We start from the raw sequence: 72,089 nt of genomic DNA, 5'->3' as shown, positions 1-72,089 counted from the left end.
TGGGATGGTTGCTTTTAATGGCAGGACATTGTTGCTTTGATGATAATCTACAGCATTCTGGACAAGCTGTTTGAATTGTATGAATTTGGGATAGAATACTGATAAAATTTTGAGAGGTTCTTATCTTAAACCCCCACTTCAATCCCCCATAAAGAGCAAGGTGCTTATTTGAGCTGTGTAATGCTTGAAGTGTGAGTCRCTGTGTTTCCATCTGCACCTCACACAGTGTGAAGGACAGAGCAGGACCCCCACACAGGCTCCCTGGTCTCKCAATAATCAGCAGCTGTGCTTGCACCATCATGTTATGTGAAAATAGGACTGTTTTGCAGGCAAAATGCAGCTTCCCAGGACTCTGTCTGGAGGCAGGGCACAGAGCAAAAGCTGCTGACTGAGAAAAGACCTAATGGTAACTGCCGCCCCTGAACAGCCTCCGATGTTCAAATAAGAGAGCAGCTATTTTCTCTTGATTATTCTCATCACCTTCCTTTTCAGAGGGTTCACCACAGAGAGACCACAGCTGCAGTGCCAGGCTGCAAGTTCAGCCCCTTTTCTTCCTATTCAGACACCAAAGCTTTGCAAAAACCAGAGGTTCTGCGGTTCAGAAGTTTCAGATTTTTGAAAAGTGTATGTAGATAGGCAGGCAGATAAATAGATAGGTAGAGATATATTCTTCAGGCTGAATGGGAATTTGCAGCGGGAAGCAGTAAGAGATTAGATAAAAGGAGAAATCAGCCAGGGGCAGAAGCAGGGCGGTAGATGGAGTGTGCAAGAGAGAACGTGCTCCAGCACATGGGGCTCTKCTTTGAGCAGACCTGGATGGGATTTGCTTGTCCTGCCCTCTGCCACCCTGTGCAAAAGTGTCACGTAGCGCAGATTGATCTGGGTTAAGGATGAAGGACCAGTCTCTGGAAGGATTTTAAGGTCTTGTCAATGCGTGTGTGTGGCTTTTTTTTTTTTTTAATCTGAGTTTCGAAATGCTCTGCAGAAGATTGTTTCTGCTGAGTTTACTTCTGTAAAGGCAAGGAGAAAGGCTTAGATTTTATTGGAACGAGTAATTTTAGGGCTTAGAATCATGAAGCAACTAAATATGCTCTCCCTGGTGACAACATTCCTTACCAAATAAGTGCATATGCATAAATAAACCAATTTGCTTATCTTTGGATGTACAAGAAGCAATGTTGTGTATAGATTTAAGATGTTTTTACTTGATTATGAAGCATCGCTAAGACGGGGTAGGAATACTGATACATTCTGGTATCAATAATATGTAGAAGCTGTTGAAACATTTATAGGGATACAGAAAGAAGCACAGAAATGATTTGGAGAGCTGGAAAAAAATATTGCTGTGAAAGACAAAGAATTCAAATCTGTTTAGCATCTTAGGAAGACAGAAGATGATTTGATTGCTGTTTATAAGTATTTTCATGTATAGAAAATACAAAAAAGATTTGTTAATCTTGCCAAAAAAAAAGGAGGACAAGAATCACGTCTGGAAGCTGATCTCGAGAAATTCAAAAGACAAGTTATGCAAACAGCTTTAACTGGGAACATGATTAATCTTCAGATTATAGAAAAATAGTGAGGAAAATGGTAGATTGTCTATCTCCTGATACCTCAGATGAAGACTGGCGCTTTAGAAGAGAGATGGTTATGCTTTATTGAGCTTAATAGAAGAGTAACTGGATGTAATAGCCTGTGGTATACTGGAGATTGAATTTGATGATCTAATGGTTCTCCTGGCCTTAAACTTTATGAATCCCCTGGAAATCCATGCAGTTAGAATCAGGAAAGAGTTTACTTCAGACCCTGAATACTAGCAATGATAAAGTGTGTTCAGCTCTGTTATCAATACAAATGGAGTGGCTAAAACCTTGTAAAATTGGCTGGATTGCAGAAATGTTCATATCCTAACATCCTGGTCACCTGTTCTCGGGAAGCTAATTCGGACTGATGAAAGAACCCATTTCAGGGGCATGAGCAGAGAAGACCCTACRGAGCTCATTTGTTAAAGAACAAAAATACACCGGCAACTAATTCAAGTAAAATGTACTGCCACAATGATTGCCCTACCCGCTTATCACTTTAGCTTGAGCAGCAGCCTTAATTCACTTCAATTCATCTGACATCTTTATCCTTATATCAGCAACACACTGCTTGGGTTTATATCCAGCTCAGGGTCAGCACCACTTCACTCTTAGTGCTGTGGTTTGACCTGGAGACAAAGCCGAGTCTACCAGTCCCATTCAAATCCTTTCACAGTGGAGATTTCCCACACTGTAACCCAAAGGAGGCAGACAGCTATTTTCTGCTATTGTACTATAAAGCATATTTTGTTACATATCCCTTTTTGTTAATTAGGCAAGCTTTTAAGGTTTCCATAGGTAGGGTATGAGAATGTCCTTCTGAAGTGTAAATAGTTAAACAACTTTGCCTCTATCAGTGCAGTCTGGATGCCTTATTTCAAGTTATTTTAGGGGAGCAGACAGCTAGACTCTGACTAAGAGAAGCGTATTTTCAGATCCTGGAGTGATCCCACACATAGGCTAGAAGTTAGAGACACTTACCCATTTGAATCTTCATTCACCAAAGGAACAGCTGTGGATAGCTCGTCTAGTCCTGTATTTGTAGTCTCTTAAATTTTTGTGACGCCTCTAGCATTTTAAGGCTCTGCTGAATTTCTCAGGCTCCGGTGGCAGCTCTTGAACTCCACATTGATTTTTCTTAAGAGTGTCCTCAAATAAAACATATAAAATAGGCCCATGTCTGAAATTCATGTTCCTGCCAGATACAGTTCTTATGATATATTGCAACAATACATCAGAGGAAAGCAGCCTTGGTGATATATTGCTGTGATACTATACATGCTCGCAGAAGAAATGAACAGGAACTCTAACCTGAGAACTTAAACAGCTTTCTGAAGTTATCTACTGGCAATGGCACTAACACCTATTGTGTTTGTCAAAAGATCAAGCACAAAATTTAACCCTTCATGTACTACTGGTCCACTGTTGTAGTAATTTAATATTCTGCCTTCTTACAGGAATGAATTTTAAATCTTCAGAGTTTTTTTCTGCAGGGATATAAGGGCCTGATCTTCTGAAATAAAGGATAAAATACACCCTGAAAGTGTAAATGTGCATTACATTCAGTAAGAAAAAGTAAAACATTCTTTCAGCTTCATTTTTTCTGACCTTGTCTGAAGCAGAAAAAATACAGTGCTTCTCATTGAAGCCAGAGTAAAAACTACTTATACCTGAAATCTGTAACATAATAAAGAAAAACCTTTGCAATTTATTCTACTTTTCTTAGAGGAATGGGACCTCTGATTCACTGTTACTCCTGTGGGCTCAGCAGAACTACAAGTATTTCTCCTTAGTGATGCATTTACCTTTTCCATTCAAAATTTGCAATACATTTTCCTTTGAAATCATCCTTCCTCAATGATTTTAGCTGTTTCTTTGATATCATTTGATTAACCTGAGAAATATTGAGCTTTCCTTCAGGGTCTTGAAAATCCACCCTGTGTCCCAGCTTGCTTCTTGAGCAGTCAGTCAGGTTTTGGAGGCAGTCACAGCTGTAACCACTTGTGGGGATGCCATGGCTGGTCTCCAACCCTTTCAGATTGTGTGCTTAGACTTATAACCAGGGCCCCTTGAGGTCCACAAAATTCACACAGCCTGAAACTTAAGATTATGTCTTCAGACTGTGTTCCTATTTTATTAAAACATCAAATACTTCTACTGCCCTCAGCTTTCTCCTAGTAAAAAAGTATTTCTGTTGGTACCACCACACTACAGTCATTATTGAAGGTTATTCTGACTTAAGTAGCTATTTCAAGATGATATCCCTTACAACTCTGTTCAGGAAAGCCCTTTTAATGACAAAGTTCTCACAACAAGCCCTTGTCTCCAATGGCTTAATAAGTGACATTCCTAAATCAACTATTCATCTGTGTTTCCTCTCAAGGCATCTTTTAYATGGGCAGATTTTGTGCAGTTTGTTTTCCTTCTGGAGCTCATCTATGCTTCCTTCAAGCCAAAAGTGTGACTTTCAGTTTTTCTTATCTCTGGTAGTTGATCTGTTTTACGGGTGAGCATAAGGCATCTCTTTCCAATTTTGAACAGACATTTTATGAAGAATCCAAGAAAACATTTCTGAATATAAAATTAATTTAAACTGACATGCTTTAATATGCTTCTGATTTCCTCAGTGATGCCTTTCCCAAAGAAAATGTCCTGCCAGTGCTATATGAAGACATTTTGGCCATTCACCTCTAGCCATATTGCACTGGAAACATGTGAAGCTGTGAATGAGATCAATAGAAAACTCTGTTCCTGTCTYCTTTATATTTTGGGGCTATTTTTCTTCTGTAATGAGCTTTAAGCCTACTCCCCAAGTAGCAGTGGCAAGGAATTCAATTCCCTACTTTTGCCACTCTTATGGCAGTGGAATGCTAGTGCATTTTGTTTTATGAACATTGCTTCCATTTCTTTATTTCATACATTCTGTGTGGTTAAATTTTCCTGGTCCTTGTGATACCTTGTTCCCATCAGATTTCTTCATGGCTTCTCTTTCTCTTTCAAAAAGTAAGGTAGAGAAAAAAGAAGAAAAAGAAACCTGTTTTGAAAAAAAAATGTAATAATATAGAAAGCAATAGATAAGGCTAATGGTCATTTCAGTTTGTCTAAATTTTACTGTACTGTTCCTTCTTAGCCACATCACCTAGTTCTCTTTGAAACTCTCTATGATGTGCTAGTGCAAAATGTTGAACACTCAAGAAATGCTCACCCCAGGAATCAGAAGTGCAAATAGTTTCAGTTTGACTTTTCCATACCAACTCATATTCTATTACATAACTTCCATTGCTGATAAAAAGAAAACAAAAATGGATGACATTTTAACTACTGCTTTTTTTTTTTTTTTTTTTTTTTTTAAACAAAAGTTCTTAAACGTTTTCAACTGCTTTAAAAAGTCAATTTTTCATTTTTTTTTTTGATAACTTTTCTAGCAATGGAGCTAAAGCAATTTCCTGGAAGCTGAGAATTTTCTTCCCCCAGCTATAGCTGTGGCAGTTTATTCTAAGACATGAATAAATATAAATCCCATTTTATTTTTTATTGCTGGGGAAAGGAGAACCAGCCCTCTGATTTAGACTGTGTGGTTGCATGTGTCAGTGGAGATAAAATGCAGCAAGAAAACACGCAGGGAACCCATGGGCCAGTCTTTCCTGCATTTCTGGACATGGCCCTGGGCAGTGAGAATGGATAATTATTGCTGTGCCTATACCGTTACTTGGCTTCCTCTGAGCTACTTATCTGATTCTAGGTAGAGATACCAAGGGGGAAAGTGCACGACCCTAAAAGGTCCATCCTAGTGAAGCTCATTTCTGTGTCAGAGGCTTCAGAACACATGGGGATCACGCGGCTTCATGTTCTCATGGCAGCCTGGTGAGAAACCGAGTAAATCACAACTTTAAAAGAAAATGTTACYTACTTTCCATAGCAACACAAATGAAATGGGATTTATATTTTCTCAGGTCTTGGAATAAACTACCACTTTGTTTTTCTGTAATATTCTCCACTGAATTGCGTTTTTGTCTTTTTATTCATCTCTTTATTGTTTGGAAGTACCTCAGAATTATTATATTTAGTAGAATACCTCAGATCAGAAATATTTATATGAAACCATACAACCAGAATCTTTGCTCATATTTGCTCCAGGCCCTAGGTAAAATCTGAGCAATAGCAATTATGAGTGGTTTTGATTAAAAATTAGATTAAATTGCAGTTGTCAACCAAAGAGATTTAATTATCACATAAAAACTATTAATCTTTCATTTTAAACATCTGCTAGATAAGCATGCCAGTCATAGTGATGTAGAATATCTGCCAAACACCTTGTCACATGTATCTTATCGCAACTATATGACTTGAAGTGCTTCCCTTTCCAAGTGTGAATGTATCTCCCATGTTACATAAATCTTAGCAGTGTTTCTTCAGGCTTGATGTAAAAAAATCCTGTATTTTAGGATAATTTAATTCTTCGATATCTTATTTGATGAAATGTTCTCTTGCGATACCATAAAAATCTTGTTGGGTCATTTCAGTAACTCCTGTATTGATGTTTAGGATCTAAAGGATTTATCTAACCACTCTTGAGTTTTCCTGGCCCAGGTTTTCAGCTTCCGTAAATCTCTGCAATCCTACTGGCATCAGTTCAGCTGACTGATGTCTCTGGCTGACATTTTCAAGGGTATTTAGGTGTTTACACTTCTCTGAGGGCCAGGGACTAACACAAGCAGCTCTCTGAACTTCTGTCTATGTCTCCACGACCCTACAGAGGAGAGTAATATTCTCCTTTCAGCCACCAGGTGTAGAAGGTGTGTGTCAGCCTACCCAAATATCCAGGTAGATGTACTGCTAGTTACAGAGCCCTTCTATATAGTGTAATATGCTGTTATAAACTAGTGTTCTGAAATTAGAAATATGATTCTTGGGGCTCAGAGTTGCTGAGAAGAAAAATTCCACTTCTAAGAAGCTGTAGYATTCCAATATTGCTTTTGTTCTGTGTATTCTACCTAGGATGAGCCTCAGAATGGCACATGTCTTTGTGAAGTGCAAAATTTAGGAACTTTGAGATGCACAAAACCTGGCATGAAAAAAAAAATCCATAACTTCTACTGACAAAAACTGTTACTATAAASCTGGAAGTGGGAAGTGGTGCTTTGCACTATTACTGTAGAAAATTGAAATATATTGTGAAGTTTGGATTTTTTGATTCTGAAGGCAATATAAAAAACAATGTTTCTATTTAAATTGTGAGTGGTCAGATTGTCACATCCTCCTGTCCATAGGTACAGGAATGATCCTTGCTTCTTCTAATGGCACTGCAGCACAGTGCCTACTTTGATAGCACAATATTGATTCCAATGAGGAATTACTCCCTGTGAGTGGCTAGCATCAGTCTTTTCACTGATGCATTTTAGAATTAATTCTTTATTCAGTTATACTCTTAGCCACTACCAGCAGGTTTAGGAAATGTGTTAAATTGACCGCTTCATTTGGGGTTTCCAGACAGTACATATATGAATATCCAGTCTCAGTAAGTTAGTAAATTTAAGAGGAAAATGGTAATACTTAAAGTTGAGAAGGAAAAGAAATTTAATCAACCTTATTAATCAACTTTAAAGACTATCCATAGTATAGTCTTTAAAGGCCAATACAATATTGACTTCTTTGTTTAGTACTAACATGCAAAGAAAGCAAAAAGAAAAATAATTAAAGAAGAAAAGTCATTAGAAGCCATTAGAAGTTTCAGTGAGCTTTTACTTTATAGTAATGAGCTTTTCTTGGCAATGTCCAAGCAGAACTGTCTGATACCTCACTTTACAAAGCGGCAGTCAAGTGGAACTGGTGATGCTTTCCGAAAGTTATCTGCTGCTTCAAGGAATATTTCACATTCTATCTGCTATGATTTCTTAAGGAGACTAAATCTGCAGCATATGATATTTGAATGCCAAAACACAGAAGAAATCACTTTATTTTAAATACATCATCAGAAAATTTTGGTCACTTTGTTGCAAATCTCCAACATTTTTTAATACGGGAAATACTAATAGCAGGTTCTGCCACAGAAATATTTATTCATAGTRAAGTCTGTCAATGACCTGGAATAAGTTACTTCTTATTTTAATGTTTGACAGACGAGTTAATGTTTTTGAACAGAATGGAAATGTTCAGACAGAATGTTTAATACAATACATAATACAGTTATTTATTGACGTATAGAATACCTTTTCAAATTTCATGGTGTATTATTATTATTATTGTTATCTTTTATTTATTGTTTTCAGTACGCTGGGCATTTGAAGTCCTGCAAATCTCTTCACTAAGAAGTACAACCTAAAGCAAAGACATATGGGAGCAGAATTCCTTTCTGTCAGTGGCTGACCACTTCTGGGGAGAGACAAAGTCAGTGCAATTCCAGCAGCAAGGTAACTCAGATATCTAGATCAGACAGCTGGTAAAAGTAATCCCTGCCTACAATTTACCAGTTAAAAATTAAGGCAGRTGTGCACATTCACATCACACTCATACTTTTCCTGTCTCACGCTTCTCATTATGGGCCTGTATGTTATGTGTGWCTTGTACCTCTTGACCATATGGAGTATGTATTTACACAGTTAGCACTCCTGATTTCACACAGAATTTCATCGTCAAATCTAAATGGTTTCATCTAAGGATTTCAGAATTGGACTTTGCAGGTTATTTCACAGCTGAAACTCTTTTGTCGCTTTTTGACCCAAGCAGACATTGATTTATGTTATCTCTATTTATAAATAATGTTATGTTTAATAATGTTAAAATGATGTTTACACACCTCTCCAAATAATAAATTTTAAAAGCATATTCTTTTATCTTTAAATAAAAAAGTAAACTCATTCCTACAAAGCACTGCTATGAGGAATAGCAAGTTCMTATGAACCCACCTGTATTTTTGATYYTTTCATTTCAGTTCATTTTAAAAGATATTTTCACTCATCTCTGGTCCAAACGTCTCTGCTAGGCAAATTATTACATTCTTACAGGAAGGAAGGAATTCAGAACTAAGAGTGTGAAGTTACTTCTATGTCTCTAAATTCTCTTTTATGGATTTTTTTTTATTCACCTAGAGAAGTGTTCCCTTATTCACCTAGAGAAATGTTGTACATTCCCTACATTCATTGCCAGCTCCAAGGGTTCTTGCTAAATGTGTTGAATTTCAGTGTTCCTCTCCAAGCAAAGAGTGTTGCTTTCTGAATATGGCTTGAAACACTATGACTACTGCCTATTCTATACTAACATTGAATATTTTCCTTAATAAAAGGACTGTGCTTCAACAGCAGAAGGCCAACAACTCTATTGAACTGAGCCAGAGTAAGGAAATGAAGTCATTTCAGATATAAAATTATGATTACAGCAAAGGTGGAAGTGAAGTGCCCTTTCAAAGCAGGAACAAAGTGAACAGAATAGATATAATCTCTTAAACTACCGTAAATTGACATATTATACTAAACCAAAATTGGGCATAATTGCAGTACTCAATATAACCTGTCAAGAAATGCTTTTAATGAGCATGGTTCAAATATTTCTGCCAAAAAAAGTGCAAGATTTTCCTTCTAATGCAGAAAAAGATACTTTAAATGCCAAAATTAGGATATTCAAGGCTGATATTTGTGAGGACAATATCCAACTTATTTTGGCTTAATTKTATGGCCTCTTCACATGTTCATCTGTGTGGAGACCGATTTTGACTGAACTAGACAAAGAATTATGCAGGGCTGCAATTTTTTTTTTTCACTTTTCTTAACTTTTTTGGGAAAAAAAAGAAACTGTGCTTGAGATAGTAAAAAGGATGGATTTTGAAACCCTAGTTGTTTAATGGATTTACTTTCAATAAAGTGATAGTTGCCTAAGTGTCTTCTAAAATTTGGCTGACAGTGACTAGACTGATGCACATGATTTCCTGATGCACATTTAAATCAGTTCCCTTTATGGACCCTGCTCTGTGCAGGTCTCTACATACCAATGTATACTTTCTTCCTGTACTACTCTATTTGAGGTCCCTGAACAAACTGTTCTTTTTAATGCTGTAATTTAAATGTATTTTTAAAATAGCTAGATTTTTTTTCCTGATCATTGGATGATAATTTGAGTTGGAATTATTATTCCACTTTTTCAGCATCAGGAATGTTGAATGAAATAATACATTTCACATTCTAAGAAAATATTTATTTGAATAATTTGGTTTTGGGACAAGCAAAACTAAAATGAACCRTAGTAATGCCCTTGTGACACATTAAATGTCATCTACATCTCTTCTGTAGCAAGCTATATCTCTATCCAAATAAATCTGCAATACAGCAGAAAGAAACCAGATGCTTATGTGCAAATACCATCTTTCCTTTAAAACCATGGTAAGAGAATAGAATATGAGATTCCAATTGAGCAAACCCCTAGAAAACTCCCCTGTGCAAACTAAGTCTATACAATTGGTTAAGGTCAAATAGAAGAATCCAGGTAGAAGGTCACTTAATTAAAGTTTTGCCATTCAGGTCCACAAGTTTTAGTAAAAAATAAGTAAAGTTATGCAGGATCACACAAGTCTCAGGACTACACGGTGCACATTCAGCAGTCAACTTTAYAGTAGAAATAATCTCCACACAAATTACATTCTAGCAATCATTAGTGGAACACTGGCTGGAACGTTTATTATTCTCTGCAAGTGTGTCTATCTCCAAGGACAGGAGTTCCTGCTAAACAGTGGTTATTTAGGTAGAAACAATGCAATATATGAAAGAGTCAGGAGATTTGTGCCAGGCTTAGGAATAACTTACTTTCCTTAAAAAACAGACTAATGCAGTAGCTTTACTTCTGGAGCAAGGTGCTTCTCCATGCAAAAAAAGGTATTCCCAGCAAAAAATTATAGATATTTCTGTACTGGAATATTTGCATGTTTATAACTAAGATGAAGTTAAGGAAGTATTGAGGAACTTTTGTTTAAAGCTAAAAAGCCTTTAGCTAAATCATCTGCCCTGTACACTATCAAAGGTGTATCAAAGGCTTTTTCAGCATCAAAGAATACAGCTACAGTACATTTTTTACCCTGTGTTCTTTGATGTCTTTCCTAGGTTTTCATATTGTCAATGGCTGACACTTTCTATCAAAATCCAGCCTGATGGATTTCCAAAGACCTTTTGCTTTCATTATACCTTTGTAGATGGGTACTCTTGGAGCAGTCTACTCAAAATTCACTATCACCACAATCAGTAACTTAATGTATGTGTAATTAGGAGTCTTGTGATCTTCGGCTGTTTTGATCACTGTGGTCACTATCATTATGGATATACAAAAACATGAGGAAATATTTCTACTGTTTCATGTAGTTTCTAATATTTAAATGTGAAAATCCAGAGCTGACTGTGGAAATGTTTTGCTTTGTATGGTAGTCCTTTATTTCATTTTCTGAACTGCATAAAAATTTTCAAATTCTTTAGTACCATATTTCTTATGATTACAGTTATTTAGTATCCAATTATACTTCAGGTATCCAGAACTTTATTCCATGTTGAGCCTAATAGCCACTTTCAGAAGAAGTGAGGGGGCCTGTGCTGAGATGGAATTGGATGTACATCTATTATAGGCAGAAATGCAAGTATCCCATCTCACGAGATCAGTGCATATGACAGCCTATATATGGGCTGTGTAGTCTGTATACTTTCATATAGYCTAGTGTTCATTTGCAGGCTTGTTTCGTGACCTGATGTGTGCTGTTTTCATAATATACATCTGTCCATCATGGACTAAATAAATATTTCTGGCAAGCTGTAGTACCACATGTAAAAGGCTGGACATATTAAGTGGTGAAATAAATAAGAGGTAACAGAGATAAAGGAAGACATACTACACTTTTTCCCAGAATCTTCTGTAATTAACATCCATTTGGGAATTACCTTTCAAAATACGAAAAGTAACATAACATTTAGCACTGATTTATAAATCAGCTATCATACAATTTAACATTTCTGAAAAGGAACAAGGSTAAATTTAATGGTTCAAATAAGCACTTAAAGTTAGCTGACAGAGGGGTAAAAGGTGCTATTTGATGAAGGAAAGTGAATTTACAGATTTTAAATTCTCACAAAAGAAAGAATATGATATAGAGTAAACTAAAATATTTTAAAATATTTTCCTAAATACTTTATAATACTTAATATAATATATATGTGTACTGACCACTTGGTTCCTTTCTTCCCTTTTCTATGCTGTCATAGATAGAATAATTTATCCCAGTGAGAGTTTGACAGTATGAGGTAGCACAAATAATTCCCATAGTTTCCACTGTTCCTCAGAAACATTCCTAACTTAAACTCTATATTCTTTCAAAGCATGGGAATTATTGAATAGTACTACAAAGGTGAGTCTTCTGATTTAAAAGGCTAAACCAGGGGAAATTTATTATACTACAATACAGCTAATAGTGAAATGAATGAAATGCTTTCTCTTTTCTGCTCCTCATTTATTCTAGCAGCCTCTTTCAGTATCCCAGTTTTACTCAATAGAATTATTTTAAGTGAATCCTACTTGACTAAACCTATAGCTACAGCTAACAGAAAAAAACCAATATTGATTCTAAGCATTTCTGAAGATTTTCTTGTCACAGGTGATGAGATACCATATTCAATTTAAACCTACTTTAGTTGCATCTATTTATTCAAAATTACATGGAATTTTTTTTTCTTTCTGTAATTGATATTATGCATTATGTATTTCATACTGAACACTTTCTTACAAATCCAGCACTAACTAAATATTCCTTCCAGCTGTTTCAAATGAGCATTCACAAGCCACACAATTATACTATGGAACGTATTTTGAAGGAATTATTAGTTACTGCATTTATTTTGTATTTTTTTTTACACTTACAAATACAGCAGAAGGTTGGCATTTGTGTATGTGTGCTACAAGGAATATTTTAGCTGAATACTTCTGAATTTCCTGAGATCCTTGCATCTTCAGGTTCAGACTGCAGCAGAATTTATATTAAGCAATTATTTTACAGACACGGGTAAACAAACTGAATTACATTATAACAGGTTTTTGTTTTGTTTTGTTTTCAGTAGGGCATTATATAGATACTATTTCTTCTGTGACCATTCCACTRTTTTTATGCAATACAATTTTAAATATTACAATGATATTTCAGGGAACAGGATACCATGAAAGTTTCCAAGGATGTGCTTGTATGTGCCATAAATTAGAATAGCTCTATGGCTGCTATGAATTTAGCCGAGTGCCACTTTGCTCATGGACTGTGCAAAAATATTTTTTTCTTTTATTTCACTCTTTACTCAGGCCAACTGAGGACAAAAGGCAGAGAGATTTTTGCTGACAGACTCTACATAAGCCTGAATTCTCTTTTTTCTACTCTATGCAAGGAATATTTATAGGGAATTTGGCACCAGCTGGAGGATACTTTTGTTTACCATTCACACAAAAACTGGGTTCTGGTATTCTGAGCTTGTATTTCGAGCTGGCTCATAACACTAGGACTTCCAGAAATAGGCTTAGAAAAATACACTACAAAAATATGTTACTGTTAGCATAGGAAGTGGCACTGAGTACGCCAAAGAGATGGGTTCTACTTAATCTGTTGTGACAGAAGAGGATGGCGGAATCTAGGAGAAGATCCAAATTTTGGCTGCGTACCTGCTCTGTGTGGTGGAAATCTCYGTGAAAGAGTATGTGCAAATGCACATGAAAAATGGTAAATAATTTTTTCAGATCTATGATAGGGAATTAGATAAAAGGAAGCTGGAGAATCATGTTCTTCTCAAGTCATGAATTTCAAGGTCAGTATTGCAATGACCACGTGGGAAAAATGTGAGCTTATAAATGCATGGTAAATTGTACAGTTTTAAACAGGGTAGATTAAATTCTGCCTTGTCTTTTCCAKTAATGATGAAACCCAATAATAATGGGAAGCAAGACAGTAGGAGCAYGTGGGTATGTGCCGGTGTTAATAAGACATTATATGCCATCATTTTTCATTGCTTATCCCAGCTAAGAAATAAAACCTTCATGAAGAGAAATATACTTTTGAATTGATTAAACCATGTCTTTTAACAAATAACAACCCAAAAGAGGCTCTCCTGTGTATTTATCATACCTTATCAATGATGCCACTGGCAAAATATGTTTGGCAGCTCAAATGTTTCATCTTCCGAGAAAACGCTTGTGTGCAATACGAGGTAGTAGAAGACTTTTGTAAAGAAAAGTTAGACTCAAACATAAATTTAGTCCACTAACATGATTTTCTTTAGGGTTGACCTAATCTAGTTTGGGAATATGGACAGCTCTAACTTAAATAATCTGCTGTTCTCCTGGTATTTGATAAGTGTATTTGTGAAGGCTGCCTGGATTTCCACATGGTATCTGGGACTATCTTGGTCACTATGGGTACTGCTCTCTAACATCTGTACAGCAATTTAAACTGGGGAAGGTTCTAGTGCTAAAAGAGAGTATTCATTAGGCCACTTTGTACTCAGACTTGTACTAATCTAAGTAGTCAACAGGTGACTGGTTAYACAAGAAAGAGAAGATCAAGGAGGTGCAAACGAACATATTATAATTCTGTGTGGCTTTGGATGTTCTTGTATATAACTCTCGTCAGTACTGAAGCTGTAATCATAGAATCATAGAATCCTCAWGGTTGGAAGGAACCTCTAGAGGTCATCTAGTCCAACCCCCTGCACACAYAGGGTCACTTAGAGCATGTGGCACAGGATTGGGTCCAACCAGGTTTTAAATATTTAGCTTTTCACAGGTGCAAAKCACGTTTAAATGTCCCTGCCCTAGTGCAACTGAGAGGGAAAGGTTCTTTTGAATTCAATATCTGTAGCATTTAGTTTTTCTTTTTGCTTTCAATTTAGTAAAATATTTCACCTAAAAATGAGTATTGCATAGTGYCTTACACCCAAATGAATAAGGTATTGTAGTACCAAGTTAATTAGTTCTAAGTCCCAAATATTTATTCACATCATAGGTAGAGAATATATTTGAAAAGAGACATTTGTTGATGTTGTTTTTTATTAAATTTAATAATTTATTAAATAAGATTCTAGAAACTGCTGTCTGGTCAGTGATTTAAAATCCTCACACACGATTTTTCATAAATTATGTCTAATATAAATATTTTGGGTTATATATAAATATTAAAACAACTAAACATAAATTATATACAAATAAAATATATACTTTATTACAGTATATTAATAAATTATTGCAGTATATTTTTCTAAATAAGCATAGAATCTAATTTCTAACATATAATAAAGTGACATTACCTTGTGACATAAACCAGTACTTTTGCAGTACAGCAGAGAACTATGTCTGGTTTTATTTCAGGAACATATTTCACTGATGACCTTAAGGTTTTCCCGCAACAGTTTTGGCTTGTCTTTTTCTAATGCTAATACACATTTTCTCACTTAGAAGATAATCACAAATTTTCTGCTTTGCTTGGAAATACATTTTTCCATTTTCAATAGCATCCTCTAGCTGCTCTGTCATATTCTCAAAAAAGAGTCCTTTGGCTATGTTATTCCTTACATCTTGCCATTATTTGCTAAATTACTGACATTTGCCAAACTACACATTTCTCTTATCTGTATGAACACATATCTCTCTCCCAAATACTGTATAGCAGAGACCAAGTCTTATTTATCTGCAGTAACTTTCTTGTTATTTCTCACTGTATTTATCTTCTCGCATCTAAACCATCATGATGAACTGTTTTTACTATTCATAACACGTAGGGCTTGAATAGAAAAACAAAAAATTATACAAAAAAAAGGTTTTGAAGGAAGTCAAGGTCATAAATACTTCTCAAAACTTGTAACTTCTTTTGAGTCATATGGTTCACCTGCAGTATATATACAGTGCTTTCTTTTGTCCACCTCCAAACCCACATTTTATAGTTTACAAGCCTATCTCATGTGCCTGCATCAGGCAAAAGTCCTGACTTAGGGAATTTTTGCTTTAGTTTTTGTCAATTAAAACCAGCTTCTGATAACCAATWTGATTAAAGAAAAAAAGAAAACATTAACAATTAAACAAAACCTTAGGGAAAAACTCCCTTCCTCCCTTTTTCCCCAGGCTCAATCTGTCCCTTTACATGCAGTAAGWAAGATGAAAACCCAAAGAGTGCAGGTGATAGAAGTGCTTTTTCAGCTCACTTTGCTTATAAACGGCATTATTAGTGGGAAAGCAATTGCTAGGTGCAATCTTCTGATGTTTAATATTAGTTTTCTGATAAAGCTGCTGATTAAGATTAGATACCAGCTGTCTGTCATGCTTCAGTCAGAATCAGAAGGTACTTAATTTGAACAACAGACCTCTGTGGGCTGTCCCTACTGATCCTTCCAGCTATGAATCTGCAGTGTTTTGTAGCTCTTAAGTTGAACCTTGCAAAATTTCTTTTCTCTCTTCTGATGCCCTGAGATATATCTGAATTTTCTCTCTAAGACTTCTATTTGTTTACTTTTTTTGTTTTGTTTTAAATCTATTTGAAAAAGGAATATAAAAGCAAGGAACATGCCAGGAAAATAACAGGGCAAATAAGAAATCAATAATTTTCAGCACAAAAGGCATCTTTACATCAGCATTTCCAAAGTATTTTGCMTCCATCTTATCCTGCACTCTGAAATGGGTCAGTTTGTTCAATACTCAGTGCATCTGAAAGCCCTCTCTCACTGACAGCTATCACGGATCTTCATTTTCCTTTCCCTTGGATAGTAAATAGCTTTAGAAGTGCAAAATTAAAAAAGGGAACAAAAACTTAGCACGGCATTTGCCTACTTCCATTTGGGAACTCGAAGAAGCAGCAGGCCGGTCACCAACCAGCACGACTGACTACAGTCATGTTGACTTAGGTTAATTTTAGGAGGAGAAGGTGTTGTGGGGGTAGGTAGGTATCAACTCACTGTGCTAATATAATGAAATTTTACTAGAATTAAATCTGACATGGATAGGAGAGTAGTTTTATGGTGAATTGCAAACTACGGGCATTATAATTCTATATCCTTGCATTGTCTCATGATGGACAACTTTCTGTCCGGTAGCAACTTCAGACCTAGGCTGAAATCTTGATCTGGTTGAAGTCTAGAGGATTTTTGCAACTGCTGTCAGTGTCAACAGGTTTTTCTGGTGGGCTTCCCAKGCAGAGACTCCAGCAAGTACCAGTGCTTTTTGTTCAACACTGGAGAGTCTTGTTGAAGCCTACAGAACAAATCTAAAATTCACATCTGTGGTTATAATGTTGTATATGAAAATGTGTGTAATATATTTTAAAAGCATTAACTATTATATTCTTTGTGTTCTCTGTTTCTGAGTTATTCTGGGGGAGGCACTGTTTGTGCATTATTTTGTGTCTTCTACAATTGTCAATATATGAAAAAATATGAAGAATATTTATAAACTTGTAAAGCTTTTACGTAGAATAAGACTATTTTAATAGGAATTTTAAGCATATGATGGAGTCCTTTAGCAATTTCATCTCTGTTTTTCCAGACCTGGATCTGTGAAGTTACAGCTGGTCTATTCACTCTTCTACTTTTGTCTTTTTCCACATAACTAAGCAAAGGATATGGCATTTCATTAATTCTTTGACCTTATAGTTATTTAAACAATATTCTGAAAAGTCATAAACATTAATTCAGTGGTGTTAACAATTACATTTTACTAAACTTATACATAGAAACATTGGAATCTATGTCACTTTACACTACTAAGAGCCGTATACCTATATAAGCTATTATCCTGTAGAACAGCTGACACTATTATGCAATATGATAGCAAAAATAGTTTATATCCAGAAATTAATTGAAATTAATTTATTGGTTAATAAAATGATTTATTCTCTCATTTTCCCTTGTAGWTTAAGGATGATTAATGCTTTAAAATTCAATCAAAGTAGTAGTTTAGTAGTTATTTACATTTTTAATAGTTACCAATATAGAAAAAGAGAACTAGTCTGTTCAGCAATCAGCCTACTTTAATAACAATTAATGAAAACTTATCTTTAATTTAYAAGATTAAAAAATAATTCAATTTTTCTTGTGTCTTTCACTGATAATATTTCTCATATTAAATTGAAGGAAAATAATACAGTGCTTATGTTAATTTTACCAACATAAATCAGTTTGTTCATTTGAAAAAAATCAATAATAATTATTCATTATATTGAGAATCTTATTCAGAAGAGCTTTAACTAACCTGGTGTTAAGTAAGTAATAAGGATAATGAAAAATGATTCTTTATTCCATTTTAATGTCATAGACAATATTTATACATTCTTTGATTATGAATCAGTAAAGTATTGGGCATTTTAAGCTGGCAATAAAAGTGTTGAGCAGAAATTAGTCTTCTAGGAAAAGCTTTTTATAATTCCCATGCCTACCCTTTCCCYGGCAATTCAGTTTTAGGTTGATCGCTTTAGTCTCAAATCTGAAATAGCACAGAGGAACAAAAAACTAAAATTTTGGTCATTCTCCATTTAAGAAGCCAGGGTSCCTGGGTCAGAGAAGCATCTGTGATGATCTTTGCTTTCCAGACTGAAAAGATTCAGCTCAAGATATGATTTCTTCTTTCCTGTAGATTTTTATCCTRGATCAATTACATAAATTTTATATGGCATTGCATGCACTGAATGTCCTGCTTCCATTGCTCAGCTCCTGATCTTTTCTACTGATCAGTGAGTCCAAGAGGGCTCAGAGCACTGATTTCCTTGCTGCTGTTCCTACATTTAAAGGTTCTCACCTAGCCAACATCACTATGAAAATATAAATTAGTAAATGGACAAAAACCTTCAGGAGGAGAAGTAAATTTATGCCCTCTTGGCTTCTGCTAAGACCAAGGATAGGCCATTAAGAAGCATCTACTGCAGCACTTAGGACCTTCTTTAACAACTTATCTAAAGTTATGATTGGAATTCTTGTTTCCGCACTAGTAAATATTCTTTCTATCATCTACCATATTAAAGGATTAAGAAAACATATGAAAGCCATTATTTATAAAATCAAAACAGCATATGAAGCAAATGAAACATTATGGTATTACTGGCTTAGCATCCCTCAATTGTTTTGTTTTCCACATATTTTCTGCAGGCACTGTATTTCTAAGTTGGAAAATAATAACATTTTTATGTGCCTACTTAACATGATTTTAACTTTTACTGATTAGTCGCAATATTTTTATCTGTTAACTTTCTAGTATTTTTTTCCTATTCCTTACTGCCTTTCCAAAATACGTTGGAAAATTCATAAACCTGGTATATTAAAAATAAGTTAATATGCTTTACAGATATCTTGCATGTGATCCAAAGACTTTTAAGTTTTGACAAACCAATTAATATGAAAGATGTTAAATACTTAATTTAACCTTAATGAGTACTGTATTTTCCTATCTCACTCCCAGGCAAGTAAAGGAATAACATTATTTTCTTCATTTCTTTTTAAGTATGTGAACTCATTATCTCTGTATACATTTTTAAACCTAGAAATTATGTCACAGATATTTATCTAAAGCATTGTCATTAGTTTAAAGGGAAGAAATATAGTGGAAAAATAGTGGAAGATTCACACAGGAAACTTGATTGAAAGCTGCATTTCAAGCTTTATTTCAGGATTATTGTGCCAGGGGATTAATACACTGACTACCTTCCATCCTGCTCACTCCCATCTAGGATCCGATCTTAAATCCCAATTTGGATAACTAGTAAAATGTATGACGGTTCCAGCYGAGGTCCCACATTTGTACACTTCATAAAACTGCCAATCCGTTAGGTATAGCCAAATCCTGCAGTTAAAGCAAAGCCTTTGTCAGATATGTGAAATCTCCTTGGTCTTTTCTTGGCATCTTGCCTTATCCGATTCACTTCTTTTTCAGGAGACTTCTCCAGGGCTGTAACACTTCAGTGGACAACCTCATGAAGCAGTACATTTATATGAATACTAAACCCACATGTGCAAAGCTGAAACAAACCTATCAAGAATTTGAAAAGAGATATAGAGAGGTAGGTTCTGAATATCTTTATACTTAATAAAAATATTTTTTTCTTTTGTTTTCTCTACTATATTTTTTAAGAGCCTGCTTGGGTGATTCAGGAAACAAATGAGATGAGAGCTGCATTTAGCATTTGGCAGGATATGTCAATTGGGCTCAAGGGACTGTTGGTGTTCCAGAATGTGCCTTATTCTAGCTATACTATGGATATCTACCTGGACCTCTGCTATCTATGAATATGGTGATAAATTACCTAATTTATTGCTGTGTTATTATATTTTATTTTATGCAATACTTGTTTAATATTTTTAACTTCAAGTAATGTTACTGCTTACTCGAGTAGYAAAGGAGTACTTAGTAGTATTTAGTAGTAAGACTACAAATGTATACCTTTTTTTAGTTAAGTTTGAACTACAAACCAATATATTTATGTTCATTTTCTGTTCCTTAGTCTTCAGAACTGTTTTCCATGCTTCTTTGCCACGTTTATGAATTTTAATGAGTAATTTCAACAATTTTATTAGRATTCTGCATCATTCTATACAGTAAAGAAGCTGTATAAATATATAAAGGATGATCAGAGTTGGAAACACTTAGGTGTTGCTTTAGGAAACCACATTATGCAAATGGAATTTGTTGTGGTTCGGTCTCTTACCAATTTTAGGATTTTTTATAAAGCTTTTTTTTTCCCATTTCTATGATATATTCAATCATCAAATTAAAGTGATGAATTAATAGATAAAGGTAGCAAATTTCATGAAATCTGGTGTAATTTTAGAACTGAGAATTACCATAGAGGATCATTTGAAAGCTATTATGTCATCTTGGTRAGTAATCAAATTTCTTTTTATGACCAAAATGAATGCAGATTACTTTCAAGTAGAGAGGTGTAAGTCAGAGAGAGGTTATTGGGTTATACAAGATCCATCTGTAGTAGAAATYGTTTGTTGCTGGCGCTTCAAGTCAAGTTTGACCTCGTTTGGACTGGAGTTTGCTCTAGATGTGTGGAGTCCATAAGCACTATAAGCTACCAGGTATAGAGATGGTTTCCTGTGTTGTGAAGGACTGCTTGGTTTTGGAAATTGCTGTGCTCAGACTAACATTTTCACAGTGTAATACACCGTGGTTAGGACTCTGGGTTTGTACTGTGCACCATCAGTAGTTTTGCAGCAGTTAGGCTGCAAAGTCACATCAGACTTTGATGAGAAAAATATTTCTCTGCACTCTTCCTATCTATGGCAGCTATTGCTGGGAGGACTCATATCTGTAGTGAGGATTGTATGTCTGATCTGGAAAACATATATATATTTCTTTTTTTAAAAGCACCAAAATAGAAATTATTCATTCTCCTGAAAAATGACCTCTCCCTTTCCATTGAAGGTTATACTTGAAAACCAGAACTGCAAAGAGAAAAAGAGATTAAAAATAGGGTGCAGATCTGATGTGTTGAGAAAGGACGGTGCTGAAACTCCATGGTGAGGGAGAGATGGAGCAGGGTGAATTTATTCCAGACTCTGTACTAGCATAAATACAAACAGGTTCTTTTCCCCGGGGATTTGAAAACTTTACAGATTGTTCTGCCAGTTGTGGTTTATGACACATATGCACTAAAGAAAGTAAAGGCAAGATAAAAGAGTAAACTGAGAACAGAAGACAATTTCTGTCGAATGCAGACAGTGAGGGGTCTTTTTAATTTATTTAACAGTTCTATCTACATAAATTAGAGAGGATACCTGCTATGCTTGTCTTAAGTGATGCACCGTCTTTCTTTTTATCTTGCTCTTTAAACTCTCTCCATGCACTATCAATGATTGCCTTTCAATGTAGGCTAGATATTTAATAGAAAAGAGGAATCTAAACCCTTTTCGTAAGTTTGTTTCATGATTACTGTTTCATTTTCTGAGGAGAGTCTTATAACCTTTCCATTTTTGACAACAGTCAAGTCCTTTYGAGTTTTCTTTTGTTGCAAGTCATTTTCCATTGAATCCTGAGGATGATTGATAAATGTATTTTTAGCCCTTAGGGGCTTTCTTTTCATTTAAGTATCAAATTTTTAAAATATTTAGCATTTTTTCCATTCTCTGATGAAATACTTTTCTGTTTCTTTGCAGCATGTGTTGGCCCTGATATGATTATAGACCATATTTCTGTTTTGTTTCACAGGAATAGCTTATTAAACSTATTCGTTATGGAAGAGCAAAAAGATAGCATAGAGTTAATACACAGTTTGTAGAATAGGAAGTTTATTTACAGGGACATCTGTAGAGAGTAACTAAAATTAACAATATTTTGAATTGCATCAGCTTAAAGTCTGACCCACCCTCTTAAATGAAATTTCACAGTGCTCTCAAAGGCTTTACTGACGCCCTCCACTAGGCCTCACATAGTTGGGCTGCGTAAGCTTTTGTCCTGCAATCCCTAATTTGTGCAAATATCCCCAATTGAAGGGGATTCTGTGTATTACTGGGTTGATTCTGTGTATTACTTGGTTTAGGCTCAGCTGTTTGGTCACATTGACAAGATAGCCAGGGCTGTACACTTAAATCTGATGAGTGCAGAATTATCACAGTATGAAGACCATAAAAAAAACTCCTTTTATCTTCCTTCCTCCCTTTCCTGAGAAGATTTTGGTTAGCAGGATGGGGTTTATGTCCTTCTGCAGCTGGATTTTCTTTGTTAATGAGTAGAAAATATCTGATCTCATTCATTGTTAAAGTAGTATATAAGGAACATTAGTTTTCCTCCTCTCTTTACTCTCTTTCCTTCTCCTGCCTTCTGCTTTTTCAGAGTAGCAGTTGATATTTATTTACGTAATTAAAAGTTTTGTTAATCATTCATTTGAGATAATCAAAAAGAGGGAATATAAGACCTAGTGCTTCTATGCCGCAAAACAGTTACTAAGTGCCTAAATTTTTGGAGATCAGCAAACCTTTGCAGTCAGAAGGTTTGCTTAATCCAAGGAACTGTCTCTTCCTTACGCAAACATCTGCAGAAGCTTTAAAAAATAAGYGTTTCATAAGTCAGAACATGTCTACTGTATCCATATAACCTGACCTTCAAAAATTCTTGTTATGCTAAAAATTATGCTTCCAAAATTGTCTCGTTAGGTGTTCCTCTGCAAAAAGCTGCAATTCATTTCTTCCAAAGTATTATAATAAATGAGCCAACAAGAGACTATAGTGCTCCTGGGACCTGGACCAGGACCCTATTAACTGAATAGACACATTTCAGATGCTGTAAAGGCAGAAAAATATTACATTGCCTAAACTTATTGTATAGAAAGGACAAAGGACTTCCTTCTTTTATTCCCGTCCAGAACCCAGTAAGTTTTGTGTTACTGAAGCATGTTGTTTGTATAGATGCTGCACTGTGTGAAGAAAGTGAGTTTTGGTTAACAGCTGAAGGAGCTTCTGTAATATAAATAATAAATKCCAATATCCACTTCAATTTTATTAGGCAAAGAATATTGCACTTCAAAGAATGTCACTCCCCTGTGCCTTCAGTTCTTTACTTTGCATGAAGATGTGATGCCTTCCCCATTTCCTATGGCAAATTACTTCAGAAATAATGACCTATGCAACTGAGGCTGGAAGGCTAGGTCCTAGCAGGAAAAATGAATGCACTAACACAAGTGCATTCACAGGTGAATGAACTAACACAAGTGTTAGTTTTTGGCAATCTGGGTGCTCCTGTTAGATGTTGKGTGCATGGAACTGAATTCCCAACTCCTGTGGGCAACACAGCAGCTTCAGCAAAGACTGTTGGCAACAACTGAAAAACAGTTGAGTTTCCAGTCCATGCTGACTCTCAACAGACCTCGTTTGGTGGCCCAGCATGAGCTGTTTGGAGATGTCCTGGAACCCAAGTTTGCCTCCTACAAAGAGACTCTCTGCGAGTGGGTCCCACCGTGTCAATCCCTGTGCTCTTCCTCCCCATTCTCGCTTGCTGCTGGGTCTGCAGCCCCTGCCAGTTGCCCTGATTGCTCTCTGCTTAAAAGGTGGACAAATTCAGTGATATAGTGACCCTTTCTGAGGACTGACTTCCCTGACWTATACATGGCCCTCTGCTTCTCATTTATTGCTCATTACTGTGCACCATTTGAAGGACTGATGTGGTACATAATTACTGAAAATGGCACAAGCAGGTCCATTGCTCTTCACTGTTCATACTGCCAGTCTGTGACAGAGATACTTCTCCAGACTTGGGTCCATGTTGTGTGTTATGATGACAAGTTGCTATATATACATATATATATATATATATGCTTTTTAGACTGAACAATGTATTTTAAAATAATCAAATTCTGTTTTTGATGACAGTGAGCAAGTGGTTTATAATTTAATTTAGCATTACTTGACTTTAAGAGCAAACAATTTTGCTTTTAAGCCTGGTTATCCAACTAAAGAACAATTTCACAAACCATCTATGTTTAAAACTCAGACCTTCAAAGTGTCTTTCTCCTCTCCTTCCAGGATATTTCTATAGATATATTCTAAAAATTCTTTTGGAGTGTATTTTCAAGAGGCAGGACCAAAACACCTACACACAAACCACCATTCTGAAGAGTTCTGAAAGGTTTTTCAAGTTCTAATGAACTGAGCTTTGGAGTTAACGGAGAATTATCCTTGTGATCCTACAAAGCTCCTACCCTAGTATTTATCTGTGTTGTTGTTTAATATTAATGCTGAAGCCTRGTGTATATTGATTGTGTTTGGCTTTGGCTCAGCTTCAGCCGTTAGTGCTGTCATACATCAGTGCAAATGATATTGGAACTGAAGCACTAAGGTTCACAAAAGTGATCTCTATATAGAGAATCAAGGAGTCATTTTATTTCATGAATATACACATGTGTGTATTATCCTACAGATGAATAAATGTAAATCCCTGCCTAATCAAAGAAGCCCCATGYTGAAAGCAGAAGGAACTAAGGATTTGTAGTGCAGTATTTAATTTTTTTTGTCATTGTTAAATTATTGACTTTGCAGTTGTTTTCTCACTGGGCRGTGCCATCAGATGCCAATGCCAGCCCCACTGGTGTTCACTGTGCTTAAGCTGRAGACAGGAAATTGCTTTCCTTTACAAAAACTTGCTGTCAAGCTGTTCTTATATTAAACAATGGAAGTAGGTGAAGCTTTTGAGCCACCACTATAAATTCGGACTTGGTGCCAAGAATAGTCAGGTGTTTGAGGTGAAAAAAAACACTCAAAAAGGACGAATAATCACCTTAAAGACACATCTAGTATCTTTCTTTCAGGCATTATTCCTGAGAATAAGGGTTCTCAAAGCAGGAGGTTTCTCTTTCTTCGACTGATCATAAAAAAAAAAATCTTTCAGAAATAAATGCACTCCTCCCATGTGTGATGGGGAAGGTGCCCTTCACTGTGTGCTGCAGGTGAAATTGGTTCCAGTTCAAAATCTTGTTTCTGTGTCCAACTTTCAGAATTCAAATCTRTGAATTCCTTGAGCTCTCTTTCAAAAAGGGAACCAACCTTAAGATGCAAATAATCATGTATGGTGAGCATGGATTAATTATTACTTATTCTGTATGTATGAAAATATTCTTCAATGTTTGGAAGTAGGGCTAATAGCAGAAGGTTTAAAATCGGAACCTTCTGTTTAAACTCATGCCAGAAATCATCTTCTGACTTTTTTGACATCCTCTAAACCTGCAATTCATTAATACAACCTCATCTGCCTGCTCGCTACTGTGAACCAAACAACAAACAGCAGAGCAGAAACAAAATCTTTCTTTCGATCCTTACAACATGCTTATTAATGTTTCTGTCAGCTGCTGTCTGTTATTCTGAGACTTATCTGATTGGGACTGCAAAATTATGCATTTATTGCTCTCTCATCCTGCTTCTGTCCTCTTTCCAGTTTCCTATCACAGATACCTGATTTGCTGGAGGCTATTCCGGCTGCTAGGCTTTCTTCTCATGCTGTATACAGYTGCATTTCTACAGCTTCTTCTATATATTCATGTGTTCTTTTGAGTGTAGAAGTTTCCTGCTATTTAAAATTCATGAATTCTTTMATCTCAAACACTAATTTATTCTTTAGTTACCTTTTCTCCTTGTTTTCTTCTATGTGATCATAAGTTTTATTGCTATCATGTCATCCTTGCCATCTGTAACATTTCTTATTCCCATCTATTAAATGCAGTAGCTTACTGAAGAATGTCAATAAATATTTTCCAGCGTTAAGTTTCATTTGAGTTTGAGTCCAAAAATATCAGTATTTAGAGACATTAAATGTCTCTGAAATGGTGCGTTGCTTCCTGGGTACTAACTGATGGACCTGTATGAGATGAAAACAATCTAGGAGCTTTCTGTGCTTGGTTGTGCACATGCCTCAAGAATCTCTCTACAGCAGGACTTGTCTACTTCTGTGTTTTAGTAAATACAAATATGCTATAACTTCCAGGCCAAAAAAAAAAAAAAAAAAAAAAAAAAAAAAAATCCTGTATTTCCATATGTCTTTATTCATGTTGTCCCAGTTATCGTAACTGATCTGGCACCCAGTGTCTGCAAAACTCTTTGGATATTCCAGTATATTCTTATCGCTGCTAGCACATTTTCTGTGAATACCGTGTTACAGTTCAGTTCTTAGTGTGTGTGCAGTCCCAGCATTTCCAGAATACCAGCAGAAGGCTTAATATTTGCATTGTTAAGCATTTAGGAGGCATTAAAAATACATAATGATTTAATTCAAGATGTTTGGAATTCCTGGAAAGGGTGTGATTAAAGCTGTGGATAATGGATTAGTAAAGGGAAATGGTGCTGCTTGCGAACAGAGGCTAGTTTTGATTTCATCACTTCTGCCTCTGAGCATTGGATCACACATTCTCATCTTGGGTTTTCTCACCTCGGAATGGCACTTTTGGCTCTCTGCTATTTTGAAGCTCCAGCCCTCCACGAGAGACATCTCAGCTGCTCACCTGCACACTGCCGAGCCCCTGCAGTTAACCACGTGGCAGATGAAGGTGCAGTAACATTGCGGTTCCGTGGAAAAAATAACTCCCCAAAAGATGATCTCAGTCAGCCTCAACTTCAGAGAGTTTCGGGTCCATCAGATACCTGGGTATTGAAAGGGATTTTCTCTCTGTAAATTGTGTCTGGTATCCAAGGCMGGGGGAGTTCACTTGTTCATACTCTGATTTTCACAATCAATAAACTTTTGTGTGATGTAGCGATAAAACCCACGGAGCAGAGATGCTGTCTCAGTGGAAGTCAGTTGATACTTTCCCACTGTGCTCTATTATACCTTTAAAATTCCATGTTAGTCGAGCTGTCATCTTGGAATATGGAACTTGTTTTAATAGCTGTCAGTGCATCAAAATGAATTTTCCCTCAGAATATCAGTATTTCATTTCTTTCTTTACAATTCAGAAAGACGGGGTTTATCCTGGCAAATTGCAATTGCACAATATCTTACTTGGCCTGTGATAGTTTGAGGGCTGCATAATAGAAAACACTCGATAGGAAATGCCATAGTGCTTCAAAAATAACRTACTGATAGCTTTGGTTTCTTTTGTCAACCTGGATCACATGGCTGTTTAAAAGAAGAAAATGTAATCCTGGCATTAGATAATTTTGGGCTGGCCGTGCTTGCAGCCAAAAAATTCTCTGTAAAATGATGAAAAGAATAATGAAACTTAAAGTATCATGCTGATATGTTCCCTCTTTAGAAATTCTCAGGTTACTGCTGACACTTTAGGAAATTAAAAGATAGAAGGCAGATACTTTCTTGTGCTATTTCTAATTAGTTTTTATACTGAAGAGTTAGTTTTTGGGCTGTGATAGGTTTACTTGGTCCAAAAGCAGTAAATAACCTGCCTGGTGTTATTCAAGAATGTATGGTAACAGCAGGTTGTAATGCATCAGTTTTCTAATGAATCCAACAAAGCTTCAAGTGCTAATTTGTCAGGTTCCCTTAGCCTCTTGGGCGAAGTGAAGCCCTCTGTCAGAAGTTTGCCAAGTCTAATTGCAAAATAATAAAAAAGTTGCAGCAGGAGACTGAATAATACTCCATTCAATTCTCTYGGGGCAGGTTAGATAAGCTGTCCCTACTGCAAGGGTAGCACAGCTCTGCTCCGAGTGCCATTTTACCTATTGTAGCTCCTCAGTGGATTAGCTGCATTAGTATGCTTTGCTCAGAGGATATCTAAAATTTAGAGGAGTGGGATTCATTTCGGTTATGCTCACCTGGGAATGAACTGCAAGTTGAGATTCTAAAAGCATGTATTTGTACCCATATTGAAGTTCCTTTTCACTGACAGTGCATATTTAAGAAAGTCAACCTAACAATGGGATAATGGCAGATTTTATTACTTATTACTTATTATTTTAGAGAAAAATCTAGCGCTTTTTACTGGTTGTGAATCCATTTTGCCAAATACAACTTGTAGCATATGTTCAGAAGGGAACCAGCACGTATTTCACTGTGCTAAAATCTTTATGTTTGCATGCTGATGATAAGTAAGTATGATAGTTTACAAGTAGTAGGACAGTGCTTATTCTAGAAAACATCATGCAGAGCCATAGGGAAGAGTGTCAGGCTTGACTAAAATATGAATTATTGAAATGTTTATTGAAATACGGAAGTGTCTCAGCCAAAGTCTTCTACTTAGATTTACTGAAGCTATTACTAGATTTATTTCCAAATGTAATATTATTAGCTGTGCAGCTGGGAGACACTACAATGAGGAGGGCTGGGCTGGGCAGCAAAAAAAAAAGAATTTATCTCATGAGAGATTTCTAGCTTTCAAAATTTATTTTGTTCGAGAGAAACAGACCTTTAGGGAGCTCAGCCCCAGAGCTGAGGAAGCTGAACACTGAAGGTCTTTTCTGAGATGGTGATRAGTAGTCCAGATACAAGCTGCTGAATTGATTTGAACCTCTGCAGTGTAGCATAGACACATAGCAAGGAGAGTGGTCTTTGAGGAGCTGTTATGAGACCCTTTGCTTTGCTGTAAGTGTAACTTCAGAAATTTCCCCATTGAAAGTTTCCTACAGACAGAAAGCTGAGCTGAATAGTTGTGACTGACAGGAGTTTTCCACTTCAGGTAAATATTTCCATAAAAAATATTAGAAAGTTCTCAATTATCTGTTTAGTTGGGACACTAAAGAATCAGGCTCTATAGCCCACTGAGWGACTGGATCATATGCTCCATACATAAGAGGGAAAATATTTCTAACACTGAAAACAGAAAAAGAAAATGAGCATCTGCTCTTGTGGTTCTTCACATAACACAGGGACAAGCTGTAGAATGCCTTGCCACAGGAGCTAGGACATGATGAAAGTTTTTTGCTCAAATATGTGTGATTTAATCCTACTTAAATCTACAGAAGAGAAATCCAGCCAGGATAGTATCTCTGGCCCAGGAGATCCCTGAACAACAATTTTCTGGAGACTGAAACTACTCTGAAGTTTTGTCACAGCAGTCTTGCCATGTTTCTGTACTTTACCCCAGGCATTAGCTGTTTGCTGTTGCGAGAGMTGGTTTGGGTGGACTTTTGGTGCGAGTCACTGTAAGTGTGATATGCCTGCTGCCTTGTGTGTACAGACAGACAGGTGTTTCTTGYGAGGAGCAGCACACACCTAACACCCATCCTGTGCATGGGCAAGAGGAAGACTGTGCATCTCTTCACCTTTGAGCAATACAACCACAAAGTAACCATAGAAACAAAGACACAAGAAGCARTACTGAAGCTGGCATTGCAAGGAGAATGGGAAGTGGCAAAAGACAAAGACAGGCTTTTATTTCTAACAAGAACTGAGGGGTCTTTCATTGCCTCGTTAGCTGCTATCCCTTGCTGCCCAGCTGAAGCTCTTGCTGCTCCTGTCAGTGTGGCAACACGGCTTCTCTACAGCCTTGCCTCCCCGAGCCTCAGCTGTGGCACATTAACATGCTCATCAAAGAATCTGGTATTTGAGCAGCTTGGAAGAGTGCTCAAAGTTTCTAGCTTTTGTTGTGTCTGTAGCCTTCTGTTTTTGGGAGTTCCCTTAACCTGCCTGACTTTACCTGCAGGGTTGCACTTTGTCCCTGCTGTACCAGGCTACAGACTCTGGCCTAAGGGCAGTTTGTGTTGGTTGTGCCAACGGTCAAACAAAACCTGGAGGAACTCTAGGAGCCTTCTGTGGCGGACTTCATAACATGCACAGATCCTTCTCCTTCTTCATCAATCCTCCCATCAACCGTAGCGGATGTTGCATCTAGTGCAATATATATTGCATGAGCTACCTGAATTCAAGGGGAACATGTCCATGGTTCTTCACCATAAGRAGAAGTGGAGTGCTCAGACAGACCCCCAGCCTCCTCTAGACAGCCTGCAGCTTTYTGAAACCAGCACCACTGGAGCTGGAGGTAGGCCCATCTCATGTTCTTTGACCTTTTCAAAGTGATATATTGTAAGCCATGTAAGTGCAAGAATTTGCCAGAGGTAAGAACCTGAAATATCGAAACACATGGAACTGGGAATGAGTGGTATGATTTGCTGATATTTTGAAAGTTAAGTATTTTACGGGACTGAGGAGACAAGTAAAGAAGCAGAGTATCAGGCCTTGGTCTTGGTCAATAATACAGCTGGCCTCAGGGAGTGGAGACTAGGCTTCATAATCAGGAATGAGAGGATTAAAGTAAACCTTGTGTGTGTGTATGTGTGTGGAAGCACTGAATATTTTTGCTAGCTCCTTACTCTTTGTTGATATTTAACAATTTGATTTGKTTTGTTTGGATGCTGCAGTATTCAGTTAAATGGATAAATAGGCAAAAATAAAATGGAGTATTTGAGCCCATCCAAGTGCACTTATGGTAAATAGTTTGCATTTCTAATATATTTATTAATAGAGCTGACTGTTCAGAAACTGTATGGGGGAAAACCATGTTGTGAAAAACTTGTGAGATGCTGTTCTTTCCCCAGAAAGGGGGACTAATTTCAACTGCCATTTTTATCCATAAAAGTAAAATTACAACAACAGCAATTAATATTTATGACTTCTAAATGACAAAGGCAATTGGATTTCAAATAAAGTACAGCAAAGGTCATGCCTCCTCAATCATAAAAAAATCTTAAGTTGTGACATTCTTTCTTTCATCATCCCAGAGTTCATTCTGAGCAAAAAGTAATAAACCATGTAAGTGACCCGGGCAATGTGCATAATAATATTCTGACAGAGCATTTTCTGTCTTAGACAAATTTTGGTAAATGCCATTGGAAAAAATAAAGTCTGTTTAAAGCTCACTCACTGGTAATGTTGCATTATGTAGTAGTCTGACTGATCATATATTTTCTTACATTTAAGTCCAAATAATGCAATCTCGAGTTTTAAAAGATGGTCTGAGTTTTGAAAAATGGCTTGAATACCTGATTCCTTTTCTCAGAAGGCAGCATCTTTCTAAGCCCATCTAAATCCTGAACAGAAACTATTGAAAAAGTTCTGTTTGTGTAAGCAGGCATTGAACAACTACTGGCCACTGCCAGTAACATTAAAAAGGATTCACAAATGCTTTGCACGGAATTTGCTTAATCCTGGGCAAGGTGTATTTAGAGTGAATTTCCACTCATTTTTGCAATGTTAATCTAAGATTTTTAGCTTTCTCCTCAGACTGCCTCAGCAACTTCTAATAATATTTGGCTWTTGATTATGAGCTGCATAAGGCAAGCTGGTAGGTGATGCTTAAACCACAGGTTTGTGATCAGCTAATAATAATCAATGGTGGAGGGACTACTCTTTGCTGACCTTGGATTTTCACCTGAACCTGGTCTTCCACAAACGAGTAAGAAATTAGCCCTTTCAGTCAGATAACTTCTTGCTTTCCTCATCTGTCCATAGCTAGAGGATATATATGTTTATCCTCAGCTTGCTATAAGGGCAAAAGCAGTTAAATATCTGCATATTAGAAAATTGCTATAGGTGATTTTGAAAGCGGTTTGGATACAGGACATCAGAACTGTCTTGGCAAATCATAACTGCAGTATCTTTTCAGTGTTTCATGTTTCTCACGTTTATAAAGAATACAATCTGAACAAGAACAGAGCCTGTGAGAAGTGTATTAATCCCTAGAGTCAGTCTTGAAGAATATATTCTTGATTAGAATATACTTTACACTTGTTTAGAGTATACAAGTATAATACTTTTTACTTTGTTYAGACAGATATCAGATGTCATATTTATGATTTATCTCACTCTAAGTTTGGAATAGTCTAGGTAAACTCAAAAATTTTCTGTGATACTCTATTTTAGCTTAATATAGACTTCTATTGCGCAATGATTTGTAAAGTATATTAGGAATAGTGGATGGCAAGCATGGGAAAAGATTGCTGCAACTTCCTACCAGTGCTTGGACTCTTCAGCCCAAGTCCTGGCTGCTGGCAGAACCGCGACAGTGGAGGGGCTAATTATGAGATCTCAAAGGATGTGCCAAAGACAACTTTTTTTATCCCCTTTTTACAATGCTGCCTGATAACCTATAAATAATGTCTCCAGTCTCTTCTAAGCCTGGTCTCTATCTTCTTTCCTCTAATTGTGTCCCTAGGAAGGGAATAGGGACAGTGAGAGATAATGAGTCGTTCCTGCGTGTAACTGTGAACAGAGCACTTGTCTCGAGCTTATCGCTGCCACAAGGGCATGCGTTTGTGTGTTTGTAACATCTCATCTCCAGACGATTTGACCTATTCATGTTCACTCAAGGTATTTGTCATTTGAATTTGTATTATTAATCGTTTCACTCAACTAGAATCTGCTGTGATTTGTGCTTTTTGATTTATTACAAGATCTGTATTTATTATTCATCACTCAGTTTTCTTTCATCTTGACTTAAATTTAGCCTAGTATTTTGCCATGCTTTTTAAAAGATTTCTTTTAATTATTTTTCCTGTCCTTATTTTTATTTCTTTCGTTCACATTAAGGAGGTAATAGTTAATCCTTTTTCATTTTAAGCAAGTGTACTCATGGCATATAAATTATATTAAAATAGACTCAATCAAGATGCAGCACTTCTGGTCACTTATTCTGCTGTACTGAGGATATTTTTAGAGATGAAATTATTTCAGTAACCTTAATAGAAGATTTATTTGCATTTTAGTTGTATASTAATTTAATTTTATATATCATATAGCCATTTTGCATTAATGCTTAACATAGTTGCATATTCATTTTATTTATTATGTCTGCAAAACTTAGTGATGGAACTTACAAAGTCTTAAAGCTTGTTGGACTTCTTCCAATTATTATCATACTTGGACTGGGCGCATACTGTCTTTGAGAGTAAAAATCCAAGTGTTCTTTTTTTTTTCTGTCATCAAACATACACAGTATTACTTTATAACCAAAGTTTTCTGCACATCTGAAAACCTATTAGTGTCTTACTTGACTGCAGGAACTCTGAATTAAACCAGCAACAGGAAGAATTATTTCAAGATCTTTTCATTACGTCTGTTGTCRGTTACACCACTAAAAGCTACTTCATATATTACAAAGGCCAGAGAAATATTATTTTAACCATTTTTTGCTCAGAGCTATGATTTCCAGCTGAATTCTTTCAGCAGTACTTATAAACCTTGTTTCAGATACAAGAAGAGGTTTTCAATTAAAAGTTATAATAGGCATGGCAGARAAGTACAGTGGCATTCTATGACTGACATTCTTGAAAAATTACTTCAARGAAGAAGATGTCTTTTTATTAGACACTTGAAGGGTTTCTGAATTTTTTGCAGGCCTTAAAATTATGATAGTATTTTGTTGGTTTTTGGAATAAAAGTATCTTCTGGATTTTTTTGCATATGCTCTTTAGTGTGTACATTTTATCCTATTAAAGTTTGATCACGTACAACTGAAATGAGTGTTAGCTGTGGTGTTGAATTATGAGCTAAAGCTTAAATCCAGTATAAAGCTTTAAATATTGAAATGTCATTTAAAATATAAACATGTAAAAATCAATAAGGATATCAGAAATACCATATTTTAGATGATTGTTGAGACACTTGCTCTGCCTTCAGTTATTGGAGAACACAGTTTCAAAAGTCACTCACAAGTATTATTTCATCTTAAAAATATCTAGTAGCTAGCAGTCCTTTTTTAATCTTTAATTATGTGACTATGTGTATATTTTTTGAGAAATTAACTGAAAAGATTAAAATTCTGGCACTATAGGTTAAACTGCCTAACTGCTAAAAAATAAAACAAAAATTTCCAATTGAAATATTTTAGTGATTTGATTCAATGCTTATATTAATAAACTGTGCAGTCTTTCTGTATGGATAATAGTCCATACAGAAAAGATGATGKCTTATGATTTTACAAAAACACTTTAGTCTACTGAGCTGTAAAGGGCTTCTTGTATCATTTTTGCCATCATAACTTTCAGATATTATCCATCAAAAATAATACCAAGACCTTGAAATTCAGGAGAGGAATAGAAATTCTCAAATCTGAATAAAGCAAGCTTTTGCTTTGAAAAGTCTTGATCTAAATTCATGAGATAAAGGGAGGTAAATGTAAGACATCTGCAAATGTTCCTTTTGTCCAAATCAGTAAGAATTATGAAAGAGTAATGGATGCGTTTTGAARCCTTGGGTAGCTCACTGTTAACGTTTGCTGTACTGATTCCTATCTCGCATTTAGTTTTCATCACCAATGAGAATTAACCTCCTTCCCAAAACCCCTTTGTTATCAGCCTTTCATGAAAGTCTTTTATATCTGAAACAGCCCATTCCATCTTTCTCTCCGCTTTTCTTTTGTYGTAAGGCCCTCTGCAAATCCCTCTCTGTGTCCCTTGGCCATCACTTGCAAGTGGCTGCACCACCTTTTCAGGTTTGCTGTACATAAATTTTGTCAGGATATAATAATTTTAAGGCTTCAGGTCCTGTCAAATGGGGATAACCAGCATCATATCCAATAGTCTATGAAGAGTAAACTTGCTTTGCATAAAGTACGATGGAGCAGTTTTCACTGAATCTATTATTGCAAATTTAAGAAACAGAAAGTTTCAAGGTGAAGCTTCAGGATGTGAATCAGGTCACTAGCTCAGAGCTMGTAAGCAAGCCCAGGCAGTAAATATGCAAAACTGTCTTATATCTGTGAAAAAGAATGGGGATATAGGAAATGAGGAATGCAGGAGGAAAAGGAAGCAAGGTGGATGGAAGTGTGCTGGGCAAATGCAGAACGCAGATGGCAAACAGTGAGTGAGTGGATTGAAAAAATAAGGTGAAATCTGCTTRCCTTTACTTTGGGTAAAACTTATTCAGAGTCACTAATTTAAAGTCTTCACTCACATACGAATTTTCAGGAARTCTATACAAGATAGTTACTTTTGACTCATTCTGTTCTGCATTTGTATATTTTTTTTCTGTACATATGTAATCCTAAAAGTAACAGGTAACAGTGAACAGGTAAGTAGATGGATAGATGTCATAATCACAGAAACCATGTTCCCTGAGAAACAGAAGCTTAGAAGCAAGAACTTTGAGAATTTGATAGCTCATTTTTGCATCTGCATTTATCTGGTTTTATGTAAGTGCTTAATGAACATTTTTATGTTTTTAAGGTGAAGCCTTTAATTTCTTTTTACCAAATCTATAGCAGCTGATTGCCTGTATTACTCCACCACATTTAAAGGTGTAGCTAAACTTCATGAATATTAGGTCATTAGAACAAAATAAACTGTTCATGGTTAATGTATGTGAATGTTTGTGTAAAAAGAAACAGAACAATTGTCATGTGGAAAACACTTCAAAGTCAAACACACTGGTGTGTGTGCATTGTGATACAGTCTTTAATTACCTGATCACATACTGCTTTCTCCATGGGACTTCCTTCTACCTCATTCAGTGCACTGGGTAAATGGGGCTCACTAAATGAGTAGAGTTACTTTTAGTAACATTACTCACTGTGTAGCAGCTTGACTTATTTACCGATCTTCTAATTCTCTGAAAATTCAGATTTTTTTATTTCCTCCTTTTTTTTTTCTTTTTAAATAAAAGTATTTAAATTTCTTTCATTGAGGAATAAATTAGCATTATGTCCCCACTGATGAGAAAGAGAATTAAGCAAAAACTAAGATTTTGATCCTCCAAAATTATTCAAGTTCTGGAAGTTATGTGCCATAGTGAGTTTTGATCTGAGAATTTACTCTCATTCTCTTGTCTTTGGTTCACCTGTAAACCAGGGGACTATATTTCGGTCTCAGCTCAGGAACCTCAGTCCTTGTTCATACCAGCAGCTAGRTACTGTTGAGTAAATCAGCAAAGCGTATGCAAATCCTAGGGCAACCTAAAAATGCCTCCCCCTTGGCAGGTCTGCTTGACACACTAATCAGCATCAAGACCTGACAAGGTCTTGATACACTTGCTCACCTCTAAAGCATATATACAGCCTTGCCTGAGAGTTTCTGAGATCCCAGGACTCTAGCTGATCATTGACGGTAGCATTAGTTTGATTATTTTTATATTGCAAATAATATCTTGTACACGGATAGTGCTATAACTATCATTCAGTTGAATTCTAGCTACTGTACATTGCTTTTTACTTTATAAACACCTTGAGATATGACTCTAGTGAGTACTTGCAGTAAAAGGATTTACAGCCTAGTTAAACTAAAACATATAAACTCTTTTTCACTTTAAGAGAGTTAGAGAGTTTAGAGAGTGGTCATTTTACAAAGCGTGCACTTTATTTCATATATTTAGTATTTATAATATACTGTTCATCTCGGTTCTATAGTGAACTGTACATAATTTAAAATGGCAGAGAATAACAAAATGCTGGACCCTTAATCATTCCAGTTGTATGGAAAAAACAGAGATCTGCAAGTTTTGTTGTTGAGAAAACTTCAGCTTCTAAACTATTCAATGCAGTCTTTTCACTGAGCAAGCCGATCTAAAACACTTTATTTAAATTGCATTTATCACTGTCTCCATTTTTGTTTAACTACAAAATTTACTTGTTTTCGTAGATCCCATAATAACCTGATTAACCTTTCTAAAGCAATTATGAATAGAGATACTCAGGAGAAGTCTCCTATGTTATTTCTGAAGCTGCTCTACGTTCGCTGCTCTGCAGTGATGGTTCTTGTGCTACATTTTAAGTACGGCAGCCTTACTACAGGCAGGGCTATTTGCTTTTCTCTCCTGTGACCACTTTATTTGCTCAAATGCCTTAGAATATAGGAGAGTCCTAGGGAGGTAAACCCCTAATTTTAGACCTTTACTCAGAAGCAAAACTGTGGTCTAAAAAATCATGAGTTGTTCCTGTCAAACGATTCAGACTCTGCTGTCTAAGTTTAGACTTGTAAGCCTTGAAGAGTCCTTAACTTTGAACTTTACTATGCCATTGAACTTGTATGTGACACYGTAAAATTATTTAGATTACGTTTAAATTATATTTAGATTAAAGCTGTTAATTCCGTATGTGTGCTGTGACATATCTCAAATTTTTATGGGAAATGTTCTCTGTATGTCAAAATCTTTAATATTTTAAAACTATTTCCCAAGCACATCAAGCTAAAATCTATATTTCTGTGGTATTTCTTCCATGCACTGAAATCTAGAAAATCAGATCTGGAAAAAGGATAAATTACTTATCCTATGAGAATGCCAGATACATTAAGCCTGAAGGATCAATGCTAAATTTAGCTCCTACACATTTATAAAGTAATCAGAATTGTCGAGTGCTAGATTATGCTGTTGCCATTGGGAGTCAAAGAAGAAAAAGTTAAGTACTGTGTTAACCTATCTCTTAGCTACAATTTCAGGACTGAATAGAAAGAAAAAGATATAAAAAGACAAAGATTTTATGATTGTCTGTGCCTGCTCTGTTTCACCTAGGATTTGAAGACTGTGTTGAATGTCATAAGGATTTTTGGAAAGTTACGTGTAGGTTTACAAAGCAGAGGGGTTATGGCAGAATTTAGAGCGTGACAGAGTATGTTGGTTCACCCACAACCYACAGCCACAGTCCAGATCCATTATATCTCTAAATGCTTAACATGGTTTAAGTAAGTCTGATCTTCTAACCAGTGTCCCATCTAATCCTCATTATTGCAAAGGAATCCCATGATATTTCTGAAGATCTCATGGGAGGATTTCAGAGTATCTTCAGTGCTTTCTGRAAGTCCCYGRAGATGGTTATCACTTAGCTCTATCAGACACAGAAGCTGTTCAAAATGTTTGCCARCTGCCAGGAATATTGTGCCATCACCTATTAYCCTTTCACTAGGTACTACTGAAAAGAGTCTGGTCCTATTGTCTTTAGTCTCTCCCACAGGCATTTCTGCACTTTGGTAAGATCCCTCTGATGTTCCAGACTGAGCAGTCCCAGCTCTTGAGAGAGCCTCTCCCTGTGTATCAGGTGCTCCAGTTCCTTGATCATTTCTGTGGCCTTCCATTGACTTACTTCAGTAACTCCATGGCTCTCCTGGGGAGGTCAGACATGGGTCTAGCACACCAGATGTGGCCTCACCACTGCTGCAAATGCAAGAAATTCCATATAAGTWTTATCTTAGTATCTTTTACTTTTTATCAAAAAGTATCTTTTACTGTGAAGATTGTTAAACACCGGCACAGATAAGCCAGACAGCCTGTGGAGTGTCCATCCTTGAAGCTAATCAAAATCAGGATTAGAACATCCTGGTCAACTTGATGTGATTGACTCTGCCTTAAACAGGAACTTTGGACTACATGATCTCCAGAGGGGCCTTGCAAGCTCAGTGATTCTCTGGTATCATATTGTGCTTTTAGGTTATAACACTCTTTTTAAAAAAACCCTCAAACTTACTTCTTATAACTCTAAATTCCTTGAGTTCTTAATCCTACTCCTTCTTTGAATCTTCCCTGTCACCCTTAAAAATTACGTGCCTGTCATGTCCTTTGGTAATTAGTCAGCAGCATAATATAACATCTGGTGGCTGGTGTGTTTTTTTGCTGGTTAAATGATCTGGATCTAATGCTGAAACCAAAAAAAATGTGATAAAGTCGTACAAGCACCTTGCAGGCACTATTAACTGCACATCGCTGCTGAACTTCCTGAGCCAACCCAGGTAGAATGGAGCTGGATAATGGATTGCAGCAGCACAGCAGCCACAGAGGAAGACCAGAGGCAATCGTAGAGAAAAGAGACTGAAATTTATTTGCATCTCTCCGCTTGTGTGAGAAAGATAGAGGCTACTGAAAAGCTTGTTGAAAGAGTAGCTTCTTATGCAATATCCTTGTGAGCATAAAATTTAAATTTTTGTGTCCCATTGACAGCTTTTGCCTWTTTATCCCTCACTGAAGCTGTCCTGTCTTTCTAACTTTCCTTTTTTTTTTTTTTTTCAAAAGGAAGACAGCTTCTTATTGCTTTGCACTGAGTAAAAGTTTCTTTACAGGAGAAAAGAAACTGATCACCGAAATGTCTGACATGGTTACCCTAGAGTTTCATCCCAATATTTAGTTTTATTGTTTGAAACGCAATAGTTTGATCATATAAATATTTGCATAGGGCTTTAATGTACAGCTTTTATTCCATTTTTACAGTCTACAATTTCAAAGCTGTTAAAAAGCTTTATTTTTTCTTTGTAATAATGTAGCTTAAAATTGCCAAAACAAACCTAGAAATATATGTTCTTGACATAACCTTGTTTCCATGCAAATATCTGCAGGATGTGTACATCTTAATGTTTCTTATTGAAATTACTCATAAATTAAACAGAATATCCCCTATCAGTTTAGGTGTATGCCTCATTTCACATAGTCTATTAAGCACTAGTCCCTGAAGATGGGCTTTCTAGATCACCTGTTTTATTAAATACAATTTCCTCATGAATGACTGTTATTTTAAAGGAAGCATGTATATAAACTCAATGTTTGTATACTGCCATAAACCTTGAGCAAGCTAATACAGTTTGCACAGTTACATATGTGAGAGCACAGATCCATATACAGTTTTTCAGCATTCCTCCTGCAGTAGAGAGAGCAGGAGGGCAGTGACAGACCAAAATTTGTGTCATTTTCCGTAATATTCCTATCTGTTATCTTTGATGGTTTGAATTTCCTTTTTAAATGCTACCAAGAATTTTTCAATAAGTTTAATGGAAACTTATTAATTAGTACCCTTGGGGAACTTAGAAAATATGTTTATGAGAGAAAATATGTATGAATTATTTTCAAATGGAAATAATGACAGACTTATATTTCCATTTTTTAAGTCTCTTTCCCGTAACCTGATTGCTGCTTAACACTTTCCATGATGAAACAAAACTATCTTTATTTTTTGTTGTTGTTGCTTTCATTTGTATAAATCTTAAAAATGACTATGTTTTGTGTAAATGAAAGCCAAAGCACCTCATGCAGAAAAATCTACTTTGGAAACTCAATGAGTTTCAATTGATTTTTCCTTTTATCTGAACGATGTTTGCATGCTTTAAATGATTTATGGTTCATTAGTTCAGGTTAGACAAAACTTTCACTCTGTTCTTCTGAACTGCAGGGTTTAGTAAAAGAWAGAGAAATACTTCTGTTGCAGAGATTTTGAAAAAGAAATATGGTACTTTGCAGTTTAAATTGGGATTTGGTAGCAAGCTGCTTTCTTTTTTAGTCCTTGCTAATTTAAGAGCACGAGTCTTATAGAAATATAATGGACTTATCCTCTGAAATCTCTCTTAATTATTTCAGATGCACCCCTAACTGTTTGTATAAGGCAAAATTGTTCTAGTTGTTTGACTAGAGAGGGGAATAAAAGGTAGTAAACCTGGCTATTATATCTCTGCTTGGCTGCTGCATCCATTTSATGGAGGCAGGGAGAGAGTCTGTGTTTCTTTCAGCTAATCCTGGAGTGATCCCTGGCGTTTTAGACGAAGATTTGAGTTTGACAACTCAATCCAGTCCTGGAATAAAGGGAATTTAGATATATCCTTTCTTGGACTCCATTTATCAAAGTAGGTATTACTGCTTGTGGCCGCTTTGTGCTAACATGTTTTTCTCTCGTGGCACTGCAAAAAGGACACTGAAGTAATAGGGAGAATAGCAGTGTGTTGTTTCTGCTGAAGAGCATGGCAGGTATGCTAGCTGTTAAGGTTGCTTTTCCATTTTTTTAGCAAGTTGCCTAATAGGTAGGAATTTTCAGTTCATCCCCACTCCTTTTTTAACTAAGGCATTTGTTTTATTGGTCTTGTTATGATGAAAATGTCTTGCCTAGTAAATAAATACTAATCCCGGCCAGATCTCCAAATGATATGAGTTGACCCAGGTTTCATTTGATGTCAGTGGGACTGTAACTTGGTTCTTATTCTGCTCAGGTGTATGTGTGCAGTTTCCCTGCCCTTCCACCTCGCCTCCATCCGATGCAATATTTAAGTCAAGTGTTGGTGCTCCCAGGGCAGCATCTGCCAACTTTATGATGTAGCTGGAGCACAGGAGTCCTACCTACAGGTCAGCCTTTGTTGACAGGAATTCAACAGGGAGAACAGAGCTCGACTCCAACGTGCTGCGCAGTCCTTCTCTGGAGAGAATGATAAACGCAAGAGAAATGTATGAATTGACTGAGTCACATCCTTGTTCAACAGTCATTATTTATTAATGTCTGAAAGATAAGAGCGGTGTGTTATTAGCTTGCCTCTGGCTTCTAGAAATAGATTAGTATAGATAAACAAAAGAGATATTTTTTATGCCAACTGCATTTTATTACTGGACTTTACTAACATGAAAAAAAGGAGTGGAGGGAATTTCTTTCACATCAATTGCACTTAACTTCTCTCATTACTTGCCTTTTTTTTTTATTTGATTATTTTGTAAATGCAATCAGTACTTTAAAGCCAAAAGATGAAATTTTTGTTTGGAAAATATYGATAGCGCTCTGGTTTTATGGTTACTTCCTCTGCTGAAGTCTTAAACCTGTCAGAGATCCTTTGCCCAGATCCATCGGAGGAATCACTATCTACAACAACTATAGTTTTATGATGTATTTCTTAAATAATAAGACTTGAAAATCAAAATTACAACTTGATCCATAGGCTGCAGAATGCATGTGGTGTTAGGAGGCATGAAAACAATATTAATCATGTTGCACATCTCCATCAGAGCTCTTGAGGGATCAGGTGCGTTATCAATGAGAAATAATATCTTGAAAGTAACCTTTTCTTTTTTTTTCAGAGCAGCGGTTCTCAACAGTGGGCTTAAAATATTCATCAAACCACATTGTAAACAGATGTGCTGTCGTCTAGGCTTTGTTTTTCCTTTCAGAGAGCACAGAGAGAGAGTAGATGTAGCATTATTCTTAAGGGCTGTAATAATTTCAGAGTGGTATATGAGCATTAGCTTCAAATTAGTCACCCACTGCATTAGCCACTAGCAAGAAAATAAGCCTGTCCTTTAAAGCCAGGCACTGACATTTCCTAACTATGAAAGCCCTAGATGACATCTTCTTCCAAAATAAGGCTGTTTTGCCTCCACTGAAAATCTGTTTAGTGTAGTCATCTTCATCAATTGTCTTAGCTAGATCTGGATAATTTGCCACAGCTTCTACATCAGCACTTGGTGCTTCACCTTGCACTCCTCAACTAACTCTCCATGTTATGGAGATGGTTTTCTTCCTTAAACCAACCTCTGCAGCTTCATACTTTTTTTCTTCAGCTTCATTACCTCTCTCAGCCTTCATAAAGGTCCTTCAAAGAGAGTTAGATCCTTGCTCTGCATTAGAGCTGGCTTAAGGGACTGTTGTGGCTGGTTTATCTGTCCAAACCACTAAAACTTTCTCCATATCAACAGTAAGGCTGTTTCAGTTATCTTTCATGTGTTGACTGAAATAGCACTTTTAATTTCTTTCAAGGACCTTTCTTTCACGTTCACACCTTGGATAATTGCTTGGCACAAGAGGCCCAGCTTTCAGCCTGTCTCAGCTTTCCATATGCTTTCTTCCAGAAGCTTAATCGTTTCTAGTTTTTAATTTAAAATGAGAGAGATGTAACTCTTCCTTTCTCTTGAACATGTAGAAGCCAAAATAGGGTCKAATTTCAATATTTGTGTCTGAGGAAATAGGGAGGCCCGAGGAGAGGGAAAGAGACAAGGGAACAATCCATCAATGGAGCAGTCAGAACTGTACAATATTTATTGRTTAAATTTACTGTCTTATCTGGGCACAGTTTGTGGCATCCCAAAACATTTAGAACAGTAGCACAGATCACTCAAACAGATTTAATAAGAATGAAAAAGTTGAAATATTGCGAGAACTACTAAAATGTGCCAGAGACACAAAGTGAGCGTATGCTGTTGGAAAAATGGTGCAGATAGACTTGCTTGATGATAGGTTGCCACAAAACTTCKATTTGTAAAGAATGCAATATCCGCAAAGCACAATAAAGCAAAGCACAGTAGAACAAGTTATGTCTGTAATGACTGAGTGACATTACGAAGGACATGGAAATGTCACATAAAATGATTCTTTCCTGATTTTTCCTGCTCTAACAGATACCTTCTGTCTGTGTTTGTACCACAGTGGTTGAGAACCACATGGAAGATGAAACCGTTTAGTGCTTGGCAATATCCTTCCCTCTACCTCCCTTTCCCCTGGAAGTTCTGCCAACTTATAAAGCAGTTTATCTCATATGTTGCTGGGGTGACCCTTGCTTTGGAGATCAGCAAAATAGGCCTGTCACAGTGAAAGCCTGCAAAAGACTTTGCAAACCAATTAATGTGCCTGGAACACTAAAAATATTAAACTAACGTAATTAGTTAATCATAGTGCCAGAAGGGCAAAACCAGAAATATGGCTAACGTTAGGGTTTAAATAGCATCTACAGTGAGAGGAAGTCATTTTTGCTCAAACTAGAGCATAATGAAGGTCAGAACTCCCCCTGGTCCACCACTGCAGCAGCTATCRGGACATAAACTTTCCCATTTTAAGGTTGAGAGCTCTTACATTGTAACACCAGTGTAATAACTCTTTTCTCCTGTTGCTTATGCAACTGTAGAAATAGGGTATTGACAATTAAATTTTTCCAGGTAAGACTGAGTGATCTCCTACTTGTTACTGTTTGCACGATACGTTCTTCCCTGGGGTACTTGTCCTTCAACCCATCCATTACACGAAATTCCTGCTAAAATCAGTGRGCCCTTTGAGTATGGAATGACTGCCAAAGCATCTCCAAATCTGCATATATAATTGCTGCTAATCATATACTAAGCCTCATGAAGAGCTTCTTTACTCAAATGACTTCCAGTGGAGCTCACATTAGAAATGTGCTTTCTTGTCATGCCACCAATACTTYGGAATATCAACAAATACTGTAATATTGCAAATACTGCAAAATAGTGGCAAAAAATATTAACTCCATTTCAGGTTCCTGTGTCTGAGGAGTATGCCTTGACAAGTTTTTTTTGAGGATTGATGCCTTTGTCTTGCTCTGTTTCCAAAGGCWACTAGCAGTTACACAGGTAAATTAGCTTAAGTCAGTGGAATATTCACCTAAGAATCATTTTGCATGTAGGGGATCAATACAACTTAAACTACCTTTTGATTTTTAGTGTTTCTTTTCACTTGTGTCACAAAGACTAAAGTTTGTAGCTGAGCTGCCTCAATTCAGGCATTTGTYGTAACAGTTCTTTCCTATTTAATGAAAATACATTAATTCTATTTATCTGATTAGAAAATAACAATGTGAATAACCTGCTACTGCTTGTTTCTGATGTCTRTTTTTCTACCACAGCACTGTATTTATTTGGCTATATTGTTTTCCAGAGCTGTTTAGTCTTTTTGATTATAGCTCAGAACGTAATCTTTGTGTMGAGGAATACATGCACTGTAGCTTGATATCTGTCAGGACGCACAGTCTATAATAAAAGGGTAGAGCAATAATGACCTGGTAACCATATGCCATCCAAGCATGAAGTAAGGAAAAGGTCATATGAGGCAGCTTACAGCAACAGGAAAGAGGAAAAAACAAAAATATTGAAATTTCCTGAACACATTTTTACTTTCTTCACAAATGTATGTGAAATACAGCATTGGCTTATGGAAATAATTTTTCCCATATATTCATAGGAAGCAGCCTTCTAAACCTGGACTGATGATGAACTGAGGGATGGTAGCCCTAGTTCCCAAATTTATATTTCATTAGCAACATTGGACTCCCTGTCTTTGGACTCCACAGTCCACCATGCACAATGCAGTAGAGCTAAAGATTTCAAAGGTCTGAAAAAATGTCTAGCCTTTTGGCCAGACTGCCCCAAATGCAGCATTCCCTTTCTTTTATGGAGAACTTTTGGGTGTCTCACCAAGCTGTAGTAGGGTCATTACGAGAACATTTAAAGTTTGTTTTAAATGTAGACTGCGGCTGGGCAGGGAATACTCTCATGCTGGGGGAAGGAGTCAGCATCTGTACTACACAACGTCAAATGGACGTCCCATTGGAGAGATTGTTTTCTACCTGCTCATTTAATGCCCTTGAAATCTCTGCTTCTTCCTCCTGAGGTGAAACTTCCTGTAAATCTGATTTCTCCACAGTGCATTGCTAATTTGCTTTGGTGAGCTCTAAACTTTTGCATTTTGTATGTGGGAACAGATGGCAGTCAACTTTGAGTCTGTATATTTAGATTTGCTGGACAAAAGCATTCCTAAATACATTATGAATAAGAAGTCAAAGCAGTCATTCTCCTAGTCTGCATGACAGATTTGTAGAGTTATTGCATTATAAATCCATAATATCGTAATCTTTTCCCTTTGCTTAGTTTAGTAAGTGTGAACTGTGAACACTGTGTTTACCCTTTGACAGGACTGGTTTCATATGGGGTTATTTATTCTAACCACAGGATAGACAAAAGCTGCTGCATATTTGAATACTTGTTCACTGGTGAACTGCTGTTCCTTAACCAATCTGGGAAGGGGAAAATATGTATCTATACCATTATGAGTATACTACAACTGTGGGATTAGTGCTAGCTCAAGTGTTTCTGAAATCAAGTGTTAGCTCAAGTGTTCCTACTGCACAACAACATGTTCTTAATTAACATTGTGCCATTTCTTTGTCTASATTTGATACCTACAAAGGGACTATTAACTCTAATCCAAGTTTGTGGAGGTATTTCTCTTGCATTTCCTAAATGAATTAATCCCCGATTCACACCATTTTTTTTCCTATATTTGTAAAAAGTATTATCTATTATCTTCTGCACATACTCTGCAATCTCCAAAGTATTTCTGGTTCTTTTTTACTTCTTTCTTCATTTGTTGATAATGTAAGTCAATATTGRATAGACCTACTTCTCTTGCACTGAAATTCTGTCATAGTTGCATTCTCCCTTTCCTAAAACAATTAGACAATTTATCTTTAAGTATAAGAAAGATATGAAAGGCCACTTGAGATGAATTCAGGTAGGAAGGACCAGGAGCCAGGAGCCTTATACAGAGAATGGAGGGGAAAAGAGGGTGGTGAAATGAAAGTGGTCTTGAGGTATCATCATTTTAYGGTAAGGAAGCATGTTATATTCTCAGTAAAAGATGATATTTGAAAATGGGTTAGAAATAGGGGGTAAAATCATAATTATGATATTTTTTCACAGATAGATAGAACTGGTAAGAAAGTATTTTTATTAATTTTCAAAGAAAATCATTGTAAATGATATATGATAAAACATCCAGGAAGAGATTGTTGCCTTTGATGATTAAACAAAAACCCTATCCTATTTTGAACAGTGAAATTTGTCTGTGGAAAAGTATAAGACCAGGGAAAGCCCCACTTCAACAGATCTCAGAAACGACAGATTGAATAATTGATTTATTTTTTAAATCCATAATTTTCAACAGTATTGCAAACTCTGTTATTTTTCCCCTAAAAGCTTGTTAGTTTAAACTCAATTTTGTAAATCACCTACTCTGTTGTCAAAGTCTCTCAAGAAGAAATGCCAGGAACTTTTATAGAAGCAGAGATGAAAAGTGCATTGCTGATGTTAGGATATGACTTGCCATCTGGTTGTGCTTAGTACTCAGTAGGATGGACGGTTTGGAATCAAGTATGTGCTGCTTAATCCCAGAGTTCCTGCTCAGTCACTTAAAGCCATAGGCTTTGTGATCCAAGTACACTTGTATTTTTGCTCTGTGAATGATGGATATATATAGTTACACGTGTACATGTCAGTCACTTGTAATTTATGCTTTAAAAATAATTCAGTGTAATTCACTTAATGGGGCCATATGTTGAGTCAGCCCTTCAAAACTCTGTTTAATCTAAACCTTTCGTTGTTAGCCCAAGCTGTGTACATATTTCCCTGTCAATGAAAAATATATCTGGAGCCAGATACTCCACTGATGTCTTTGGAGCCYTGCTGGTTTGTAATGCCATCTGAGAATCTGGCTTGTGATTCGTATTTTTCATTCCTAAACCTTTTGGATTCAAACTTTGTTCGGCAGATGCATTTTTAAGCTCATTTTTTAAAACTATGTGGTTAGGAACTCTGCAAAATCTTTAATTGTTTGAAATGCAGTCGTCCTTTTTGTGGTCCCTGAATGAAGTGTGACTAGAAGTATTTTTGGTCTGCTTAGAGCTATTGAGACTAGTGAAATTCACTTCATTCTAAGTCAAGTGAGAACAGACTTGTCATTTCGCTGTGGTCGTATTCAAGTGGGTTATCATATTGTAATAACCCATTAGAAGCTGCATAGCCTCGCTTAGCTGTGTGTACCACATAGGACAGAGGTACAAAGTAGTGCCCAAAGAGCATGTAGTTGCGTTGGCTCAATGTGAATCATATAAAGCAACACAATATTTAGCTTAGCCACTGCACAACGTTTTTTGCATATAGTCTTTCTTATGTTTGGTATTCCCTCTCAAGGCTCCCCAAGACATACTTTGGCCAGGTGAAGGATGAGGGTTGTTACTAGCTGTGACAGAGCCCAGAAGGTTGCCTTCAGAACATGGAAAAGTGGTGGTATTAACTAGATCAATGGTTACAACAGTATGCAGATATAAAAACACATTTATTCTGTTAGGGAAAATATGCACTTCAAAATAGCAAAGTGTTTTAGGACCTGCCCCTTCATGCTCATTTTCTTTTTATTTTGAAATCAGGGAGAGTGAYGGCCACTGGAGTGACTGAAAACTTTAAATGGCTTCTAATTCATTTTTTTTCCATATATGCAAATGAGGAACTGTTTTCCCAATTTCAGTTCTATAAATCTGGAATAACTTCAGGAGAGCTACTCCAGTCTTGCAACTCAGTAACCAAGACTTGCCCATACTGCCTATTTAAAATTGCAAGTCTTTCACAATTAATTCATTCTGCTAATGATTTGGCCAGTCAGTAAAGCACAAGCAGCTGGAATATAATTTTGAGGGCTGCATTATTAAATTATCAACAGATTAAAGTCATTATCAATTCAGTCTAAAGTAATGTGCAAAAAGACATGCAGTTACCTTGGAGGAATGAACAAGCATATTAAAACTGGCAAGGAAACCCATCACTAAAAGAGGTGATAATCAATCTTGAAGGTGTTTAACTAATGGCTGCATCTTGAAGTGAATGCTGTCATGCGCTGTAACCTTTCAGGTGATGACCACAGAAGGTTTGAAAGTTTTAAGSAGAAATATGCCATAAAATTCTTAGAAAAATACCAACAAACAGGTAGCTTTTGCCTCCTTTGTCTTGGGATCTACTTTCAAAGAAGATGCCAATGAGTAATTACTACTCAGAGATTGATCAGCATATTTTGTAGTTCTAATAGCCAAAAGGAATGGATTTTCACTTATTCCAAAATAACTGTATTTTCAGTAGGGTCGAGGGTTTTTTTTCCATCTCTTTTTCTTATATGTTAATTTTAACCTGTCATAAATCACTTTGGTGCTACAAAATATCACTTAACATTAAGTAATATCATTTAATGTTAAATTGAATTTTCTGATTGTGGCACCTGGCCTCATGAAAAATACCTTTCAGTGTCTCAGATCTGTTCTTATCTTTAAGCAAGGTCTTATGTTTTTGACCTGCATGAAACACCACAGTCAGGGAAGAGTCCACATTACCCTGAAGGAAACCCAAGAAACCCAGGCTCTGTAGGAAGAAGCAGAGTGGATCTATCAATGTTAGGCATTAGCAGTCTGAACATAGGAATGTAATTTAATGCTGAACTGACTGTAAAAAGTACTTCAGGTCATTTCAATGAAATTGAGTTCAAAGAAACAAGAAAGTTGAGGTCAAACAAACCTGAAAGTGGCATACAGCATTTTTCTCTTTCTGACAGCAGCACGCAACACTTCAAGGGTAGGAGGGGAAGCAGCTTCCAAAAATATAAATGATATAGAAAATGTATTATCAGTTGAAAAAAATAATTAAATAGAACATTTCTCACAGTAAGGCAGTGAAGGACAGTATAGGGAAAGAATTAATTGCAATAGTTAAAATATCAGAAGGGGACTTGCAATGAAGCAGATGGAAATCTTGTGGAAGTTCCCCACCAACAGCAAAACCCCGCCTCTGTGAAGTGACAGGAGGAAAAAGAGAATATCTAGTCAAAGTTGAACAATAGCTGAGTTTTTTGAGAATTTGTGGTGATGTTCTTGATCATTAAGGTTGGGTAAGATATTGTTATGATTAGTCCTTTGGCTTTATAATTTTATAATATTTATTTCTTTTCCTTTCCATGTGTTGAAACCTTTCTTGTTCTAATTAACTTCAGCTTGAAAAGCCATTAGTAAAAAAGATCAGGTGCATTCCTGTAATTTGTTTTTCGAATCTGGTCTCAGATTTATTGATAAGGTAGTATCATGTAACACCCCTGTTTTTCTAATGCCTTATTATTGCCATCTTACCTTGCCTGTGTTATCATTTTAATTATGTATCAGGAGCTATGCCAGAAGTAAAAGATAAAAAAGACTTAACAGATCAATTATTCCTCAAGCCCATGAGATATATGTGACTCATGGGACTTTGAACAAGATTTAAAATATATATAAGATTTCAGAACTTTCAAATCCCATAACTCAACTTAGCTCCTGTGAAGCCACTGGAATTATTGCATTAAGACTGCTCTAGACTTAGCCTTGAATACTGAACAGCTGAATTATGTAGAAAAGTGTTTCATTTCACTGCATCTGTTACTTCTTTCACAAAAGAAACAGCAGACAGTAGATTTCTCTGAACAAGCTGTTTTATTAAGATTTGTCAATAAAACCACACAATGTTTTTCAACATCCTTTCTATCCATGAGACAGGCAGAGCTGCATCTAAATGTTTAATAAAATCTTCTTATTCTATTTTTTTGTATAAGAATGAGTGATACCAGTTATTCTAAACTTTCTTTACTTCCATCGTAATTAATCAATGAAAAGCCATAATACAATCAAATGTGACTCATATTTCATAACATTTTCTGAATAGAAAATGTTTTTTTCTGAAAACAAAAATGTTTTCTATTTCTTTATTTTAACATTTTTACCAAAAAAGGCAATATTCTTAGCCAAATAAAAAGCTTTTTTTCCCTTAGTATAATCTGCTAATGAAAAAAAAGACACAAAAAAAGACACAAAAAAAAAGTTATTCAGATTTCTCTACACTTGTGCATATAATGTGTATTGTATTTGTTTTGTAAAATCCAGTTATGCTGTGATTTTTCCATATATTGAAATCCCCCTTAAGGTACTTTGCTTTCAGATACTCAGGTGCTGTGCAGAATAAGAAGCTGAACAGAATGGAGAAGAATTGTGTACCCAAACAAACTACTTGCATAGGCATAACTAACCCGGCTTCATTTTTGTTTTTAACTAACTTTAGTCAGATATTTTTCAAAAAAAAATCATTCTAAAGAAATGTTAATGAAGTTCTGCATTGGAATGGAATTCATGGAATATAGTCTTTTGCATAAAATGATGTTGTAATATGAAGATATGGATGGTCACAGCCTTACTGCTTTACCTATCTAAATGGGTAGGAAAGACCATATCAAATTTTATGAAGAAAGAAATGTTACCCATTAATATTGGTGGATCTAAGGGTGAAAGAACCACAGAATGTTTGAAATTGGAAGGAACCTCTAGAAATCATCTGGTGATCATCTGGGTTTGGGACACTTCTAGAGAGGGAGATTCCACAACCTCTCTGGGCAGCCTGTTCAAGGGCTCTGTCATCCTCACAGTAAAGAAGTTCTTCCTGATATGGAGATGAAACTTCTTGTGTTTCAGTTTGGACTCATTACCCCTTGTTCTGAGGGGACTAACCACCAAGAAGAGGTTTGTCCCATCCTCTTTACATTCACCCCTCAGGTATATGTACATATTGATAAGATCCTCTCTGTCTTCTCTTCCCCAAGCTAAACTTGCCGGACTCTTTCCTCATAAAATAGACTTTGAAGTCCCTTACTTATGTTTCTTGCCCTACACTGGACCCATTCTAGACGTTCCATGACTCTCTTGTACTGGAGAGCCAAGAGTTGCGCAGAGTACTCGCTAGAATATTATGTGTGTTGTGAGGCTCTGCGACCTCACCAGAGCTGAGTAGAAGGGGAGAATCCCCTCCCTTGACCTGCTGGCAACATTCCTCCTAATGCAGGCCCCGTTGGCCGCCTTGGCCACRTGGGAACATTTCTGACTCATAGTGTTTACTTGTCAACCAGGACTCCCAAGTCCCTCTCCACGGAGCTGCTTTCCAGGTCAACCCCTAATCTGTGCCTGGGGTTATTCCTCCCCAGGTGCAGGACCCTGCACTTGTCCTTGTTGAACCTTGTGAGGTTCCTCCCTGTCCAACTTTCCAAACTGTTTAGACCCCTCTGAATAGCAGCACAGCTTTCTGGAGTGTCAAAGAAGCCTTTTTAAATAACGTTTCACACTTTTCTGATGGTCTGTCTTTGTGTGTTTTTCAGTGTAGTATCTCCTTGTGTGGTGAATTAGCAATGTTAATGAATATTGATCTCATCTGAATTAACTGAGAGAGCAATGCCTCCCTGGATTATCCTTCTACATTGTTTAGTGATTTAAGAAAGGGATGTGACAGGGACAATAACAAACATTGTGGAGAAAACAAAAGGGCKCAGATGCCTGGAAAACATAGAACAGTAGTTAAAAATGGGCACTTGAAGTACAAAAAAACAGATACCCTCAAATATACTGAATACCCCATAAAAAATAAGTAACAGCYACGCGTTTCTTGACAGAGGAAGATAATATTTCCAGGAGAATTGGTTGTATATTATYTTAAAACAATGATCATTTTATTACAGCCTTTCCAGCAAAGTCCTCTGAGATCCTATAAAGCAGCAGTCAATCACAATTTAAAATTACACCTGTGTGAATTATTGAATTGCATCTGTGTATCCGAAGCTACCTGTACTGATGTTTTCTTTGCCTTCCCATTGCAATCAAATGATAAAGCACTGTGCAACTTGACGAACCTACTAACTGCAAAGTCTAGTTCTGAGAAAAAAAGTTTAAATTCTTTGGTATTGCTGCAGATAAAGAATGCTCCAAGTGCATATTTTAAAATTACTGCATTTCTATGCTTTCTGAAAATAAAGATGTTAGTAAGTTTTAATTGATGTAATTTTCAAAAATCTCAACACTGATTTTTTTTCCATCAGATGTATTTGCATGCAAGTATGCATAATATGGGTATAGCATGTGCCTACATGTTGTTTTCATTCCTTTGTAAAGCAAACTGCTGGTGAGAACTAATAGTGCAGATCTGTTAGCTTTTATATACATAGCTCCACATAGCTGGAATCATAAAATCATGCCATGGATGAATTATTTTATTTGCTCTGAGTAACTGAAGGGACTGCTTATTACTGTATTTTTTTTTAAGGCAATTCCCTAGAGTGCCAAAGTAGTGGAGATGTGTTTGTTTACTACACTTGCATATATCTTCTCCAAGTTACCCTCGCACCCCAAAAATGACAATAAAAAAGCAGATATACAGGGCAATATGTTGTTTAGTAACCAAAAATGTGACAGTAAGGCAAGTGCATAGATTACAAATCTAATGCTTACATTTTCTGTTAGCATTATGTCTTGCATCCAGATTCTTAGCTGGTATAAAACTGGGTCAGGTTGTGTTGGCTGCAAAGGAATTACATGAATGACGCCATTTGGATATTTGGCTTGAGCTGACTGTAGATTAACTTTGGATTCACTTTATTTCCAGAAAGATCACTTACTTGAATGTGTTATTGCATTTTGGAAAGTGCCATTTTCTAATAGGCATGCTGATTCACTGTTGTGGAAGGACCACTTGATATTTTAGCATCCATGGAAAAAAATGAGATGTCCTTGGGAAAGATGCTGGTATTTTATTATTAATCTCAACAAAAAGTCAGTGGTACAGAGGGAAGAAAATCCACATTAGTAACACATTGCTATGCTGAACCATTAGAAATTTCTTTTCTCCTTTTTAATCACACAACGTAATTAACATTTAGGAACTTGAACATCTTAGAACATCTTTATTAATGAGTTATTTAAAGAGCAAAACTCTCAAGTATTAGGAGTAGGTATGAAAAAAGGAATAGCTGAAGCATAATCAATTCTAGCCATTAATATTTTCAAAGTAACCTTAAGTTAAAGTCTAAGGTTAGTTTTATGGAGTTGGTTCTATGAATTTGTTTCCATTGTGCTTCCATATGTTAGCATTTTATGACACCACAACTATGTTATGGGAAAAGGCATAATTACCTTTAGTCACTAGTCTACTGTATTAAACCAGGTTTGGGTCCAATTGCTTCTGTGCTCTTTGGTTCTGAACAAAAATTGGGATGAAGTCTCTGACTTTTTCTGCTTTCATTTTGGAAGTAAGCTCATTTTGTGAAATTTCTCCTGGACAGAGACTTTCACAGGCTAGCCTTTTAAACCTCTATTTCCAGAGATACRTGCATGCTGAGCACGAGAGGAAAGAAGGTCAGATCCTTCTGACACTGTGTCTTAACAAGGCTTTTGAATAAAAGGAAGTATTCACCACCACTTCATTTTCTCTGTTGCTTCTAAGGCCAATACCCAGTGAATTCATAGAGAATCCAACATCCCAAGCAACTAGAACTGATTTATTCCAAAGAGGATGGTTTTGAGTAGGGTCTTAATTGCTGTCTGGGTAGACCCTCTCCTTCTTTGCATGAAATTCCTTGCTTGACACTGAATGCCATTTCACTGCAGTGGAGAGCCTGAGCCCAACGCACGAAGATTAAAGCAAAGTTTCCAACATATATTTTCACTGTGCCAAAACKGAATTAAAATGCAACAGGAGGTAAATGCCTTTCATTATCTCTCCAGTTAGTTATCCTCTTCATTGTCTCTTATGTAGGGAAGAGATTGTAACAAGTATCTGTATTTCTGAATGAACAAAACCTGCAAGAGTGGGAAAAGTAGTTAAACTGTATCTGATCTTCAGCCTCATTAGCTGGAATTCCTGATATAACTTTGAATTTTGCAGCAGAATCTGTTATACATAATCGATACGATCACAGCAAGTGCGTTATTTCTGCTTTTTCCAGCCATTTTTATGGGAGAATAAAAAAAAAAAAGTTAAATGGTAGTAAATGAAACCAGAATCTAAAAGAATGTTCATTCAGTGCAGAATAGTTAAATAGAAACTATTCTACTTCCTCCCTCTATCTTGCCATAAAATTGGAAATGTTCTATAGGGAGAGAAGTCTTAGATTTATAGAGATCTGTCAGACCCCTTTGTAGGTACATTTAATGTGTGTGGCTTGGGGCTGCCAGTAGCTGCTTGCCTTCTTCTAATGTATAGAAGCTCCCTGGGAAGCTGGAGCTCTGTGACCTGCTTTTGTAACCTCTCTATACTTTGTACTTTGAATTTCTCGCTGTCACCATGCAGTGTCTAAAATCTGCATTCAGTAGATTAAAATTCTATTTTACATAAATTGATCTTCTCAATAGTGTTCCTAAGAAGGTTTTCAGCAAAAAGAGGAAGAGGAATCACATGTATTGGACCTCAAGAAATCAATTTTTGCACTGGCTAGAAACCGAAACTATAATCCTTTCTGCTTAATTTCTGGCAATGCTATAGGGAATAGCATGTGTTACATTGCGAATGCATCTCTTAGAGCTTCTGTCTAAAAGTCAAGTTTTATTAATATGATATAATTAAATGAATACAAGAGGGAGACCTCAGTTTAGTGATACAAACAATAGATCGTGGTCGAGCTCAGAGAACATATATGGGTGTCAATAGCTCCCGTTCAAGACAAAAGTAGCTCATAGTGTTCAGTGGGATTTTTTTTTTTTACTGTGAAGAAATAAACAAATAATTTTAGTTTCCTCTGGCTAAATAAGTGTCATTGCAAGAATATTTATCCTTGAGAAAACACCACCTGAGCTTTTTTTCACTTGATAGAACATGATTCTGTTGAAAGTGTCTTGGTGACAAGAAAGAAATAATGCTTCTAAATTGAAGCATTTTTCACAAGAATTTGATTTTGATACAAATATCCTCTTGGCTCAAGGACCACCTCACAGTTTAATTTTTAAGCCTTGTAGAGAGCATCCATGGATATGGCTACAAAGATGTGTGTGCAGATAAATGTTTGTTCTGCTGTCATATGAATTTGTTAAGTATAAGCCAGTTCCAATCCTTTAGCACTGAAATGCTGTATTATCCACGCATCTTTACATTCCTTGCAGCTCACAAGGATGATTTTTAAAGTGCTAAGAATATTCACAAAATTGTCTATGTTCTGCTTTTCTCTTTTTTTAKTTTTCTTTTACTGTGTGTGGATGAGCCCTTGATACAGCTGACCTTGGTTTTCAGTTAAAGAATGGCGAGCATCAGGGGTGACAGGACTCTGCAGTTAATATTGCTAGTCAGAGGAACAGGAGAATGGAGTAAATGTCTATACAGGCTGAGGCATAATTTAGGCTAACAGGAATAAACCCGAGAGTTTACAGTGCATGGAACAGGATTACAAAACAAGAACAGATTATGCAAGGCAATTCAGTCCTGGTCAACTGAAGCTTGGGTCAGTTTTGTTCTCCTCCTAGATACATATGTATGTATATACTTCTGGAAAAAAATGAATTTGATATTCATGAATAATATTAAAGGAAACAGATTCAAACAGAATTTTGATTAGATTATATTTAGATTAGTTTTCCAAGAGAAAAAAAATGTGCAGAAGGTACAGCGTGAAAACTGAAAAACTATTACTCATTGTGCAAAGTTGGTTATATCTCAGCAAGGCTGACTAAAATCAGGCTGTACTGACAGACGTCTGTAAAATATATATATAAAGATGAATTAGGAGTTTGTCACTGTTTCCTCCTAAGTTAAACCAAACTTATTGTTTTGATTCTATTTATGCATGGAGAAAGAGAAATATTAATAATAGTTAAATAGACAAGGTAATTTATTTGGGTGTTGTTGCTAAATTTCTTTTTATCTTGGCTCTAATTGCTCATTGTAATTTCATTGTCATTTCTACTGATTGTATGAGATAATTACAGTAGAAGACAGATAATTGTTTGGCCTTATAAATAGAAATAATGTTTATCCTCCTTTCTACTCTTTGACTTATACATAGAATCAGCTTTTTGGTGCCAAATTATCTTTTACAGGAAGACACTGGTAACTATAATCCTATTTAACAAACCAATTTTGATTTCTTGAATTCTTTAATTTAATACTCTATATTAAAACATAAGCATCTTATGACTTTTTTTTTTTTGCTGATAAACATGTGTGAAACTCAGCTGAAGTGAATTGATTGACGTCATTTAAATTAGAAGACTTTTGGCCTTGGTTTGCAAATGTGGAAAGAAATATGGCATTATACAGTGCTTCCCCCTTGTAGTGACAAAAGCTATCACAATAAAGATTTCTTTTAATTTATGACTTGCCATAAAAGACATTGCATGACAGGGCTCTCTGGTGCTATGGTTTCCTGCCAGGGACAGAGCAACTATTCATTATACCTTATATTGTGCRGTCACTTATCATGTTTCTTACCCCACCAATCTACCTCATTATTCTCCAAGAAAGCCATTTTAGGAACTGCCAGTAACTTACTTAAATTATAAATGGGCTTATGCCACTTTTGGTTTTGAGCAAGGAGACAGTCCTCTGTGAATTGGGAGCATGGGGTTGTACCACTCGATAATGCAATGTGACATGGTGACTCATCTAAATGGCAAAATATCTTCTTTGAATCGGAATTTAAAATGGCATCAATATATGTTTTTGTTTCCTCAGATGAATATATGCAGCCAGAAAGACTCAACCAAATAATCTCCCTCTGTAAGCTATATTTTAGCATTTAATTTCTTTCTTTTTGTTTGGGGAATAAGCAAACAGAACAGAAATTGTATTCCTTGCAGAAAATTCAGATTTGGGAAAAATCCTATATATATAGGACTTTAGGCAATTTAGCATTGGATGAAAATAAGATGATATAGTTTCACATTATAAGGAAACTGGAGTAACCGAAGTCTGTCGTGTTACTCTAAATTTAAGCAACAGAAATAAGACTGACATCTGATGTCAAGTCCGAGCAGTCTGACAGTTGCTCTTAATCCTGTCGTGGTACCAATACACAGAGGGATGATATTGGCCTGGCTGCCTGAGGAACATCTTGAAATGGTTTGACAACCTTGGAAGCAAAAGCTTTAAAATGTTTAACAACCTTGTACATTGAATCTACCTATTTTGCAYGGAAACTAAAATGCTATCTCTTTATTATCTACTTCTTTGTTCTACTTTTAGAGGTTTGTTCTATGGTTAATTATTTGAAAGAGGTTGAATACTTATTATTTATACTATTAGAAGGCTATTTCTTTCTGATCTGGACTGATGCTCGGTTTATAGAACTCTCGTGGCCTCCTTTAATGCCGCCACTGCTGCTGTTAAAATAAGGGATGTATTCCAGTTTACTTCTGTATTTGTGGAAATAAACTGGTAAACTTGGTCTGCTAAAAAGTCCARAAGTGTTAAAATTGGCAGCTTGGAGTCAAAGAGAATGTTTAGTTTAATAGAAAGTGTGTTTCTAATTTCACATCTTGAAAGCATTTTCAGATTATAGTGAGATTTTGAAACATAAAATAATCTAAAATGAAGAAAAGATGTCTTTTAGATGGAGTCAGAGTTATTTTATACATCAGTCAAAGTATTCAGTCAAGTGAAGTGGCATTTATTAAATGTTTTATTTGACTCAAATCTGTATTTCATATTTGGCAAAAAAAAAACAACCTTGACTTTAGTCACTTCCAAAATGAATGCATTCTCTGGTCACAAACATACGTTTTGCAGGAAACTTAGGTGATTGGTTCTGATACTATTAAGGCATCAAAATTTTATTTCAATGTAGCCTCAATTATTTTAGCAAAYGGATTTCAAATATAATGGTGCCATCAGAATAATACATTTAATTTTCAAATGCTGTTCTCTTACAACAATGTGTGTGTTAGTAACAATTAGGAACTTATACTTTCTTTAATATTATTCAGTCTCTCAAACATCTAAAATTATTTCTGTTCTTTTGCGGTCAAGGGCAGGCAAAAAGAAAAAAAAAAATCTGTTCCCATTTCTTTTTGGAGTTGAACTGCTCTATAATAACTCCATATGGTTTCTTCACATTAAAATCATAAATCACATAGATTATTATTTTGAAAAGCTCTTCTGGTGTCTGTGGTCTTCTCAGGAATCTCATTTCAATGCAAATATGCGCTTCTGATAGCCTTGAACTATATTAGAACTGGGATTCTCTCCAGCTACATCAGCTGAGTTTTGTTCACATAGTGCAGGAAAAGCTGATCTGAATTTGGACCAGAATCCAAGCATAGATTTCTCCATCCTCAGGTTAAGACATTGGAAGGTGTAGGGCTCCCTGCAAATGAGTTAGTTTAATTCGTTGATATAACTTGCATTATGTGTGGAAAGAAGATATCAAGAAACACATTTTTACTGATATACAGAGGTAACCTGTATGATGCCACTCTTTGCTTTTTAGCATCTCAGCGGCTGCCCCACTGCTTAGTGCACTTTTTGTTCTTCAGRCAGAAAGACTATCTGTAGAGGGAAGCATGACCTTGCTGCGTTGCGGCTACCTTGCAATATTTTCTTATGGTGTTTTTCTCAGGAAAACACACACACACACACACAAAAAATTGCTTATCTGGACAATGAGTAAAATGTGTAAATCCATCCTAACTGTGTGATGCAAAGGGAAAACTGTGTATGTCTTTTACTTGCTTTTGTTTACTTTTTGATGTATTTATAATTCCCTCAAACGTCAGGAAGTGAAATTCAGCTCCGGAAGTCTTGTATTTCCTTTCTATCTGTATCTAGGTTTGCTGGTATATGAATGCTTAGCAGGTAGGTTTGATTGCAATATCAGTGGCTTGATGGTTTGCTGGAAAAAAAAAAAATCGTTTTAAAATGCAGTTCAGATGTGGACACTCTGAGTCTGCTAATTTCACTTTGAGATTAACAGGAGTAATATACTTTGAAATAGATTGGAGTAATACTTTGAACCCCTTTCATCTGAAATTTAGAAACATTAACYAATTAAGCATCACAACTCCCCCACGAGTTATTAACTTCACAGCGATCACTATATTTACTTGACATCTCTTCTATTGGTGGTGTTCATTATGAGTTTAGGAAGGCTTTTTACTGCCTTTTTAATAATGTATAGCAACATTACAAAGCAAGCTGGATAAAAAGTAAAGGACACAGAAAAAGGGCTTGTCTGTGTGAGTGAACTATGGAAATGTAAACTGAATGTGTTTTAGAAGACAGTTAGTTAACCTGATTCTCTCTATGGAAGTGCTTATTCAGAAGTACCATAGTTAAAATGTGATTTGGAGGGAATGTGAGTATTTGTGGAAAAGTTYCACRATACCTTGTTCTGGTTCAGTTTCCTGATGGTACCATGTACCATCAGTGTGTATCAGTGTGATAATGGTGAAGACAAAATATTTCAAGCTGGATGAAATAGCATGCATAATTCAAAACRTACAGTGAAAAAATTGAATATTTTTTAGACAACATACTGTTAAAGAAAATTTTACTTAAGGAGGCAGAGAAACACTTTCCATCTTATTTCTGATTTGTGAATGGAAGAAAAATTGCACAATCTTCACTGTTGCAATGGAATTTGACAAATTCTCTAATGGGTTTTGAATTTTTTTCATTAGAAAATAGAAGCACTGACCAAAATAGAAATAAATGTCACAGAAAATCTTGATATTGGTAGCATAGACATTTTCTGTGAGTTGCCATGCCCAGACAACACAGTCCGCTACTTTCAGATTTGGGAAATATGGGGGTATTTYCCATAGGAATAGGAATAATGTCCACCAATTTTCATTTTTTCTCCTTACAACTCACTAATCCATMTTTCCTAAGAGAAATTAAGGGTTGAGAAAGTATTTACCAGAAAATTCTTGAGGAAAAAAAAAAACTGTCCATATGCAAACTTTCTTTCCAAAGCTCTTGTTTTTCATACAGAAACCCACCTATAATTGTTTGGAATCATATTATGCTTTTGAGCTAAGATTTCTTTAAGTACCTAATGATTTGGGGGTACTCACTTTTAACCACATAGTCACCAAGTTTTCTACAATTAGATGAAATAATTAGTCCCTGTTAAAAACTGTTATCCCACTGTTCTCACTGGTCCTCTAGTCCTCCTTATTTTTTTCCTTATGTCACAGAGCTGTTTAACCAAAACCAGGCTATGCAGAAAAGAAGAAAGCACGTCACTGAGCAGTCTCTAAAGGGTTTTTTTAAGCAAAACAATTTGATTTACAGTTTGTCACTGTATAGTATTTGGAAATAGGGTACGTGGGAGATTCCTGTGCTTTAAAAAACAAGGCATTGTGTCATTCTAAAATATCAAATAATTTTGTCTTTATAATAATTACCTATTATTGTTGTTTTCCAGCAGTTTCTGGAGTGTCTTCTGTTAGATATAGGAAGACAGAGATTCCAGGAGCTGCACAAATCCTTGTTATGCCAGGAGGACAGGATACCAGAGAGATGGAAATAAACTAGTGTATTGGAAGGTATTTTGGGATCGTTATTGCACTTGGCTCCAAATAAGAATACACTGAAAGATAAATTGTATTTTGAGGTCAACTTTCAAGATTTCAGGCTAGCAAAAGCTGCTAAATTTCTCACTTTTTAGTGTAACTTGCCTGCAAGTGCAGAATTCATCTCCTTATGGTGCACTGGGGGCTTCCTCAGCTACCAGGATCTGTACAAGCTGACTTATCCTTGAGAAGTCTAGCTAAAAAGCCCATAATTGTTCTCTTGAAGAGCTTTGGTGAGAGGGGTTGGAGGACATCCATGAGAGGGGTTCCTAAGCCCATAGTTAGATGTCATGGAAAGTCATGAAAAGTATCTTGTAAACCACGATTTCATCATGGCTCAGGGAGAGTGTGAGGAAAATAGTACTATTGGCTTTCTCTAGTCTTCTCAAGTTGTCTAATTTTGACTGCTGTTGGAGTCAGCTGGGCCAGGTTGCTGCCCTGACACAGCTAGTCCCGCTTCTCTCCATCTGTGGAGTCCCTGCATAGAGCAACTGTTCTACAAAAGCAGAGAAGCCAGAAATAATGGAGAGTAAGAACAAGAGGCTAGAGGGTCCCCATTAGTGATTCTGGTATTACTAATGCTGGGAAACAGCCTGTCTGCAATAACACCCGTCCACATGGTGGTAACAGACTTGTTTCTAGGAATGAGCTAGGGCTACGCTTCTGAGAGGATTCTTTGCATGACCTTCTTCTGTCCTGAGCTTCATAGATTATCGCTGTGATGAAGGCAGCGTGGTAGCAATGCTGAAGAGCCTTGGAAAGCTTTTAGCAGCTTGAATTCTGCAGCCAATTTATTGCCGAGTAAAACCCTCAGTTAGTAACAAAGAGAAAGAATACTTAATGGTTGAGTGACTGAGCATATTGGGCTCTACAAGTGACTTAATTTTTATCACACTTCACTAATGGCAAAATTATATGCTAGAGGTACAAGCAGCTTTGGGAAAAAGCAGTGTGCTTTTGCTAATGCTGCTGTTAAAAAGTTATGCAGGGACACTCTGCACATTGAAAACTGATTGCATTGCAGTGTGTATCACAAGCTGTCCTGATTGCTAAGTCATACATTTCCCTAACCCAAAATAAATAATCTTTCTTTTGTGTTTGTTGAGATTCTAGGCATATTGCCCACTCCTGTTTCACAGTACAAAATGAAAAGCTATTTCAATTACTATTTCAATACTAAAATTTGCCAGGCCAACCTCCGTGTTTCATCGTTTCCTTTATCTGTTTTTTCTCCTGAGGAAGACTCGTCATGAAACCATTGGAACAGAATCTAGGAGACGGGATTTGAAATTTTAACTCGATTGTGGATTTATCAGGGGAGATGAGTCTRTCATTGGAGAAACAGTGTGCTCTGTCTCTTTGAAAGAGCTTCTGAAGGCTTTTTCAAAAAAGATTTCTGAATTTTTTTTTCAAATTGCATATATTGATGTATTGTCAACAGTTCTTTGTGAGAGTTATTAGCATTTTTAGTATATTAATCAATTCTCTGGACATTCAGAATTGTAAATATATTGTAAATATATATTTTTTTTAATTCCTTAGGATATTCTGGGTGCATTTATACTAGTAGATTAAACCATATGAGGGTATGTTCTGAACAACTAGTATTCTACTAATGTGCTGCTAAACTGTCTGGATGTGTTTTTGATTATTTATTTATTTAGACTCAAGACAAATCAAGTACTCTTAAACAGGGCAGGCTCTGGAAGCTACAGCAACCCAGGACTCTTTCTCACCACCAGTCACCATGTCATTGGTGGCTAAAAGTACTTAAGAGCATAGCTTCAGGCCAATCTTTGATAGCTGGCTTTAGTGACAAAATTTTTTTCTAATGGCACACAAGGTTTTCAGAAATTTTATGTTTGGGTTGCTGATGGAAATTTTAAACTGCATTTTTTTTAAGTGCACTTCTTTTTCTTTTTCTTTTCTTTTTTTTTTTTTTTTTTTTTTTAATTTTTCCTCTTGATGTGTGGTTGGGTAGCCTTTAATGCTTCTCAGGGCATTTTTTATTTAGACTTGGGTTTTGCCTGGCTGGGCAGCAGTCTCCTTCAGCGCTGCGGTGCTCTTTACTCAGAGATCCCAGGTGATTAACGCTCCCTGCCTAGTGGGTTGCATTGATTTTTGCTGACTGTGTGGTTGTTCTACTCTCCTGCTAGCAAAAGGAGAGTGAAACAACCCTGCATTTCATATATAGGTCTGTATGAATCCTTTGATACTTTTTCTTGCACACCCATCTACTTATATACACATGCGCACAAAACCGCGTGCATCTTTAATATCTGATTGCATCCAACAGAATCTTAATACTTTCTCATATAAATTTCTATATGTGTTAATTACTTTTGGGTAAGGTGTGTGTCATACAGGTATTTATGGTAATAATGACTCTAGACTTCACATTTGCACCTGCAGTATTATCCCCCCAGCTCTGGACTGATGGGCAGTTTGCATCCTGCATGAGAGGAAAGGACAACAGGTATTTACTTGTCCTCAGAGGCAGAGCAGGGATCAAATTAGAGCCACTTTCCTGTTACTCGGTTATTCCACAGAGAGACCTTGCTGTGTTTAGTCTTTCCCAGTGAAGCTCTACCTGCTCCTTGCTCATCTCTGCAGAAGGCATTGCTCCTACCAAATTTACCTGTCATAGATCTTTGTACTCCCACGTTCCCCTGTGGAATTACATAGGTAGATTCACAACCAGATCTTCAATATATTAAACCCAGTATAGCCATTTAAGGTTTTAGGTCTTAAAAATCCTAAGCCATCGAATGAATAGGGAAGGTGGTTTGGGGACCCGGTACAGTAACTCTGAAGTTCAGGTCCATGCAGCAGCCACACAGCAAATCTGTTGTTATTAAAAAAAAAAAAACATTTCTGGCAAACAGATCCTGCTATCCCCATGATGCACACAACAGTTACTGGGTTGTGTGCTTGGAGAAAGAATTTTCCTTTAATGATCATTTAATGATCAAACATCAACTTAAACTAGGGCTCCCTTCCAGCCTGCTGCCTACAGTAAGCTATGGCTGGTCTCTGCCATTTTCTTAATTTACTTTTAACTTGCTCAAATATTTGAAGTTTGCTTGCATGCAAACAGTGGAATTCATCCTCTCTGCAAAAAAATAGATGGTTCATTTTCTTTTGTTTTACATATGGAATCAAACCTTGTGTATTTCATTTTTGGTATTAAGTGTCTGTGCCTATCATATGTCATTTGTCCTTATTTTCTATTTTTATGGAAAGATAAGGAAACTGGAAAAAAGGATTTCATTTCCTTTATTAACTTTAAAACATATTTGTAAGTGATTATATGTATACAGACTTTGAAAACCTGCACCCACAATCTGTTCTTAAATACGATTTATTTTCCTGTGCTCTTCACGAGAGCAGGTTTAATATACTATGGTTTCTCTGTATACAGCAGCTCACCTGTTCTTTGTTAGCAACCCAARCGCTGAGGCATTTTCTTTGGGGAAAGAAAATAGATGCATAAAATTTCACTGCCTTCAAAAAACTGCTGGAAGAACAGGCCAGACTTTGGCCAAGCTAGAAAAGGAAAGTCTTAGTTGAATCTCTAAGTCTGTATTTTAAACAAGAATAAATTATGGAATACTTAACACAAATTGGAGAGAGAAGAATGTGTTGCAGTCCCTTAAGCTCTGAAGACCTGTTGTTTTTGCTCCCCTTTTTTTTGCAGGCGTGGAAACAGCTAACCTTGCTGTATTTTTTTTTTGTAGTTGCCTTTGATGTATTGACCAAAGTTTGCAAACAGGACACAACTGGAACCAATAATCAGAATTCAAGTTATTTCATGTGTTTTTTCCCTCCTAGTTATCTAAGATTTAACCAATACTGTCAAGTAAAAGTAGTTTCCCCTAATTATCTAAAATTTGATGAGTACTGTAAGGAACAAAACTGTCTGATTAAAATTATGAAGGCTTTATGGGCATTAGTGTCCCCACAGATGGCACTTGACTAGCTGCAGGCTGAGCTATGATGCTTAACGCCAACCCAACATTTTTTCCCTTATTTAGCATCTCTTTAGGTATTCTGGCTGGCTGATCTGTGGTTGTCTTGTGGGAAACATCCAAGGTATGCAAGTTTTATGATTCTGACCCTCTAGGCCGGTTGCAAAGTTATTTCAAGGAGAGGAGCTGATCTGTTTGCAGAGARTAATAGGCGCATGCAGTGCTTGAAGGCAAATCCCCACCAGGTAGTTGCAGCTAGCATCCAAAGTAAGAGGAGAGGGGCTTCTAGGCCRACAAACTGCAGATTAAGCTCTGAAACACACAGAAACGCTCCCATAATGTCTGCACTGCTGAAAAGCTGGAAAAGGACATTTATGTTATGTGAGTGGCAGATGAAGTGTTTCTGTAGCAGCCTTAAAATCCATTTTTGAATTCCATCTATAATGTGTATGTTTCAATGTAAATATATGTAATTTCTCTATATCTCTCCTCACACAAAATATCAGTCAAGCTCAAAGGATTTTAAAGCCCTTTTGGCTCTGTATTACTTCCTAACACTAAGGTAGAGTGCGCCAAAGACTATTGCAATAGACAAACAGGCTGATCAGAAGGACTCTGACGTTCTCAGCAGAGAGATTTGGGATATTGAAGTTGAAAATTGCCTAATCGTGGCAATCTACCCATCTGTTTCCTCTTCCTCAGAATCAGTTTTCTCCCAGATATCATCATTACCCTTCAGTTCTGTCAGCAGCTTCAGAGAAGAATGAGCTTAGCCCTGGGATATGATGTGCATGCAGAGGTCTGCCTGCCCTGGCTATCCAGGCTAAGATGAAAGGCCAGATTCTCGCCTATTTAGAGTAACCCTGTTGAAATCAAAGACACTAAACTACAGGAATAATGAAGTGGAGACAGTTGCCCTGAAATCTCACTTGTGATTCCTTCCTAGGAAGTACGGAAAAATATTACAGTCCCCCGTGCTCCTCCCTGCTCATCCCTCACAAGTGGAGTCTGAACTGAGAAACCAAAGCGAAAGAGCACTGGGATTATACTGTATGCTTTAATACTTTTTTTTTTTTATCCTATTAGTATGGTACTTAAATATGCTGGGGAGTTTACGGATGATTCAAATTATATACTTTAAGACTTTCTAGTATTCGCGAAGAAAATAGAATTTTTGACTGATGGAGTCCAGTTCTTTTCCCAGCTGTTTCTTGGCGACTTCTATTTAGTGGCAGTGTAATGGAGGTGGCTGAGGAACCTCCAASGGGTTTTTAATTTCCAAATGGGTGCTGAATTTCTGCTCACTAATAAATCACATATAGCAGTTCTGCAAGCAAGAAAAAAGCTGATGGTATCTAATTTTGCTCTTGTGTACTTTCCCCCACCCTCCGGGTTCATAGAGTTAATAGTTGTTTGAATCAGGTGTGGGCAGGTGGCTAGGCGCGTTAATAGGTGAGACTTGTTGTGTATATAAATTCCATTTTAATTGAGTGCATAGTGAGAGATGTATTGGGTCGGTATGATTTTTTCTCCAGGGTCTTGTTCTTGTGTTTCTGTTCTATGGCAGTACTTTTGGGCAAGAAAACTCATATAGATTTATTGCCTTTCTCTTTTCTGTTCAACCTTGCCTAATAAGACTGTTGCAGCAGCTGCAGCCTAGAAAATTASCCTGTGAACTCTGTATCCTTTTCTGTCTGTCTCAATCTCCCAAAGATCAGGCTAGTACAAAAACTTGGCTGTGAACCTATCACTCTCTTATTCTTCCAGTCCAGTACTGTTTTGGATGGGAGACAACTGAGGAAATGCAGTGGGAGTGGGGGTTCTCACCTCTCTTTGAGCTTGCAGTACATTTTCCTTCCTTCCTTTCTTCCTTCCTTTTTTCCTCCCTCCCTCCCTCCCTCCTAAGAGGACAGTGCTGTTTTCTTAGAGTGGCTTAATTATCTAATGGCAATAGTCCCTATTTGCACAAACTCATATTTTATTTCCACAGTTTACTTGTGGCAATAGAGGCATGAGAATTAATGGCTTCAGATTCAATGCAGTGATAAATATTGGCAGTACAGTGATTTACTGGCTGTCTACTAATGTTTTTAATTGATCTACAGATGTTTTATACACTTACTACCTGATCTTGAGCTTAGATACTATATTTTGGTTTCATGGCCACGTGTTCAGTATCGGTTTTCCAGTTGCTACAGTGCATAAAAWAAATTGCAGCCTTCTGTAAATGACTGGGACACACAGGTTTTATTATTCAGATGTCAGAACACCTCATATGGATATTCCTTTCTGCCTTATTTAGTTTAAAAAAAAATCTTCAAAGTCTTTTTTTTATGCATGTAGGTGCTAGGAGATTTGTCTGTGTCCCAGCTTGTATGCATGAGTTGGTCAGCAAGGTCATAATATAATTAACAAAAAATATTTGAAACTATTTTCTTATATCAGGTCTGCATTTCCCTTGTTAGGAGTTAATTAAAGTATTTTTATTGCTTTAAGATAACATGACAGATGAAAGAAGATTTTAATATTTTCTCTGCAGTTTTTGTCATCCCTAGAATGATGATTAAAAAAAAGGTAATTTTTATGCTAAATAATCACAGTAGAAACAAGTGATTATTTTTATTATCCTAAATATTTTTATTATCCTAAATATCTTTTTATTATATTATATTATATATAATATATATAATTATATTATATATATATATAAAATATATTTTTTATTATCCTAAATATAAGAGTTTGCCAGGAAGTATCTTATCTTCAGACAATAGGAAGGCATATTCCATGTAGAGAACAAACAGAAATCCTGTGCGTTTCCCGCTAATATTTCAGTGATTTGGAATTCATTTTCCTTGAGTTGCCACAGCTCGTGTTGATGTTGTATGGTTTACATCTGGCTACGCTGTCAGGTACGCTGAAGTGGCTGCTGAAATAACATGCTTGAGAACCTACTCAGCCAAGAGACACCATCTGCTCCTCTTGTGACTGACAACAATGAAATTTTCTTGCTTTGGAGCCAGCGGTGATCTCTCTCTCAATAACACCGTGCAATGCCAAAATCTTTCTGTGCCATGTCAGTAAGGCTGTGAAGGAGCCAAACTTCAGTGGAAATTTTGCTTCTGTCATTCCCCAAGCCCTTAGGAGATAGSCTATCCTGAAGAATATGAGCTTGACTGGGGAATAACAGAAACAGCCTATTTCTTGGACTACCAGTTGTTTAAGACATTGGTGACATTCACTGAAATAAATACCCAGTGTTGCATTTTTATTCTGTGGCTGGGTGAAAATAAATTTTAAGTTGTCATCAAAAGAGATGTTGTTGCTCCCTGTGTCCTTTCTACAATCCATGCCTCTTTGCAGGCTCCCAACATTTCACTTGCCCCAGCACAATGTTGTGGGGCTTCATTTGTGGGGACTTTTTCCACCTGATGTACCAGTTTCATCATGTAAACAAGCAGAAACTTAATTTTTTGTTTTATTTTGTCTATTTTTTGTTGTTTTAGAGGTACTTGCTGTGATATAAACTAGCATCTTAGCTTGCCGTGCGCTTTTCTCCCCGTGCAGATGAACCCGTAGCTGCTGTGATTAAAAAGAGATCACGGATGCGGATGGAGCTGCTGCAAAGCACTTCAAAGAGTCTCCCATTTTGAAGTGCATCTGGGTAAAGGGGAACAAAGGGAACTATGCTAATATTCAGTTATCTGCTCTGTTCATTGGTATTTATTTATTCTTTCCTTTAAGATGCATCTTGCAGCTGTGAGGAACTGAAGTGTGGACTTAGAAAGTAGAGAGAAACCAAATATATYCTCTAAATGGAGTATATAACTCTAAGCAGACTGCCAAGTCTGGCTTTTTCCTGTGCAGTGCTTTGTGTGTCTAATAAAATGTTGTATTTTGAGCAATATAGTGTTCTCAGCCTAAAACTTCCATACATGTCCAAGTATGTACCATGACAGGGAGTACTATGAACTCTGARTTTCATGAATATGTAAAACTACTTACAAAAAAATATCTGAAAGTAATCTGGAGTTATAGCTCTCAAAGTCGATAAAAGGGCATTTTACTGAGAGGCTTTGAACACCTGCAACATCTCTTTACCACAATCACTTGTGTCATTGTGTGTCCTCTACATCATTTACATTGGAAATAGGTTTGATCGTATGCAGGGGTGATGTCAGCAAGTCACAGTACTTGGTTTCATCAGCTAGCTGTAAGGAAGCTGGTAATCAAACTCAGGYCTAAGATTTCTCTTCCACTCTTTACCAGGTGGATGTACTATTTTTACACACAGTTTTGTCTTTTTCTTTATATTTTTGGCTGCATATTTGGTACTTCTGCCCCTTGAGACATAGTCATTGCTGATGGTATTATGCAGTCCTGCACTTGCGTTGTGTGATGGTGCTGGTACCTCGCTCCTGCTTTTACACTAGCATCTATCTCCGCAGCACAAGATGTGTGGAGTGCTACTGCATATCAGCTGCCTTGTCTACACGTTTGTCCTAATGAAATTTGGCTAAAGTGGGTGAAGTTGCTCCAGACTAAATGAAACTGCCACATGTTTTTGACAGTTCGGGTGACAGTCTAACATATCTCGCATGGCTCAGGAGAGCATGAACCATTACATTTACAAAATGTGAAAGAGGAACATATGCCAGAAGCTACTGTCCTTCAGGCTTTCGCATTATTTTCCCACTTTTCTTGAAATGCAAATAAAGTACAAGCCTTGAAAAATCAACCATGCACTGCTGTGGTTTGTCAGCTACTTTAAAAAAAAAAAAAAAAAAGGCAAAGCAAAAAAAAAAATAACCCACACAACTGATGGCATTTTACCCTTGAAAGAAAATCTGCTTATATGCAATATATGCAATTTTGATAGAGTGGGAGGAATTAGGAAGAAAAAACAACAAGTCAGCAGTGAGTGATGTTGGTGTAACATTCAGTGAAGGAGCTGCAAAACTGTTGAAGACGTTTTGGTATTTTTTTTTTTCAGCTGGGTTTTCACCTTAAAGTAAAGATTCCTCTATCTAATTGAATATCCCATATTATGAAAGAGTTGTAGCCCCTGTATAGCAAAATGTCAGTCCAAGGACAGAGCATCGCTCAGCATCCTCTTCAGTTCAAAACAAGAACTTAAAATCCTTGTAAGGTCAGTACAGCTATATGTCTTTAATGTAACAGTGGAGGATATGAGTCTCCTTGTAGGCTCCAGAGCTCACAACTGAAGTTGAGAGCAAATTTGTAATATGTTTGGAGCTGGCACTAGTCTGGAAAAGTGTGAATAAAAAAGGTATTCTGTCACATTGGAATTTTCTCCTCAAGACAGTAATATTCATCACCTTATATTCAGTAGTGTACTATGTCAAGTGTGACTAATTTTAAGTCACATGAGTGTGATCACTATCAGCTTTGTATTTTTAAGAATGTTTAATCTCTCTTTTTTTGTTGTTTTTATGTGAGATGATAAATTAATACRGAAACATGGTAAAACCAATTCTATGCAAATAAGCTACTATGCAAATGACATGCACAAGCTAAAAATGTATATACTGTGGTTTTAGTAAAGGGAAGTTTTGGATAAAATGGATAAAACAGTAATAAAAAAACTGCGTATCAGTCTCAGTGTAGTGTTACWAAGGGTAGAAGCCAGAGGTGGAGCAAAGAGCCCAGCTGCATTCACTGGGCTGATTGGCACTGTCCTCAGGTGCTGAGGACCTGGAGATGAACACCAGAAATATGCTATGGCAGCAGCAAGTAGGAAAACACAAATCAGCCTCTGAGAAATTCCCTCACGTACAGGGATGTGCACCAGGGAAAGCTACTATAAATAATAAATCTTCAACTCTGAGAATGTTGCTTTTCATTTACTTTTCTCTAACGTGAAACATAGCAATTTGTTTCTTTAAGACTTTAATTTCCCCTCCCCCATGTTCTTTGCCCTTGAGAAAAGCTCATAAATATTTCCATATTATTTCTTTCTTCCTTAAGTTGCTCCCTGTAAAGAGATGGGGAGAATTTGTTTATTCACTACRAATCCTCTCTCTCATCTGTTTTGTTCCTTTGGTCATGAATGTGAAGCAGCAATACAGGCTTGCTTTTATTATTCTGTTTGTTCTTCAATTTTCTTCCTTTTCCATGTTCATTCATTATGCTGTGTATTTCKTTTGCAAACTGTCTTCAGCACACTGACCATGTGAATTAGCATAGCATCTCTTGCAAAATAATTATATGTTTATTTGCATTTTGACATATATTTTGCATGATCATTACTTTATCTCTGACTATTGTCATAAAAGAATTTTCTCACCGATTCTCAGTCTGATTCTTCATGTGTGGGAGGTTGTCAGGAGACTCAGCTGAGAAGCAGGAACTCTTTCTGTGCCTGGCCCCTAGGATATTTGGCTGGGAGAAAGGCTCTGACCAAAAAGTTCTTCCTTTATTCAGTTCTTTCTAGCTTTAGGAAAGTTTATTTCTYCTTTATTACCTGCTTCCTTACTCAGGACTGTACCAAAACTTCAGTCACTCATCACCATCCAGCCTCCATCAGAACAAGGCTAAGACCAGAGACCCTGTTTAGCTGCCAGCTCTTCTCAGCTCTGCCTGATTTTGTATTTATCTCTAGCTTGAGATTGAGGCTTTAACCTGTCACCTTGACCAGCTCATCACTSCTGTGTCCAAAGGCAGCTGGGAGCAGCAGGAGGTTTTCAGCAGTTGCTTTTCAGCAATTAGTCCATCTGAGACAAAAAACAGAGGTGGATCATGAATGATCTGCTCTGCTGCATTAGTGATGTGGGCTAATTCACGTGCAGATGTCTACCTTCAACTTGATATAGCTACTGCAGTCATTGACAATTTACTAGGAACTTTCTTTCCTTATAGCCAAAATATGATAGTTTAAGTACCTAGTGCCTGTCTTATTTTCTACAGCATTGCAGTCGTCAGTTACCTCATTAAAAAAGTTACTAAATAACACAGGGAGCTTTACAAGTGTCCTTAACTTATTAAACAAATAGGAAACGTGCATTTGCTAGTATTTCAAAGGGCTATTGCATTCATGGACAAGATTCCAAAGTGAACACCAAAACTTCTAAATAAAGGGAATTACCTTCCCTAAAATAAGCAAACCCTTTCTCAGAATCTTTCTAAAATTATTTATTTCCSCCACTTTTAATCTCTGTTTTCTTCAGATAAAACAAGTTTTGCCTTGATCCAAAGCTCTTTGCAGACTGATCCAGTCTCTTTGGAGCTGGAATACCTTCTTGAAGAGCTTGTCATCTTCATCRTGAAAACCAGTTTTTATCTCATTCTTGGACTCCTTAAAAATATTCTTCTAGTTTTCAATGGACTCTGCCTGCTCTGTAGTCCAGACAACCCATCTTTACACATATTAGCTTCCAGATCATCTGTTTTTTCACTGCAGCTGCACTGAGAGACTCCCAGTTGCAAGTCTGAAGTCAGCTTTGTTCCCATCTTCACCTCTTTAAATTGCAAAGAAAGATTTTCACATCACATTTTTCGTTACAGAGTAGCGTCTT

The 72,089-nt window shown here is 36.5% G+C and overlaps 1 long non-coding RNA gene across 1 annotated transcript; it reads left to right on the top strand.

Annotated features, from left to right (window-relative positions):
- Positions 1-29,574: 29,574 nt before the first annotated feature.
- Positions 29,575-68,650, top strand: LOC112948623. The gene is made up of 2 exons (XR_003249664.1): positions 29,575-29,967; positions 68,122-68,650. It is a non-coding gene; the product is annotated as an uncharacterized LOC112948623 (long non-coding RNA).
- Positions 68,651-72,089: the final 3,439 nt, after the last annotated feature.

Source organism: Nothoprocta perdicaria, unplaced genomic scaffold, assembly GCF_003342845.1.
Source record: "Nothoprocta perdicaria isolate Ctin4 unplaced genomic scaffold, notPer1 scaffold_27, whole genome shotgun sequence".
Taxonomy (NCBI): domain Eukaryota; kingdom Metazoa; phylum Chordata; class Aves; order Tinamiformes; family Tinamidae; genus Nothoprocta; species Nothoprocta perdicaria.
The sequence above is the reverse complement of the archived record's forward strand: the minus strand, read 5'-3'. Positions and strand labels throughout refer to the sequence as shown.